The following is a 69,491-nucleotide window of genomic DNA, read 5'->3' as shown; positions in this document are numbered from 1 at the left end:
TGAGCTGTGCACTTAAACCATGACTCATCATGGCTTGCAGTCACACCCAAGCGCACGATGAGCTGACTGGCCAGTCGCTTGAGAACAGGAGGAAATCCAGATAGACACAGCAGATGGGTGAAGATTGGCTCCCTCCTCTTACTGGATCACCGCAGTGACAAACAAGCTAGTAATAACTCCGCTTTCTCAGTTGAGACTCCAACTCGGTAATGAGTCCCAGAAACTGAACAGCTTCTGTTGTGGGGCATTTAATGTGCAGCTCTAAACACAAGCAGGCACTGAATCAATTTTTCCTCTGTTGTGACAACTGGGACAATGTACAACCTCAGAAAAATAAATTCCCTATTCAGAAAGCTGTAACAGTAGAGTTAATATGTCAAAGAGTCAAACTGCCTTCCTGGCAAATCATTGAGTGATCAATACAGAAGTAGTGGGTTATAATAGGAACCTTATGCTGTGAAATTAAAACCCAGCCAAGTATTTGAGTGTATGGTATTCTTTCCTAATTTTGGTAAGCTTTCCAGTCTTAACCAGGTCTTCAAATACATATTCACTTCTGCAATCATCCTGTGTAGCAAAATAAAGCTGGGTGATCATAAAGAACTTATTTAAGCGAAAGAGTAGTTTAATTACGTACTTTTAAAAAATTATGTCATACCATGCTGCAAAAAAGTCATATGTTGTCTCTTCTTTATGCCACTGTCAGACGTCTCCAAAAGCCAATGCAATGTCATTGTTCACTGCTCTGGTCCTGGTATATTCACAACAGCTTTCAGACAGCCTGAGTGTAAAAGTCCTTCAGAAGCTTTCAGCCAAAACATTTTAAAATTAATCCTTCTTCAGGCATTAGATTTAAATGGCAAATATGCTTAGATATACTGGAATGACAATTCATTTCCATATTTTCTTTCAGAGTGCTTGAAATGTTTCTGTCCAATGCCAGAAAACCTAGCCTTTTGAATCATTTGACCAGTGTTTTTGTTGTTCATCTGTCTGCCCTGGTTGCGTCTGACCTCTGTGATGATTGTAATAGAAAAAACATTCAGCTTTTCTTTCCTTTCTTCACTGTGACTCAACATCCTTCTCCTCTCAGGGGTATGACTACAGCTCTTAGGGAATCAGTCCAAAGTTACAGCGTTTCAAGTATTGCAGAGATTTATGGATCTGCATGAGGGTGAGAGAGAAGCCACTTCTTTCCTACTTTCAAGGGTCTTACCCACAAATACCATTAAGAAAACTCAGGGTACCTCCTTCCACGGATATAATGAATGTTCCCTGGGTTTCCATCTGGGACTGGATGGGGAGGGTTTGCATTTTACTAGAGGAACAACAAATGAGTACTCTAGATAGCCCTGACTGTGTAGCACTAACGAGCAGACTCCTCAGAGCAGTTTAGAGTGAAAGCAACAGAAGAGCCCTGAACTAGACACACACGGGAGTAACACATTACCAGCTGTTAGTCCTCCTAAGCTAAGGGTGTGCAGAGGGGCCATCCCAAGCTGCTAATTCAGGAGACTGTCAATAGCCTATAGTATAAATTAAAGAAACAGATGGACTCTTCTTCCCCAAGTACCGCAAGGGTTATTTTCTGAAGAGATGGCTTTCTTTCCCAGCATGACCCTTTCACAGGGGAAAAACACATGGAAATGGTGGGTGCTGCTATGCATTTAGTTTGTGGTCCTGTGGACGCACATCCTCAGCCCCACCAAGCATGAGGTGTTTCACCAGGTCTCCCTCCGTCTTCCCAAAACCTCAGTGCTTCCACAAATCTGCTTGCAGATCTGCATCTGGCTGAAAGCTAAGCTCCTGCTGGTTTCAGGCTTAGTGGTTTTCTGCTGCAGGGAGCTAATTCATCTGAAGCCCACACAGCAGCGATCCCACAGCATTGCTTGAGACTGCAAACACTCATTGAGCCCCAGATGACATATGCTGGCTTTCCCACGTTCACTGAGGTTTCCTCACAGGCTTCAAAAGAGCCACTGTGTGATAATGCCTGGTCTGGACAGTCTGGCTGCAGTAATTTCACCTCACCTCCTGAACATTTCTCGTCTTCTACCAGATCCCTCATTGCTGTCTGACAAAATTACAGCCATTACCAGTTTTATTCCAGGTTTCCAGGAAAGCAAATCCATTTTTCCTGAATAAAACGTTTTCCTTTTGCAAGCTAAGTACCCGGATGGGCCTTTTTAGCTGTCCTGCTGCAATTCTCATTCTTAGGTCTTTTTGCACACCTCCCTCAGCCTGTCTAAGTAGACCTCTTGTTTTCCACAGCTAGCCACATTTAAATCTGTTTTCCACCTTTTTGCCATTGTTTACACATGGTTTATAACATTCTTACTGAATCAAAAAGATTTCCATTCTTTTAAAGAAAAAAAATCCCTTTTCTTTCCCCCCTTGAAATATTACTGTTTAATTTACAGTTGCTGTTTTTAAAATAATCTAAAAAAATTGGTTTTAACTGAGAGGCCAGTTTTCATTTTAAGAAGCTTTGATGAGAATTTGGACCAAATTATCTTTAGATTTAACATAACCACTTTTATAATTGCATTTTAAAAGACGGTTTACTAGAATAGGATTTACTTCTCTTTTTTTAGAACGAGAATTTAAAAATATTTTCCTGTGATTAACAGTATGCTTTCCCAGAATGAGCAAAAGACTTTTGTAAGCAAGAAACTATGATAAATAAGCGTCTGTGTTCCTAAGAATTAGAACAGTACCACACACATACAGCAAAAGACAATATGGAAATAAAGAACATAAAGACTTCAGAACCATTTCAAAATAAGACTCAGATTTTCAGCTTCTACATATTGACCTAGCCCTGAGGTTTCAGTCACTTAGATACACCGCATAACATAGTAGCTCCTCGATAGCTTGATTTACAGTTAGAAAATGTTATCTAAGTGTAGATTAAAAAATAGCTTTTGTGTTTGCAAGTTCACAGGAGGGAGTGGTTGGGTTTTCATTTACTGGAGTGTAAATGGTCTAGTCTTCTATATGATGCCTACAGAAGTCATATTTGACATGGATGTGTGTACAACGGGGTCTTCAGCCTCTGCCCCGGGAAGCCAGGGTGGCAGCTTCCGCCAGGTGACTCCCGACACAGCTCGTGGTGTCAACGAGCACAGGAGTACACCAGAAGCAGGCCACAAGCTCAATTAGTTGTTCCAGAGAGACCAGACCAGTTCCAGTTGGGATCTTTTCCATCTGCCATCACCACATGCATGTCTTGCAGATGTGCAACACAGCTGCTGTACATATGCACGGAAAATCTGTGGCTCCGGGGAAATCCTGGAATTGCTGCACATGCATGAATGTAATTTACTGCTTACGATGCTATGGCCAGTGCTTCCAGGAAAGCATTGGACACACTCCATATATGCAGCGCATTCAACCTGTGTGTGTAAACCTGGTCCGTTTACAATAACAGCATGTCTGTTACACCTGATTGACTGCGGTGATCTGTACGCTCATTTGGCTTACGACTGGAAATGCTGGATTAGTTATGTATGTCTAATCAACCTGGTACAGTGCAGGTGAGGGGCCAAAGAGAGAAACCCTCTTCTGACACTGATGTAAGCGTCCTTAAATAAATATTGGACATTTCAACAGGAAAGAAAGATGTGCCTTTAGCACCTCTTTTTCTCAATGATTCCACAAGACACTTCAACTAGGGGCTTCTGGTCCTAGCATCCTGCAGAAGTATGGGGGCACAGGTTCAATCAATGCACAGTCCTCTGAGAGTTATGCCTCTGGCCTAACCCAGTTATCATCATTCCTGTCACAGACAAAGGCGTGAGACAGGCATCTCCAAAAGGAGTTTCATCACACCTGTCTCAGACACCTGCCATACGAAGGGAAGAATTACCCTGTGGAGATGCTTATCTAGTTCCATTGCCTGCACGGGAGCCTAGATAACCAGCTTAGACTAGACAGCTAAATTTTAGATGGGTAAAGATAGGAGAGGTGAATCTCACCTTCAGTGTTGGGATATGTTGCAATTTACCTCTGGAGAATTTATTCGCCGAGTTTCTATGGTATGAAACCAGCTTCAGCATAGGAAGAGGAGGCAAGGGCAGAAAAGATCACACACAGCATTAAAGATGGCCTAAATATTCCTTATTTTAGGCTGTGGCCTGAAGTCAACGCAACTAACCTCCAGAGATTAGACCACTTTCATCTCTCTGGGCCATTACCCATTCATAGACGAGCAGGAGCTCAGGGAAATCAAGCCACACATTAGTGCTAGCTGAGGCTGGCGCATCTCGTGTGCCAGAAGCAGTACACAACACTAGCAAAGAGACAGCTATAGCTAGGCTTCTTAGGGAAACAGCAGCATTTGATATGGCAGGACTTAAAACCCCATTAAAGTTGTCAATGTATCAGAAAAAAAATTACTGAAAAGGAATTCTTTGTTGTTTTCTTCTATTATTTGTTACCATGCTCACTAATTCTATAAGCATTTATCATCTCAGTTTTTATATTGTTTTATCTTTAAAACATTCATTATTCATCTGCAGGAAGACATACTTCCTTGTTTTTCAGCTTAGCTCCCAGATCTCCTTTTTGCTGGTTTTACTTCTCCTTTTTAGGAAAAAAAATGGACTAACTTTTTCATTTTTCCTCTCTCCAGTTGTATCTAATTTCAGTGAAGAAAGTACTTATTTGGTTCTTCAGTCTGACTATGAGTGAGAAGCAAACTATTACACCATAATTTCATTCCCTATTGTGTGGGAAGTCAGCATTGCGTCATCCCTAGGATCGAGAACAAGAGATGAAGATGACTTCTTGGTGGGTGTGGTCCAAGATTTGGTAGCCAGCCTTCAAGCCAAAATAAGAGCTCCTTTTGTTTTGATTTATTTCTTTTTGTTTTGATTTATTTCTTCTCTTTTCTGTTCCTCTCTCTCCCCCACAAAAATTTTAAGTCTAAGACTGGGGGAAAAAAAACCTCTTTATTTACTGGTAGGTATTTTACATTTTCTCCTTATATTTAAATATTAAGAACATCCTGTATTTCTGCAACTCAATTTTTACCATCTAAAAATTGTCTTAAAGCTGCTTTCTTCACATCTGAGTACTAGCAGATTGGGAATTACCAGTATGTGTAAGACCATGAGAACAAGTCACACAAAACATAAAGAGCAACTGTAGAAACTTAGATTCAGAATACATTAAGAACTGGTAGTACCCAAATCTAACGCAAAAAGGTACTATTTGGATATCATTATTAAATCGCTGTCCTTAAATTTATTTGCTAACAAATTTCTTATTTTGTAACGAAACTCTGGTTCTGCTGGGGAATACATTGACCCACTAATAGCCAAAAATAATTAAATGCTGCCTTATTAAGAAGGTGAAAGGCTGTTATCGAACAGTTGTTGAAGGAAAATCTGTATTCACCTGTGTTAAAACTGAAAGCCTCAGAATTCTGTTCAATACACTCTTATGAACGGCAGAGAACCACACCCTCCCTCCACGATGTGCGATTTTGCTGAATCCTGTCTGAAATTAAAAATACCTCAGATGCTCATTTTGTAGTATAGCTGCATTTAGCAAATTGGGACCAACAATAATTTCTTGCTTTATCAAAATACAAGAGTTCATACAAGAGTCTAAACACAAGAATAACAGCTGTGTTACATACAAAGAGAACTGTCAGAAGGGTTATTTTGATTTATGAAGTACCAGATAGAACTTCTTCCTTCAGCAGAAATACATGTGAACAGATACGTCAGAGAACTCCCAAGGAAAAGGGGGTATTGGAGAGGCAATCCTTCCTCCTAGTGGGGGATTCTTCTCACCTCAAAGGCATCATGCCTCCTCCAGAGAATGTTCACAAGGTCGGAGTGTAAAATGAACAAGCAAAGACCTCAAGTGCACGCATTTTTAAATTAGTAACTGAATATCCAGATTTGCTCTTCATTCAGCAGTTATTTTTGAGTCCTCCATTCCTTGCCTGGTGCTATCCTTTACACCGTTGTTGCTCTTCATACTCTTTTAGCACCTCTTTTGATCCGATACCCTCTTTGCTTCATTAGCTTCCATGTGGCAAGGGTGCAACACCTGTGTCCCGGCTGTTAGCGTGGATGCTCCTGTGGATATATAACCCTGTTTGCTGCAGGCCTTTCACAGAAAGCATTGCTTGAGTAATCTCACATACACCCAACACAGTAGATTGTGTACTTTATTGATGTTGCTTTTACTTATTTTTGTATGATTGTCAGTTACAAAAGATAACTGTTACTCAGCTGTATTAGCCCACAAGAAAGACTCTAAGAATCCAGGCACATGTAAAAGTAACATGAAAGGTGCATCGCTTTGGAAGATGTTACAGTTTATGTGCCAGGCCTACAGCAGGTGTAACAAAAAGACAGACTTTCTATACAAGGTGTAAACATCTATCTTGAATGTTGTCGATGGAGGAAAAGCCAGCTTTGATTTCTCAGACTTTTCCACCTGCACGCACAATTTTTGGAGTAAGTACTATGCATTCTCAGAGGCTGGAGCAACTGGGAGCCCTTGAGTCAGTAATCTGGAACCACTACTTAGGGTATGGTTGCACATCTGCTTTTACAGTGCTTTGGGTTGTCATTTTTATTCTGGGTGCTAATGAAGATGTCTGATGAAAGAAATGGAGACAAAGAAATACTAACAAAATGCATCTTACAAAACTGAGGCTAAAGGACTTCAAAATGATCCAAGGAAAAGTTAAGCCTGCCTGTGAAATGCAGCCATTCCCCATTTAAAACAAAAACAAAACCAAAAACAAATCCCATTCAGAACCCTTTTTTCAGCTAGCAAACAAATAAATAAAGCAGCAGGGATTTCCTGTCTGTTATCAGTTTTAACCTGGTATAATGACTTTTCAAGAACGCTATTGAAAAGTTCCTTTCTAATTTGTTGTGAAAATGAAACTGCTTGGTTCACTGGGCGGGGGTGGCATCAGTTCTAGATCCTTCAGACTTCCCACCTGTGTCATTTCTAACTGGCTTGCCACTGAAAGTAAATAAAAAAATAATTTCATTAGCGTTACCACTGCAATGGTAGTAACTCTGTAGACAAGAGTAGGAACACAGGCAGGAGTTAGGTAATACATAAAAGTATGTTTCTAAGAATGACGCTCCATGCTTTTCAAACATAAGCATTTATACCCATGGTTTCATCTGTTTCTGAATGATGCAAGGTCAGTCATTATACCCAGACATGAGGGGAACTCCCTCCCCTTTTATACACACCTATCATTACTAAATATTACCAGAAATATCTTTGCTCATATCTTCCCCAGAAATTCTCAGGAAGGCTAAAATTAAGTTTAGAATGTTTACTCTAAAACAGCTCGAGAAAGTTACGTGACACTTAAATACAGTGCTTTAATTTGTTTTCTGAGGCATAATGCAATCTTATAATTCAAATGTTAACAAAATGGATAAACTTTGTTAAAATTTCATGACAATGTAATTCCCACTGGTATTCTCGGCAGTGCCTCTTTTGCCATCATGAATGTTTTATTCAGGATACGCAGCTTCTGGAAGGAGGTTGCCTTCAGTGGTGCCCTTGAATAAACAGGTAAATGGAGCTTACCCCCCTCTGATCTGGCCAACAGAGAATTTTTTTCCCTTCTAATATATAAAATGGGAATTTTTTTCCATCTTTCAGTTTCTCTTTGCATTGCCTTCAAGATGATACTGGGGATAACAAGCTGCCCTCTGGCTATTTTTAGCAGAAGGAAAGACCTTACTGCTACTCTAAGTTGCTTTGGAGGAGATGAATATCAACCAGAGCCTAGAAGTACAGAAAATTCTCTGGTCCAGGACAGGGTAACACACAGCAGCAGTTTCTAAGACATCCTCTTAGCTATCTGAATTTGTACATGTAGATAGCATCACACAAAAAAACTTGTCGGGAGCTGAAAACGGTACACATAGTGCTGGACATCCTAGTTTGCCTTTCAATAGGGACACTATCTCATCAGTAACACCACACCATTTTCAGTCCTAGCACTGCTGTGCCTGTTGCTAGCTGAAGGCTATCTCTTCACCACAGCTTGCTCTGCAGTTTTTTGCCTTACTTGACATCTTATCTCCTCTCCCATAGCACAGCGCAGAGCTCGATAGCTGGTTGACAAATCGGTCCCAGACAAGGTCTGTCAGCAAGAGACTTCCAGCAAATCACCCTCACGTCAACACGGCTTGAGCTTCCATAAAGCATTTTAGCCCACACGACATCAGCTTAACAAGTCAGTGAGTTATACCTGCAAAAACTCCCTCAGGGTGGTGCCTTTACAAAACGTTAGTTTTAACGTTTCCTGACACAAAAGCGTCACAAAGCACGTTACTGGTCAAGCCTGTTAACCGGATGGCTCTTCCCAGCACAGGCCTCGCACCGCGTTTCTAAAAGTGTACGAGTTTTATGCTAGTAAAACACAAGAAGCCCGTCCCGTCCCGTCAGGTCTCCCCTCAGAAGACAGAGGAGGCGATGACAGCCGGGCTGCGGAGCATCTACGGCTTCCCGCCCGCGAAGCCCGCTCCCCTCAGAGCGGCGGCGAAGGGCCCGCCCAGCGCCCGAGTCAGCCCCTGCGCCCACCACGCCTTCGCGAGCCCCCCCTGCGGGCGGGGCAGGCTGCCGGCGGTGCCGGAGGCGGGCGGTGGGGCCCGGCGCTGCCCCGCGGAGCTCCTGCCGGCGGGGGGGGGTGGCGACGGGGGCAGGTGGCAGCGCGCATGCGCGCTGAGCAGTCGGTGTGGGCGGCTGCGCGTCGGCGGGGTGCGCCGCGTCCAATCGGCGGGCGGGGTGTGTGCGCGCGGGGAGGGGGGGGGGGGGGTTGGCGGGGGGGTGTAATGTTGTTGGGAGTCACCTGACCGCTCGCGCCGCAGTCGGGCCGCAGCCTGTGCCGGGAGCAGCCGAACCCGGGGAAGCGGGAGGAGGAAGGGGGCGAGGCGGCGGCGCTGCCTTCCCCCCCGGCCGACCGGCCCGCCCGCCTGTGGAGGAGCGGCGGCAGGCACTGAGGTGAGGTGAGCCGAGCCGAACCGGGCGCCGTCGGGAGCGGGCGCGTGGTTCGTCGGTTGCCCGTTGAGTTGCTGTGGGGCGAGGGCAGCGCTATTCGGGCGGTGGGGGGGGGTTGGGGGGAGAGGCCGAGGTGCGTTCCCGGGGCGGTGTTAGTCAGCCTCCCCCCCCACCCCCGCGTTTCCCTGCGCGGTGGACCGTCCCGCTGCGGCGGGGGCGGGCGCTGCCGGACCCCCGGGGAGGGCTGTGAGGGCGGCGGGGTCCGGCGCGGGGGGGCCCCGTCAGCGCCCGGAGGCACGGTACAGTTCCCCCTCCCCCGGTGCTGTGCCTCAGGTATTCCCCCGGCCGCCTCCCCCGAGGCCTGGGCCCAGCGCCGCCGCGGGGCCGGGCAGTCGGTCCTTAGCGTGTCGTTCCCTATTTCCGCGGGCGCCCGTGAGCGAGCCCCGGTGGCACAGGCGTGACTCTCCCACGCCGCGATCCCTGGCCCTGCGTGAAAGGGACAGCTCAGCCGCGCTGGAAATGCGGCGGTAGCCCTGCTTCGCCCGGGTGGAACGTGCGACTGGTGCGTTTGGTGCTTGTCACCCTCTGTGGGAGCTGGGGAAGAGTTATTTTAGACCGTAAACAACGAGATCCGAATCCTGGCAGTCTTGTTATGTACAGTGAGATACTTGGCATGCTTTGGGGCGTGCTGAAAGTGTAGTAATTGTGAAAGAACTGTCACCTGCTTTTCTGTCAAATTATATTTACGTTCTCCATTTTAGTACGGCAATATAACAGTAATCCCAAATTCATGTATAACTGGGTCCTCTAAATGTTTATTGAAATAAAAAAGGAAAAAGCCAACGTTCTGGCAGCAAAGGTAAAGTGAAGATAACACGTCTGTCAAAAGTTACTGCACAATGAAACTGTGTATGCAGTTAATTTGAGGTGCTTCAGGAAGGTGCTTTCACTGTGTGAAAACCGTATTTGACTGCAGTAATGCAATAATTACAATCCAGAAAGAATGTAAATTAAGGTTACACGGTGCTCTGAATACTCTAGTAGTAGAGTTAGTTCTTTAATCTCAAATGTTATGCCACACTGAAGAGAAAAAGAAAGAGTATATTCCTGTCAAACATGGTAAGTCCAAATTAATGCAACTAAGAGATTCCAAATTTTATTTTGTGGTTTAGGAGCTTAACTTTAAAGGTGATTTAAGTGACATAATTACTCTTGGATGCCCTAACATGTGTGAGTAAATCTGTGTGTATGTTAGCAAGTAGTGAGGCCCAGAAGTGGCAGATTTGTAGAGAAACAGTTGTTGTTGAAAATGGAATACCCACGCTGTATGCTTTTCAGAAGGCATTCCTTTGAGCTAACTACTGAATCCCTTAGGATTTTGACTTGAGATGCCCTTTCAGAGTACACTTTCCAGTTTAATTTAGTCTAAAAAAACCCCTACTCTTATTGTCCACGTCCATCTTGTGAAGTGAATGAGAGGACAGTAAGTGGGATATTTGGGAAGTTTGGTTGACTAGCATACTCCTGATTCTAACCAAAATGCTAAAGTGGAAGTTTAACTTCCACGTACTGTATTTTTGAGTGCAGTCAAAAATGTGGAAGATCTTGGTGTGCTAAGTATGTTTGCTTTTTTATAGGTTCTAAAATCCTTATGCTAGGTATATTTTGAGCAGTAATATTTTAATGTCAATAAAAGAATTGTCTCGTATTGAAAAAGCATACTCTTTACCTTATCATTTGAATCAGGTGGCACTCTTACTGGGCATAGAATAGAGATGGCTCTCTACATGACTTCTCTAAGTCCCAGATAACTTTGTCGTATTTAGGGAAACAGCTCAAAAAGTGTCCTTGTCATGTCGTTCCAACAACAGCCCCCTCCTGGCCCCCTTACCACTTCTATAAGATGAGGTGTTCATGTAGATTCTTCATAGGTTTCCTTTTTATCATAGAGATGTGTTTCTCCTTGCACTGGGCATGCTGGTGTGAGTGGGGAGGAGCGGTAGGTCCATCAAAGGATTCATGTTTGTGTCTGAGTGCTGGCATTTTAGGTGTCCCTTAGAATTCAAACATGGGAGGTTTTAGGGGTAGAAAAAAACCTTTGTGGTATTTATAGCCTAAGCCCTGTTTGTATGCAATCCTTAGTTAAACCATAGGTAACATGTTAGTTGATGCAAATGTGGCTAGGAACAAAACCTTAAGCGAGCAAAAAATAACTGCTGAAACAACCATTAAGTTGTATGAATTCAGCCTAGTATGACCACAGTGGGGATAATGTATGAGGACCCACCTGCAGCTTTCCCTGCCCCCCACCTCCACTTGAGAGGTTAGCGGTGTGCAGAGGAAAAAACAAAATAGAAAGGCTCACTTTGCTGTGACAAATCATAGGCTGTATTGCAAAAGTAGTTCCATCTCCAACAGCATGCTGTATTTTTCAGTTAAGGCCTTTTTGAGGCTGGAGGGAAGTTTTGTTCTTGTTAAGTCATACAAAGGGAAGCCTTAGTATTTTGTAAAAATGTGAGTTAGCAGGTCAGAGTAAGGCTCAACGGACTGGTCATTTACTGAAAAAATTGGCAAAATTGACTGCAGGATCATTGGTGAAATACAAATAAATTGAGTTTAATCATCAGGTGTACATTGGAGAGTAGAAGGCTATCTAGGGTATCAGTTAGTCAAAATGCCTTTAAATGAGTGCCTACATCCTAAAGAATATTCAGTTAGGCTTTAGAATCATGTTGTGATAATTTGTTTGTGAATTACTCTAATTTAAACTGTCAAGATAATGTATGTAGGTGGTTGGTTGGATTCAGTTCTTGGCCCATTGACTAATACTTTGATAATAGAGAGCTTTTGCTATCCCTGTTTTTACTTCTTTTAACATCAGTATTTTCAATGGTACCATCTCAAAAATACTTACGGCCTTACTAGCTGAGATGTAAATACCTTTTAACATCCTATGTCAGATAGGAAATGGTCTACAGTTTCCTGATAGGATAACTGAAACACAGCTTTGTGTGATTTGATGGAGGTCTTGGTAGAATTATAATTTGAAGTCTGGTCTTCTGCATCTTTTTTTTTTTTCCCTTATTATAGAAATATTGCCAATTCTGATGAACCTATGCTTTTATGTTTTCGTAGAAATGTTTCTGAAGTTCTTTCTGGTTTATGTCTAAAATATTTGTAGAATTTTCTGTTTCACATGCTGTGAAGAGCAGTTGTGGAAACAAATCAGAGTTAAAAAGCTAATACCAGAAACAAGATTATGAAGATAACTTCTAAAATGTGTTTTCTTGGACTTGCCGTATGGTTGCTTCTCAGCTCTTTCAGGTTCTTGCGTCCTTCTAACTTAGGAGTAAGATGCTTTAGAACCACAGATGGTTAATTTAGTATTCATTATAAATATTTTGACATACATACTTGTGAATGGATTCTGACAGTCATTAAAACAAAATAATTTACGTGGTTTGTTTAACTGCGGCAAGGAGTAGAATGTGTAGCTATAAATGCAAAGATATTTGTCCTTTACTTAAAGGCAAGAGTTGACAGTAGATGGTAGTTCTGCATGCTTTATGCTATACCGGTTTACCCCTATCCTAAGTGAATATTTTATTATCAAAACTAGTTCTTATTCAAAAAAATTCCACAATTTCAACTAATACTTTTTGGGATGTCATGTTCCTGGAGATTTCTGTTGTTGGGTGTTGTGGGTTTTTTCTTTTCTTCAGATCTGGGCATTGTTGTTATCTTCCCAGAGTTAACTCTGAATACCAGCAGAATTGAAGGATTACAAGTGGTGAGATTTTGCTGCAAAGGAGCCTCTGAAATCCCTTCAGTCCTATGTCTTTTTTTAGCACTGAAACAAACCAAATCCCATTATATGATTTTTATCCCTGATCCAAAAAATACAAACAATTAGTCTTGTGTAAAATAATGTTAAACTGCAAAGTAGTAGATTTTTTTCAGGCTATGGGCTGCTTTATTTTATGTTCTGAGGGAAACTATTCAAACCTCTGCTCTGTGGAAAATTTCTATGATTACACAGTATCAATCCTCCCCTAGCCCCCTGAGTTCTCATATAGCTTGCAAATATTGAAAAAGTTGATATCCAAGCTTAAAATCTGGAAAACAAATTAAGACTCTGAGCGCAGACTTAAAACTTGCCAGACTTCCCGTGATTCTTTTTAATTCTCGCTTGTGACTTGACAAGAGTCCAAATGCTGTGGTAAGAATTATGTTGCAGAAATACAACCTAATAATTTTTTTAAAGTTCATTTATGTAATTAAGCTGTGAACAATATCATCCAGGTGTTCAGACTAATAAATAATACAATTTAGAGTTTTAATTATGAATGTGCTAATCATCTGAAGATGAGACCTACTTTTTTAGAGAAGGCATTGTTCTTATGAAGCAAAGCCTTTTTGCCTTTTTTAAACCAATTTTGTCTTTGAAAGTCTTTTTGAACTAAAGACGGAGAAGCAATAAACACGAACACTAAAATGCTTGTTCATTCCTTGTCAGCATAACGTGAATCAGCACTAGTAACCGCTGTAGGCATTCATCTGTAACATAACTTTATTTCCTTAAAAGGAGAGGTAGCTGGGGGCAAGGACACAGATATAAAACTTCAGAAAAAAGCCTTTGCAGTGTGTTTTGAATAAATTGTCTCTTATCCAAACTGTCTGGCTCTAGCAGTAGTAATTGATAGTTGTCCCCTTGTACTTAACCTGTCTTCCACAGATGTATTTTTTTAATAGGATAAAGTAAATATAAATGTCCACTCTAAGGGAACTGAGGGAGATAAGTGACCTGCTGGAAGTTACTCAGCAGATCAGCATAGGAGTTAGGAATAGCACCCAGAGTTTGTTTTTTGTTTTTTTTTTTTCCAAGCTATTTATTTGGGTCTACAATGCTTATTTTCCAGCTGTTCAGGAGTTGAAAGTGCTCTAGGAGTACAGATATGTTACAGGCATGGTTGTAGCTGAGCAGACCTTTGTCTGCTGGGTGATAAATTAATCTTGCTAGTTTTATCGTGATGGTGATCACAACTGAAATTGCATCTGGATGTCCAGGTTCAACGAGCTCAGAGGGCAGTGACAGCAAAGGTTCTGCAGCTGCTGAAGGGAGGCTTCACTCTGTGCTTTCTCTGATTTCAAGAACTTTACCTGTGTACAAGTGAGAGTTACTGTGATTACTATAGAGTATTGATATGTGGTCTTAGCAGATGGTTGTTCACTAAGAAAGTAAAGACTAAGGGCATTGTTTACTTTTTTACTAAATTAGGTAAATTTCGCACTGGATCATTTACAGAAAACTTATAGTAGGTGAAGGTTAGAACATCCCACTTCCCCCCAATGTGTACACTGAGCTGATTGAGATGGTAGAGCCACTTAATTGATATGAGTCTAGGAATAAAACTTTAGCTGCTCTTCTTAGGAATATCTGAAATGGATGTATTGACTGATGGAAAATAAGTAAGAGGCTGTTGCTCTTCAAAAGAAAGCACTGACTTGATAACTCCCATGGCTCAGGTATTTTTGCTTGGCTCCTGCTGATACCATTGTGATTGTAGAGCTTAAGGGAGAAGAACCACAGATCAATTTGTGCTGGTTTATTGCCCCACTTGCTAGTAAGTGTATTAGAGTTAATGGTAATAAAGTACATGTGTTCTATTTGACAGTGAATGTTTAGCATCCAAATTTAGTGATTGCCTGTGAGACTCGATTGAATCCAAATGCCAGTGGGTACCTGTTGTATCTTGGTGACCATTAGATATTGGATTTTCCTTTCCATGTCCTTAGGTTTACTGCCAAGAGTTTATACTCTAAGTTTGGCAAATCAGCTATATCTTTCCTGAAAGTGCAAGCTGCCTAAGTAGTAAAGGCATGACCGTTATTGATCTACACAGATTCCTGTGCTCTGATTTAGCGTTTTTAGGACACCTGAAACATTAAAACTCAATGTTCAAAAAGTATTTTGGTGAACACAGGTGTATCATAATATAAGTAGAAGCAGAAATGACAGTGTTTTGCACTCTCAAACCTGTATCTCAGTTTTAAGGGCCATTTTAGTATTCTTTGGCTGTCTGCCTTAGAGTCTCAGAGCCTGTGGAGCTCATTTCTGTGACTCATTCATTCTTTCTAGTTGTGAATTTTCTTCTAATGCCACTGGCGGATCTTTCCAGCATCAGCTGGTCTGATGTTCAAAACACTCTATTTAGCTGCAAAGCATACCCCTTTGTGTGTTGAAGTATCACCCTTTTCGGTTTTCGTGGTGTTTGAGTATATAAACTAAAGGACACTGAATTTATCTCTGTGTTAGCTGTCTTATTGTTGTTCTAAGTTGTTCTGTTGTAAGGTTCCTGGCAGCTGTCATAGGCAGGCAGAGACACTTCCAGCTGTTATTTTTGTTGTCTTTGTTCAGAAAGAATGATGCAAGTATACAATAAACCAGCTATAAGCATATAGAAGTGGTGTTACCTGCTGATTTTTCTAAGTTACTGAAAGGCTTAGTTGTACACAAGATAGCATTTTGGTTTTTTTCTAATTTTGATGCAAAATACTCTGTTTAAATCTTCATTTAAAGTCTAAAGAAGTTCTTACTATTTAATTCACTGCAATTAGTAATAGTGTGGTTTGTTTATTTAGTCAGTTTGGTTGATTTTTATGATCCTGTATGTCTGGCATTCATTATTAATAAAATATTTTGGACAGAGCATTTGTGTTAGAAATTCTCTACAGAAAAGCTGCAGTTCTTTGGTAGTTGTCCAGTGGGCATCTGGATAAGTGGCGATGATTTGGGATAATTGCTGCTGATGTTAATATTTACGGTGAGCTGATGGGTGGTACTGTTGCTTTATTGTTCTAAGGTTTTGAATGTTGTCTTCTACCTCTTATTGCTATTGCTTCTGATTAGCCTTATAACTTCCCCTTTATGGGATTTCTGTTTATCGGCTTTTTGCAACCACAAAGGACTTAATCATTATGGCAAATTGTGAAGTTTGGGCTCACGAACAGGAAAAAAGGCAAATGCTCATGTTGAGTGTTCTGTGTCAGTGTACATACACTGTGTTTTGCTGTCCTTTGCATAATGGGGAAAATTACTCCTCAGCATTAGATACTTGAGAAAGTGGTACTGTGTCAAATCCTGACTTCTAGGAGTGGTTTGCTAGGAAGACCTATTGTAAGAGGCATTTACTGGTTTTATTATTAATAATATATGCATATATATTATATGAAATTTACATATTATTTATATGATAGAGTCATTCTATATTTACATATATTATTCATAAGTGTACATCTTTTTTTTTTGAAATGCAATACAAAACTTTCCAGGGCTGTGTAGTTGTCTGAATTTTCAGAGACATACTTAAACATCAAGCAGTTATTTTGCCCTGTCATAAAAGTATGGAGGTAAGCTGGTTTCTCTGCCTGCTTTTGTCAGCTTCAGTGACAACTTGATGCTTCAAAGCTTCCTTCACCTCTTGCATAAAGCTTTTCTTGTTGACAACAGGATATTCACTGCAGACTTGTGTTGTTGAGGTGGTGGTGCTAAGTGTAAAAGTTAATGCTACCTTGTGCAAAACTTACATGCATGTGGATGAGATACATCACACTGTTATGAGTTTTATCCTGGTAATAGGTACTGACTCTTATGCTATCTATTCTAAGGTAATACTATCTATTATTATTTTCCTTCTGTAACTAAACAACAATATTTCCTTGTAGCTTTACCTGATCTCAGCCATAATGACTATCATCTTTGGAATATATACTTTAAGTATCAAATGAGGAGACTTTATGGTTTACCTAAAGACCTGCACTGAGAGACTCTTTAAAGCAGAGATTGTGGGGAAGGAAGTAGAGGATCATTTAACTAACTTATTTTATTCTGTAGTCAGCTAGGAGTTAAAGTGCAGTAATTGCTACCGATTGAAAGCAATCATATGAGCAAACCTGCAGTCTAATTTTAAGTGTCTTACACTTACTATACTTTGCAATTACCTCCATGATGTTAATATAAGCTAATGAATAACTTCAAATGCACGAGAAAAATGAGTCTTGGATGAGATCTGTATTTGCCAATGAGTCTTGATAGGCATCTTGCTGTGATCTCTACACTGTGTACTTAAACAAATGCATATTCCTTTTTTAAATATTGTTGCAGTGCTAGTTTTCGTTAGAATAATAAGTATTTTATGTCTATGAAAATAAATATATATCTCTCTAGTCAATTTAAAGTAGAGATGTCTAAATTTACTGATGATATGGTAATTTTACAGGTACCGGTTAGGCATAGTTTTCCTATTGAATCGTATGCTAGTTAGGAGAAAAAAAAAAATTGGAGTTACTTCACTTTGATAAAGCAGAATAAAGTTTTATAGCCAGTATTTAAGAGAAAATATTTTTGCCTTTAGGCAAAACATTTTTTTATCTCAAAATCACTGGCCAATAAAGAACGGAAACTGCATAGTAGTGTGCTTTGTTGTGTTTAAAGCAGAACTTGACTCATTCAGCTGCAAGTGTTCCTTTATGTAGTTTTTACACCAGCGTGTGTGTTTATATACCTTTCCTCCTCCCTGCCCCCCGCCCCAAGACTATGAGGTTATTAGGTGTGCAGAATTTCAGGTGAGAAGTATTTGAGGAATGCTGTTGTACTGACAATGCTAGTTTTCTTCTGCTGAGGATTTGTAGTTAGTGAGTTTTCATGTTGTTGTTTCTTTAGTCCTTTCAACCTGCATTATAAGGACTGTTTTAAGGAGAGTCCAAAAAGGTCTTCCAAAACTTACTTTTGCTGGTAACTGCTGTACCAAATATCTTAAAAGAATTTCTTGCATGTTTTCGTTTCTTAGTGACTTTTGCAGTCACATGGTTGTTCCTTGACACTGACTTCATGAATGCTTATTTAAATATACAGTCATCTGCTGTCTTTTGGAATTCTAAGTTACCTGTGACTGCTTTTAGTTTTCCTTACTTAAGTGTTAATTTCAAAATAAGAACAGGAGTTTTAGTCTGGTTTCCGAGGACATAACTTGTGTTATCATTGTTTGTAGTATGTATTTTCCTTCTTTTTAGTAACTTGTTGCTGCTTTTATTTGAATTGTCTGAGAGGGGAAAAAAATCTGATAGCTAATATTTGTGGAAAATTAAATTATGTAGAATGGACACCTGCACTGGGCGAGGAAAGCTTAGAAAGCTCTGTGTTTGTTGGACAGTTACAATATGAGTTTGTAAGTTTTAGAGCTTTTTTAAAAAAGGCACCATTGAATTGTTTTCTCCACATATTTTCCCCTCTTTATCCATCCCTTAAAAAAATGAATTTTAAGAATTTCTGAGCGCTCCAGGAGAATAGTTAAAGTAGAGGAAAAAATAAGCGATTTACAGAAAGGATGTTTGTTTTTCTCATTGGTACAACAGTAAGTCTTGTTGCTGTGGATATGTATATAACAAATCTACTTATCGACAAGTGTGGGTTTTTTTGTACTCACATGCTGCTGTGGAAAATCTAGTTGGCTGTCATGACAAATACTATCATAAATGTGCTGCTTTGCCTTTGTTACACAACTGGAAAACAGAATTAAGACATTCACAAGTTTGACCTCTGTTAGTACTTCTCTAAAGTGTAATATCTTTTTACAGGGGTTACATTTTCCCTTTCCTGTCTGATGCTTTTTGCTTTCACCAGCATTTTCAGTCTTCTGTTTCTTTTCCTTTTGATTTCTCTCTTTATCATGTGAGGTAGCAGTTAGATTTTACAAAGACTGAGAGAAATTTAGTCTTTGAGTGTGTTGTGTGTGGTGGTTTGTTGTTTGTTCGTATTTTTGTAAAGGTTCTTTTAAACTTTGAAATGTGTAATGAAATGCTGCATTTTATATTTTGGATACCTCAAAAAAACTTGCATCATGTTTAAAAATAGTGGGGACATAACTTGGCTGATGAAATGGTCATGTTAGGAAGTACAACATTCTGTTGGAGTAAAGTGTTAAATTGAGTTATGCTTAAATTGAATATTTATTTTCACTTCCCAGGAAACAGAAGGTAGGTTTCAACACTGGCGCACTAATTTGTTTTGGGTTTTTTTGGTAGCAACAACATTGGAAGCTCACTATGAGTGCTTCAGGTGGGCTGCATGCTGTTTTGAAAGCATGTTGTGTGCCTTGGGGAGTTTGAGTGAAAAGGAGGGTGACTGTCCTCTGCGCACATGGGCGCAGACACTCACACACTACTGTTCCTTTTATCCTCCCATGCTGTGAAAGTCTGATGAGCTGAATTGGATATTGACATTGATTATTTTATGAGGGGAGACCCAAGAGCAGCATATATGGTACGTGGGTTGCCTGAGGGTTGGGAGAACTTGGGACTTCAAAAGAAGAAAGAAGAAAGAACCTTTAAAGGCCTGTCTGTAACTATAGTTTCCCTCATGAGTTCTGACTAGGTGTTCACCCCAAAGTATGTCCTTATGTTTAATACTTCCCTGTGCTCCCCACCACCCTGGATTTAGTCTTCCATTTTGTCCTCTGTTCCTTTTTGATGACTTCTTTTTTTTTTAGAGCTTCTGGTAACAAATACGGAGTCATACTTTGTTAAACTGTGTAATATTTGAGGAATATAGTAAGTTAAAGATATAGAGTAAACAAATTAGGAAAACATTATTTATATTGCACTGCTTCTCATAAGCTATTATAGGAATAGAATTTAATGAATAACTTTCACAGGGAATTATTTCATAGTACTTAATTTCCAATCAGTTTAAATGGGTATTTCCAATAATCTACAAAAACAAACCTCTGTAGTCTTGTCATTAGGTATATGAAAACCTGTTTTTTCGCTTTCAAAGATAAGGCCTTCAGGGTTAACAGCACATGGTATAGCTATTGCTTAGTGGAAGAACTCTGATTTGTGTTACTTTTTTTTTTCCCCTCAGAACTGTTATTTTCACAAAACAAAATCTTGGATATTTAAGCAAATGCCCCAAAACAGACTTACTTTGTCTCTGCCAAGTTATGATCGGTACGTTTTGTTGGTAAAGTTGACTGTGAGCCTACTGTCTTCCATGAGGGAGCGGGAAGAGCAGATAATGCTGATGCTTTGCACTTTAGTGGAGTCCAGGCTGGTACTGTGCTCCTACTGCCACTGGAGATGTGGATCTTTTTCTTCTCTCTTTCTGTTCAAAAGATCACTAAGAATGCCTGTATGCCATGAAAACAACTTGTGTAGTGAGTAACCACTCGTATAGCTCGCAGGGTGGCTGGTTTTTTCCACACTGGATTTAAAAATGGCCATGTCCTCCTCCCTCCCCGTGTTGTGAAAGTTTCCCATATTTGAAAACTGAAGATTTGCATTGGCTACAGTTTTATTGTTGTTGGGAGCTGGCATATCATAACAACCTCTGTTGAGCAATGTAATGATTGGGTAGTCCTGTGTCAGCTGAAGTGATTCTCAGCAGCTGTGTTCAGTTACAGTAACTCTTGGGTAGAATAGGCCAGTGTAATCTAAATGCTCAGTTTGTTAAGGTAACACTTTTCCTAGTAATATTGTATTTTGCTTGCAGGACAGTTCCAAATCTGGTTAGGTGGTTTATTCATCAAGCTTTAGGTGCAAGGATGCTTCTTACTGGGGGTGTGTGGGGGATTTTAACTGGAAGAAAGGCTCAATTCAAGGAAGATAGGAATTTAGAAATACGTTGTAAAGATCAGACTTGAGAATTGCATTCTGTAGGAGGGCTGACTTCTTCCTAGCCCTTTTTTTTTTTTTTTTTTGAACACTAGGAGTTGAGGAATAGCTTCAGGTCAGTTATTTAAAACCCTGAAATAAACTTATATATACCATATAAATTTTACTGGTGTTTATTGTACAATATATACGGTTATTTCAGAGCTTTCATGCTCTGTCACAAAAGGAATTCCATTGCCAGGTGATCTGAATCATAGTGATTGATTAAGACAGCAAACTTAACAAGCATGACAATTCAAATAATGATGGGCAGGAGAGGGGGAAAAAAAGGGCTGTATTAGAGATTTAGGGCAGGTGGAAAATAGGAGAACTAATCTGCTTTAAAAACAAAACACCAACCTACTAGACAGAAAATGAGTGTTTTACCAATGCCTGATTGGTTTAGCAGGCAAACTACTTTTGAAGGAAGACAGAACACAAATCTTTTAGTCTGTACTGGGTGAGTCAGTAAACAGAAGTAGCTTACATAGTATTCTGGTGAGTTTTGGCTTAATGTATCTGTTTCTCATGTTTTTTTACATTTTTGTACTGTTGGAGTCTGAATATACTGATAACTAAAAATGAAAGCTTAAATAATTGTTTGTTATGGTAAAGTTATGACTCTTAATTGCTTGCTGAGGAAAAATCTGTTATTTGTCACTGAAGTCACATGAGAAATTGTTCCCTTTTTTGGTTTATGAAACTACTAAAACAGTATTTTAAAATGTACTTATTAAGGTTTGGGTACTTCAGATGCTCATAAGTATCTATGTATTAACATGTATGAAAATATTGAGTATTAATCTTAGTCTTAAAAAGAATTAGAGCAGGCAACACATGTTTAACAGTTTATTATGTTTTGGTATCAGTAGGATACCAGCAGGATGTTGGATATGACTTTCACGTGTACAACTTTTTTCTTCCTTCAGATCTGAAGAATAGAAGCATGCTTTCCACTGAGACTTACACTACCATTTGTGATACAGAATGTCTCTAAGTGAGAAGAATAGTGTGGTTTTTGCATATGAATCTTCAGTACACAGTACCAATGTACTTCTCAGTCTTGATGATCAGAGAAAGCAAGATATTCTTTGTGATGTTACTATTTTAGTGGAAGATCAGCGATTTCGGGCTCACAAAGCTGTGCTTGCAGCTTGCAGCAGTTATTTCCTTTCAAGAATTGTGGGCCAGGTGGATGCTGATCTTATCATCACTTTACCGGAAGAGGTGAGTGTCACTCCCTTCTGTATTTTACCTGCCAGTGCTTCTAATCTGTTTTGTGCAATTCTGTTTTACAGTAGGCTGATGTTTAACTGAGAAGTTAAAGTTAGAGAGTTAAGACCTGAAGGGAAGAAATTTCTGAGTTGTTGTAAAGCTGCCATTGGTTGGGCTAAAGGCTAGACAGATGAGCGTGTATCACAGACTGAAGATAAGTGAATGCGGTCTTGGGAAATGTATAGAGGAGATCTTTTCAGTTAAGGATTTATTGCTTTTACAGTTGTGCACCTGATTCAAAGCATGTAATGGGCTTTAAATGGTAAAAAAGTATTGCAGAACTTGTTCTCCTATATGAAAAGAGAATACTTTTGGAGTAATAAATAAATTAAAGCTTAAAATGGTATTACCATTAAATCAATGTCATTAAGATTTGGTTTTGTATGTTTGAGTAATACAACTGTGCTTATTCCTTGCTTGCTGCTTACTGTTACTAACAATTCTCTTCTACTCAGTTCCCCATCCTTCTTACAAACTGATCATTAGCAGCTTGCTTTTTTTTTACTGTGTTTTATTACTTTTAAGACTAAGAACATATTGCAATTGCTTGCTTGCTTTTTTTACCCCTAATATACATATTCTTAAATTGGATTGAATTTTGAGGCTTTTGGCGGGAGTGAGCCAGAACTTGACATCTGCAGGAACAAAAAATTTATTATTACATATCTTGAGCATCCAAGACATGTAAAGATTCCAGTTGGTAGTTAAGAGGCATAAAGCAAGCAAGTGACTGGATTTTTACATGAAATGCTGTGCTTGTAGATGAAAAGTGCTCTGATTACTGCTACCACTGGGCACATTCTGAAGAGTTGGTTGTTAAATGATCAATGGCTTCCTGGAAGTTAGTTCTTGGTAATCAGCTTTGGGGGTGGGATAATAACATGCAAATTGTTGGCAACTCAACTGAAATCATTGAAGTTGGAGGAAAGTTGCATATCAATGAATATTTGTAATAACATTGGAGATTACATTAGAAACTTGTTCATGGTCAAGACTGAGTTGAGTGTTAATGCAGAGATGATGTATTCAGAAATTCTGTGCTTCAGTAAAGTAGCTACCTTGCTGGCTTTGTAACATACTGAGATAGGCAGAAGGATTCTCTCCTACCACAATCTTTCACATTTTATAGAAAACAGAAAACTAAAAAGGATCAAGTGGTCTCTTTAAAGAGCTTCAGTGATCTTTGCTGTTATCTGTTGATCAATGAATTTGTTACAAAATTATGTTACCGCATAATACTATATTTCACTTTTACTTAACCTACTTGCTGTGTGTCTCTGTTCATTTCTTCTTATACTTTTTTTCCTAGTGGCTTAATATGTTGAAAGCCTGAATGTCTCTCAGATTAAAAGTAATGATGGGAAGGGAAGTAGGATGCTGGAAGGCACAAAGCCATGATTTGGAGTAAAAGAGGGAAATTAGTGGCATGTGAAACTTCTGATGTTGAAGAGAATTTTACTTTGGGATAATGGAAAAAAATAGCATCTGGAAGAATAAGACATGTATATCAAAATTGGAGAGGGGAAAAATAGTCTCTGGTGCTAAGCAGTAGTGCTCCAGTGAACCCATGAAATAAACCTGAGTTAGAAGGGACCAGAGTTTATAAAGAAAATGGAGGAACATGATAATCCTGGTATTTACTACAGTGTAGGCTTAAGAGGGCTCTTAATGTAATTTGGTATTACTGATGTAAGAACTGAATCAGGTGAAGCAACAAACAAAAATACAAACAGTGAATCTCATCTTTTAATCATTTGATCTGATCACTGATAAAAGCATTTTAAGACTCAGCAACTTGAGCTTCTCTTCTGGAAACTGCTAAATATTTTGAAGTAAATCAGTTTATGAAGCTGCATATTTAAGAGAAAGGCAAACACTGATCACATGGTTTGACATGCTTTTTTAAATTTTTTTAACCTTTTTAACTGTCCAAAGTATTTGAAGTTTAAAATGAAAGATAGCAGTCCACAATAATGTACCAAAATATTATTGGAATTAAAGTACTTTATATATATAAATATTGTAAACAATAATTACTGTAGTCTTGGTGTCCATTCTGTGTTGTTTTTCTACCGATGTTTTTACTCTCAGAGTTAGACTTTCAGCCCAAATAGAAATTAAATAAAAGGCTACTGCAGCAGATGCTTTTCTAGGTCAGTCAGACCAAGAGTCTTTACTCAAACAAGACAGAACACTAGATAACCAGCTAGAAATGTGTAAAGGAAAGTGAAAGGAGTGCAGGGTGGTTTTTTACCCCCCTCGATCCTTCCAGTTTTTAACAAATAAGTGTCTCTACCTTAGAGGGAAAGAATGTACAGTTTGAAATACCATTATATTTGGTTTGTTCAATTTCATGTATGAATGTCACTTGTTTGTAAACCTACTTTAATGATTGATTGACTGTACTAAGATTGAAGATGTGCCAGCTTATGGATAAGCTGTCTTTTTATGTCCCCCTTCCCCACGTTATTAAGGATGAATTAATGTGATGGTGTGATCAGTAGTTTTCTCTCCAGAGCATATTTTAAATGCTATTTTAAGAATACTTCAGATAGGTCATAAGAGTTTACAGGCAGTTTTGCTGAACTGTCTCTGCACAGATGTCTTCCTTTCATGTGTTGTTTACGTGTTCTTTAAAAAAGTACCAAGCAACCACTAAAAAACAAACCCTCAACTGATGCCTTAATTAAATTACATGTATAATTATCCTGCTGACAGAAGAATTCAGTGTAGTTAATGCATAAATATAGCACTTTATTCTGCATAAAGTCCTGTTCATTTCAATAAAGGAGGGGAGCAGAATGTGGGCCTGAGATTGAGTAGTAATAGTGGATGTATTGCTTTATCCTTCGCTTGCGTGGAAGGGCTAAAGGGAGTGTCCTGTAATTTGTAATGTGGTGATCTGTTTACAGCTTTCTGCCTGATTTCTTAGTAATTTTTTTCATGCGTATGTGATCTTGTTCAATTTGTAACGATACAGTTTTTATCTCTTGATTCCCTGTTAGGCGACTGTTTTGCAGTAAAAACTGAGATGATAACGCTAGAAATGTTCAGTTAAAATTCCGTATTCCAAAGAAGCTTTAAAATGAGAATAATTGGTCTTGGTGTACAGTTTTTGGGTACAATTCTTTTCATCTGTGGGAGGACGAAAGGAGTTAGGTGGCTATAGTAATAGGTAATCACATGTGGACAAATTCCATTTTTTCAAACCTTTTTTATATTGATGGTGCATAAGACTGAGCAAATAACAGTAACTGCTCTTTAAAGGTACAATTAAATACCAGCAGCATTTTGATCTTATTCCAGAATAATTCACGTACTACTGGGGTTTGAAAGGTATTTTTGTGAAGCTAGAATCCAGTTTCTGGTTTTCAGTGTACAGCAGTATTTTTTCACTTTAGTACAGTATTGTCAGAACATTTTATTAAGAGGTTGATCAGAGTGAAGAAGCTAATTGCCACGAAATGTACAGGATAAAATTGTGTCAGATTATTTGTTTCAGAATGAGTGTGGCCAGGTTTTCTCTGCAGAACAAATCCATGCTTTTGTCTTGTTCTTGTCCTACTGGTGTGGGTTGCTCACAGGTAAATTTGGGTTCTGTGTGTTTCTCTCTTTAAGCCCATATTGGCCATACTAATATTTTTTCTTCCTTTTTTATTTTTTAAATAGGTAACACTTAAAGGATTTAGTCCCTTGCTACAGTTCGCATACACAGCTAAACTTATTTTAAATAAAGACAATGTGTCTGAAGTTTGCAAATGTGCTGAATTTTTGGGTGTACGCAACATTGAAGAGTCTTGCTTTCAGTTTCTCAAGTTCAAATTTTTGGACTTTAAATCAGATCAACAAGAATGTCCCAGGAAGAAGTGTTGTACACAGCGTTGTCGGAAAACAAACCCTAAAATTGGCAATGTGGATGATGGAGACCTAGAAATAGATGAGGAAGCAGAAGAACTTCTAGAAAAGGAATATAGTCAAACTCCTGACACAAAGCTCTATAAAGATGAAGAAAATGCTAAATCATCGCCTGCTTTCCAAGATAATGCCAATCAAACATGTGATCCTGTACATTCAGAAAGGGGTAGTATTTCCAGCTTATCTTCCCAATGTCCAAAGTATAGGAAATTCCAGAAAGCTTTTGGAAATGACAAAGTTCATGTTTCAGAGTCCGGTTCCAGTATTAAAGACATTCAGGTGCCACCAATTGCAACTTTCCTTGAGAAGGAAATATCTGATAATGATAGCATGCAAAAAGCTCAGGAGTGTGTACCTATGCAGCTGGTCTCAAAATGTGAAGAGACTCAGGTAAAAATGGAAGAAGGGGAGGGAGGCACTGAGAAAAAGGAAGAGTCAAAGAGAGATTCTGTGACTCAGAATGTGCCGTGTCCTGTGGAGAAAATGGATCTTACTGTTTTCCCCCAAAACTCTGCTGCACCTCATGGACTCAATTCTGTGTCTTTTTTACATACTTGTGAGCAATATGGTAACTTGAATTTCAGTAGTATGCAGAACAACACAGTCTTAACTGAAAAAACTGTATCAGGTCCTGGAGTTGGGAATGACAAAATCCAAAGTCCGGATGACACACCTTCAAAAGTTGATTTGTGCACTAGGGAAGCCACTAACATTACATCAGCTGGTGATCGAAGCAGTGTGGAGAGAGAGGTAGCAGAACATCTAGCAAAAGGGTTCTGGAGTGATATTTACAGTACAGAAGCCTGTCAAATACATTTACCACCTGCAGTTCCGAAAGAGTGCTTGGAGCCGGTATATTCAGGGAAGAAATCAGAGTGTCCGTGGTTGGGCATCAGGATTAGTGAAAGCCCTGAACCTTGCTCTCAACGAACTTTTACAACGTTGAATTCTGTCAACTGCCCCTTTATAAGCAACCTTAGTACTGAAGGATGCTCCAACAGCTCTGAAATAAGCAGTGGAGATTATGTTCAGGGACAGCAACAAGAACAGTGTCCCTATAATTATGTGATAAGTTTGGGAGAGGATTCAGAAACTGACACCGAGGGAGACAGTGAATCCTGTTCAGCAAGAGAACAAGAATGCGAGGTAAGAGCATCCTGGTGTATCCTTTGCTTCCCTGTCGCTTAAGGCCCTATTCAAAAACCTAACTCTGAGTCTCTTGGTGGTGTCGTGGTGGCAGGGAGGGCAGTTGTGGTTGCTTGCTTTAAAAATCTGAGACATGGAAGTTTAAATAACCATTCAGAGGTTTATATGGAAGATCACTGTTAATTCAGGGAGACTTAGGCGGTATTTTGGTAGGATATTGGAAATGGTAGGTGCTTAGGTATTGGATATCTTCAGATATTTTTCTGGAACAACTTTATCAGAAAAGCTTGTGAGTCTTAAACCAAGGCATGGGGGTTCTTTTCTAGAATTTCTTTTTGTCTAGTTCAGTTAAATTTAAGAAAACTCTAAACTTCTTGGAACCTTTGTTTTTTAGAAACTTAGCAGTTTTCTTGGTTTTATTCTGAGTTATGGGGTAAGATGGGAGAAAAAGGATATTTCTGATTTAGTGTGAAATGAAAATTAAGTTTTCAAGCTGGCTTCAGTAGCTGTATATGTAAGACTGCTTTAATAGTATTGCCTTTTCTAAAATTGTTATATTTGCTCATCCAACTGCAGAACTTACTTAGCACTTCTTTCCTTTACGTCATTGTGGTAGCGTTTTAGGTAGATGCCATACATAAGTAGTCTAATCCCAAATGATTTTGCTATACACCTGGAATGATTTCTGTCACAGTTCATGAAACTGTAGAAGTGCAGTGTGACTGTGTATGTTGGATCATTGAATATCATAAAAATGCAGTTGTTTTTAAAGCACTAGGTTTTTTTCTTTCAAGATGCAGGGCCTTAGTGAGACCTAAAATAAGTGGAAGCGGCTGTCAACGTAGGAAGTTGGCAGGACAAACAAGGCAAAAATTGGCTAAATACATGCCTCATCTTTATGTTACAAAGACGTAGGTGGGTTCATTGCTGAGGGCAATACTCTGTCCTCTCTTTTTTTTTTTTTTTTTTTTTTGCCTGTTTGTCACCAGTGGTAGACAAACACAGAAAGAGTTTCTGTGTTTGCTTTTTAAACTAAATTCAGATCTTTGACCACAGCAAAGTAACTCATTTTGCTACTTATACGCAAATGTGAGGATTAAAATAAAGTGTCTTTAGTTGGATACTTCATAAAATGTCACAATTATTTTCTACAGGTAAAGGGTTTTTTTAGTATTAATCAGGACTTTGTGATCTATGTACATTTTGGAAGCTCCTGCTTCTGGAGCTGCGGTGTACAGACAGTAGCAGGAGCCTGGTTCACTCCCTTCTCCATCATTAAGGACTACAAGACAAATATTTTAACTTCTATATTTTAAGTAAATCCCTTTTTCAGATGAGCTTTTCCTGTGGAAAACGCTAGGTATAAAAATGTATGCAGGATACAGTCTTAATAGCAGCTTAGGGGAAGCTTTAGACTATATTAGTGATACTTGACACCTGTTTTGTGTACCACCTAACCCAAAAACTTATTTTCCTAGAGTGTGTCACCTTATTATTTGCCGCACGCATGGATAGATTTCATCCTACGCTGAGTATGCTTTTGAGGATCTAGTGTGCAAAGTGCTCAGTTATTTTGCCTGTGCTTGAACCCATGTAGTTGAAACCCCTGGGTTTTATCCACCTCACCTGAGGGCTACATTAGCTTGCTCTTGTCTCTGAGATTTAGGAAGAATGATGGGCTATTTGGTAAAGACTGCTTAAAATAAAAACTTGAATTGGCCTGTTGGTGTTTGCGTATATCAGTTTCACCTTTGATTTACAACTGTATCTTACATTCTAGGTAAAACTGCCATTTAATGCACAAAGGATTATCTCACTTTCCAGAAATGACTTCCAGTCATTTCTGAAGATGCATAAATTAACTCCTGAACAATTGGACTGTATTCACGATATCCGGAGACGAAGTAAAAACAGGATCGCAGCACAGCGATGTCGTAAGAGAAAACTTGACTGCATACAAAATCTTGAATCTGAAATTGAAAAACTGGTATGTATAAATATTTCTTACTCTTGACTTGAGTCTTTGCCTAAACGTCTTGACTGGACATCTGGCAGTAGTTCGAGAGTGAGGTGGCTTACTACTTTTTCTACTCAAGCTTAGAAAATTGTATCAGTCTTTGACTTTGTGACAGTAGTTCCAGTTTTTCTATGCTTTACTCCAAAGTGCGCACACTTTTCCTTCTGAGGACTTGTTTCCATTCAAGTAAAAGTGCATCACTACAATTTTTGGTGAATGGTGTTTCTGAAGCCCATCAGCATTGAACTTAATTGTACAGAATAATTCACAAACCGTCATCCCCTTCTTTCTTTTTTTTTGTCTACCTCTTTCCCCTTTCTTGCTCTGTGTTTTTGTTCTTCAGCTCATGATCAAGTTTAATTATACAATCTAGTTGTGTAAGTATTGTTCTTGTAAGATACCAACATGGGCTGGTGAACTGTTTCCTGAGTCTTGAATCTTAAATGAGACCCTTGCAGAAAGGCGGAAGATACAGCAGAACTCAGGAAACTGCTTGCCTTTTTAGCAGCTGTATCAAGATTGTAGCTGAGGAATTAATGCATCCAGATTTCTCTGCAACCCTCTTAATATAATTTCTCCTTCTTAAAAGTCAATAAAAAGATAATTACGTAACTTAAGAGAAATGTGGATAATCTGAAGTCCTCCTGGCAGGAAAATAATTGAGAGACTTTTTTCTGGTCTTTGTTTCTGACCCTCTAATCTCAGTTTCATTGTTGATGTACCACATGCACTAAATAGTTCAGTTGTTTAGAGTTATTGTACTCTTAATTCTTGTTTATGGACCATTTTAGACTTATGTACATGAATTTGGTATCTGCATTAGCTGGGAACATATCAGTCATGTTGCAGCTTTCTCCTTATGACTTCAGAGTGAAAAGGAAAATCAAATTAGAGCAAAGTGCCATGGGCTAGAAACTTATTTTCCATAAGCGGTCCTTCATCTGCCACTACATGTGCTTCTACTTCTGCAACAAAGGAAATGGACTTTGAAAGAAGGCCTGCAGTGCCATACAGCCCTGAAGAGTTGACAGAGCAAGTCATTCAGTGTGCTGAATGGATAGTCTAGGAGGGAGGGAAATCAGGCAGTGGTGCTAATAACAGTTATATTATTCTGACTAAAGAGAGAAGTTGCATTTCTTATAGTTCAGAACTTTCTGCCTGGTTTTGTTGTCATACTGTCATTTCTGTTTGCTACCTAACTTTGTTAATATTGTGCAGCGTTTGGGGAAAAAAGTTAGATTCATCTGCAAGATTAGACCTGTAGTTGACAAAGTGACTGATAAGCATAGCATAATATCCTTTCTTCTGTAGACTAGAAAACAGACAATGTCTGCTGTTTGACATATGCCACTGTGCAAGGTCTAGACAACGAGTGTTGAGAATTGTAAGGTGAGGTCTGAGTTATGAATCACGCTCTAGGCACAAACACATTCCAGCTGCTCATTTTTTCCAACTGTGCAGGTAAGCTTCTTCAGAACTTCCTGAAAAGACCTTGTTTGGAGCTGTTGGGTGTGTCTGACAGCCACTGATGTTATGCACCATCAAGCTTGTATAAGTTGTGCACAAATACAGAAACTTTAAGACCTGTCTAGGTATAATTCCCAGGTGGGTGGAAGAAAAGACACGTGTGCGATCCATCCAGGTTGCTTCATGCATGATGACTCCTGCCCTGTTCTGCTTCTCTGGGTCGGTTGTGTCTCAGACCTGTTGGTCTTTGATCTTCTCATGGTATCCTTTGTAATGTGGCTTTGAGTGAGGATAATATGGTGTTGCTATAGTTTGAAAACTCTTGACAAATAGACAATACTCTACTATAGCCTGTTAGGAAATATTATTTGATTAAATTCCTCATCCTTCCTGTATGTGCAGCATTTTGTATTAATTTCTACCCATTGTTGCTTATCAGGTTTTTGTTCTCTCAGATTAAAAGGTGTGGTGTGTTTCTTGGGAAAGTGCTATATCTGGAACAAATGAACCCCCTGCATGAGTAGAGAGGCTGGAGGCTGGCTGGCTGGGAGTAGCTTTGCTGAAAAGGACCTTGGGTGTCTGGGGAGACGGCAAGCTGAGCATGGGTCAGCAGCGTGTCCAGGCTGAAAAAAAGGCCATCAGTGTCCTGGGCTGTATTAACAGGAGCACAGCCAGGGGTTCAAGGGCAGTGATTGTACTCCTGTACTTAGCATATATAAGACTGAATCTTTTGCCCAGTTTTCACCCCTCCCAGCGCCAGCAATATAGTGACAAACTTGAGCAAGGTTAGAAGGCCACTGGGATGGTCAGGCTTGGAGTACCTCTACTATGGTGAGAGGCAGAGGAAACAGGACTTCTGCTTGGAGATGAGATGGCTCTGGAGAGATCTAATACCCACCTGCCTATATCTGTGGGGAAGTCCTCAAGATCATGTAGCCATTGGGAGTTGAAGGTCTTTGGCTTCTTAGGGAGTAGTGCTTCACAGCAGGAGAACAAGAAATGCCATAAATGAAAATGGGATGTTTTAACTGGATATGAGGAAATGCTTTTTTCCAGTGGGGACAGGCAGGCAATGCAGCAGGTTACCCAGAGAGGTTGTGCATGCTCTGTCCTTGGCAGGTTTTGTGGCATGACTGAGCAAAGCCCTGAGCAGCCTGATCTTTCCCAGAACTGACTTTGTTTTGAGCAGGAGGTCAGATTACAGACCTGAGGTACCTCCCCACCCAAGTGGTTCTGTAAAATTGAAAGTCTTATGTTAAGCTCTACTTATATAAAATTAAAAATGCTGTTGGGTACTGAATCTGTTATCTGGGAGAATTAAGTTTGGTCATTTCTCATGATCTTCTGAGGTCATTTTTGACTCCCATATAGTCTTCAGTTAATGATCTCTCAGGTGAACCTGTGTGTTCTTGTTGTTCACTAATGTTCCATATTTGAGATTACACTCACTCAAGGAGATGTAGGCTTGTTAAAGACAGCTCTTCCAGAGCACCTGTGTGTATTCACATTTCTTGTACTTTCTCACTTCAAAGCTTTAAAATGAGGGTACTTGTGAGGGGGAGCAGAGTAAAGAACAACTGGTCTCAAGAAGCACTACTTCCCTGAGGATTCTGTAGCTCAGGAGGAGGATGTGTCAGTGAGTGAGATACTGTAAGCTGTATTCCAGCAAATGTCAATGAGATCTTGTTATATGTACACTATAGCAGGATGTATGCAAACTAAATAGATTCTTCACAAGAAGAACTAGAAGAGCTCTCAGTTTGATTATTATGACCTCAAAACTAGCTGGCATTACTTTGTAGTATTAGTATAATGCTGCTAAAACAAATCAACAATATTTAAATGTATTAATCTGTCAACAATTCCAGATGAGGTTGGGGATTTTACACTGGAATAACTATTTCTGAATGTTGAAGTTTGTGTTAAACAGCAGTACAGATAATTTCATCAGTCCATAATACACAGCTGAGTGCCTCTACATACCCAAAATGTACATAAAGTGATTTCAGATTAGGAGATCTGGCCACGGCTGCTCCCAGTATGCTGACAAGTCGAAGTTCATTAGCAAAGCACTCTTTCTAATAATTTTGCACAAAAAGGACTGGCAACAATGGCTCCTTTTGCAAAATGCCACTTAGAGTTAGTCAGTTCTTTCAAAAAGAAGTTGTAGCAGTTGCAGTATGAGTTTCTCCTGCAGAAAGGGATGTGAGGACTGAAAATAAACTGTCGAAGGGTGAGTTGACAAAGCAATAGTGATAACACATAGTCCCTATAATTACAATTTATTTCTTAAACTATTTAAAGCTTTGTATGTCTTCAAAACTCTGCCTCTTTTATTAATTATAGAACTCAAAATACGTGGCATGTTTGGTGTTTTGTCCTTTTCTTTCAACTGCTTCATTATGGTCTTCAGTGTTTCCTGTCCTTCTTTGTCATTTCCTCATTTTCCTTTATTCCATATGTTGCTTGTTTCCATCATTAGACCTCTCAGTTACCAATGTCCTTTCATCTTCAGCCAGTTGTATCAGAAGTCTGAGAAAAATTCGTGACATTGAAGTAAAAGCAAAAATATCTCCTAAATTTAATGAATGGTACTTTTTTCTACTTGATATTAATTAGTGAATTGCTATTCCTTTTGCTGCCCTGTGTTTGGAAAATCCTTTTACATTATGTAGCTAGATCGTAAGCTCTTCAGAGCAAGGACAGTCTTATTTCATGTCCAAGAGGTGTCGGCCACTCTTAAGCAAGTTAGCTGTGTAAATAAAACTCAAGCATTCAGCCGGTGTTCTCCTGTTCCAATACTAGGTTACCTACCTAGTGGCACCTCTGTTCTTGGCTCTTCAGTTCACTAATCTGTCACTCCTCTGTCACTCTACTTCAAATTTTTTAACTTCCAGTGTTCTAGGTAGTGCCTTGAAACAAACCAGATTGCTGCATTTCCAGATAAAATATTTTGCTTAACACTTTTAGCATGTTTTATTTCTAACTTCCCTGTATTTTCTATTTACTTTAGAAATGTTTCCTAACTCCATTGTTTCTTCTGCAGTCAGCTTGGCACTTCTTGAGCATTAAGTTTATTTTAATCTAATAGAGTAGTATCAATAGTGAAAATGTGATGTCGGGTTTTCAACATTTAACTTTGAAAACATAAATCTCTATGAAGGCTACTCTGCTTAATGTGCTGTTACCGTTACCCGTGGTAATGGTTTAAATGTGTTACCCTGTAGAATCAGTGTTCCAGGAATACTTACAGTAAGTGAAGCTAGGGTTTATTTATTGAATAACTCCAAATCACTCTTTTGGCTGCCAGCATGAGTTTCGAAAAAGTTGTATGTCTTAAAAATCACTTCGAATAGCTGAGTTAATGACACTTCAGGAGAGGTTAGGATTGTCCTTTTGATAGGCATTTGATTGTGTCAGTATTTGCCTTCGTATTGCCAAAGTACTTCTGTTTCAGCAGACCAGGTCACTTACGGTCTTCTTTTAGCTTTGTTAGGAACATAACAAACTACAGCTTTGTGTTAAAATGCAGACTAAAAGGCTATTTTTCTTCTTGCAGCAAAATGAGAAGGAGAACTTGCTGAAGGAAAGAAACCACATTTTGTCAACTCTGGGTGAGACAAAGCAGAATCTGACTGGACTTTGCCAGCAGGTGTGTAAGGAAGCAGCCTTGAGTCATGAGCAAATACAAATACTTGCAAAATATTCTTCCTCAGATTGTCCGCTTTCGTTTTTGTTCCCGGAGAGAGAACGAACAGCTCCGTCTGATAGTGAGCTTGTGATACCAGCATGTTTAGAATTAGCAGATGGTCTTTCAGGTGTTACATCTACAAATGAGCAGAGTTCTTGTTATCAGTGTGTGAAAAGTGTGTGTGATGCAACATACGATCAAGTACAAGAACTGCATCCAGTTTCTGTACGAACGTTGGAGAAAACTTCGCTTGTGGAACCGTGTGGGCAGAGCAGTGGTATCACAGACTTCTGTCAGCAAATGACTGACAAATGCACTACAGATGAGTGAATCTTCCGGTTGCTAGCCTCTCAAAATTGCAACTAAAAGTGAGATTGAGCATTATTGTAACTTACTAAGTGAAAGAAAAGATGAGACACTGTCTCTTGAAACTACATTGACAATTACATGATCATTATATTACTTGGCAAGCTTTGGGTTTGCTCTGTGTAGTTCTAGAGTGTAATTTGTATGTGTCAGCATTGGAGCTTTTTCTGTGTGGTGATGCCAAGGAGAGTTCTGGAAAGTTGTTGGAAAGTATAAACTCTGTGCACAGATGTTTCTTTGTGAGGAAGCTTTCATTCAGGTATAGAGCAGCCTTTACTGATTCATGCCACAGTACATAATGCTACTCTGCATCTCAAGAAAAGCTTCCCAAGAGGTGTTTATGCACAAAGACTTCTACACCTGGAATTCTTATCTCTAAGATTTTTTTTCCTGGTAGACAGACAAACCTTAAGAAGCGTATATAGCTTCGTAAATGTTTATTTTGTAGATTGGTTAGGATAACATGACAGTGTGACGAGATTCTGGCAAGTGCACTCTGGAACAGCTCATTGCTTCCTGCTGTTCCCATCCCTGTACCAGAGCCAGCTTTTATTGAATATATGCCTTTGTCTTAGCTCTCCAGTACATAATTGATACAACTGGAACAGCAGAGGTGCTGCAGTATACAGCTTTTGTCTCTAAAATTTGTAGGAGGAATACCAACATACTGGGAAAGACAGAAGTTTGAAACTGATGCAATTCTTGGATTAGTGTGCGTTGGATTCTCTGGCATCTGAATCCCATATGCCTGTTAAAACTCATTGCTGTATTGTCACTTACTATCTTAGCACCTTCAAGCTTGCTGCTGTTTGGGATAAGTTGGAATCAAAGTATTATGGAAGTTTAAGGGCAGATTTTTTTTTTTCAGGTATTCAGGCACCAAATTCTTTGACTTCAGTGCCTAATTGCCTAAAGTAATCTACAAATGTAGTTGTTCTCTGATCACTGGGACCAGTAAAGACCTGTTTCAGAATTTTGGTCTTCAGGATACTTTTATGGCTAAACCTGTAGTACATTTTCAATGGCTTGTGCTATGAGTATAAACACATAGAAAGTATAATAAAGAAGTGAGCTGGAGGGATTTCCTTTATTTACTTTGTGAAGGAGAAATTCAGCTACTAAAAGTAATCCCTGTTTTTTTTAGATTTTTACATAGCAGTAGATGCATATTGTATACCAATGACGCTTTGTTAGATGTTATTCTCATACCAGAACTAAGTATTGAACCTCACCACAGAAAACTTTGGTTTTGCTGGTTTACAAAACATGAAGAATCTTGTACAAGCCAGTGGAATTCTTCATTTCCTACCTCAGAATGTATATTAGCCTTTTGTGTCTTTGTGTGCATGTACAGTAGGCAGCAACTAGGCAAAGGACTATTGTAAATACTGCTTTGCAGTTTTATCTTAAGTGAGACAAAACTTGTTCTTTGGCAAGGATCTTTTTTTTTTTCCTCCTTCCCCCCCATAGGTAACATAGCATTAATAAATATATTAAGACTATTAAGCCACTTATTTAAAACAAAACTTTAAAATTTGACAGATTTCAATAGTAATTCTCATAACCAGCACGTAATACAAGTGACTACACTACCTCACCTATGGGACTGAAAGCTGATTCAAATCTCTAGTGATATCCTTGAATTTTCATCATCTATCATTACTTTTTTAAGAGGAAAATTTATGTTAATGGAGCATAGCTTCTATAAATCACAGTGCTTGCAGTAATTGAAATTCAGAAATAAATAGTGTATGGCAAACATCATGAGAGTTCTACTGCTTTGGATATATTTTCAGATAATTGAATTGAGATTCTTTTAAATGGCTATCACTTATATGTTGATCCTGTATATGTATTACTTGTGAAACTCTCTGGGTTTTTTGTCCAGCATCTGTGCCTGGTTAATTTAATCCTGCCTCCCTCCTGTGCTGCCACCCTGGGCAGTGTTTTGCTCCTAACCTCCATTTTATTTAAAAAGCAAACCAACAAGAAACAGTAAAAAACAAAACAGAAAGCCCCAAACCTCTCTGCTGGCCATACATAATATCACTTTCAAAGCTGGTGATAGTCTGAAATGACGTGGATAATGACATTAAAGCATTGTCCTAATTGTATGCATACTCTGAAATGGAATTCCTTGTGTTAAATGTTTGTTATAAAGGGGTGGAGCATATATGTAGAGAACGACTGGCTGGGAACTTAAACATATCCAGTGGCCCAAACCCCTGACACACTTGGCTGTGGATGTTGGAAAACAAGGTCAGTGATTACCAAGTTCAGAGGCCGGAATATCCACCAAAGAGTTGTGCTCCACTGCTGCAGTCTGGTGATCAGCCAGGGTCTGAATTCCGCCCAGCAAACAGTGCAGGGCTTCCAGTGCAGAAATCGTGGCTGTCAACTGGCATATGATAAAATTCATGTCATGTTTTTAAACCTATGATGACCTTGATGAAGTTTGAGGAGAGGTTTTTGACTAACCAGCTGCGTCTAATTTTTAAACTATTTATTTAATACAGTAGACCTACAAGTTGCATGTTGACTTCTATAGCCTATATCATCAACTTGCAAAAGTTAAGAATGAATGACAATTTTATGATACAGAATTCTCAGGTAAATGTTCTGGAGTTTGGCTGTTTTTTTTCAGTAAAGAAATACTTGCTTTTGAAATGTAAAAACTTTGTTAAAGCATGTTTTAAAGTACTTTGGGCAGACTATAAAGCCATAAGAGTATGATGGCATACAGATTGTAAAATAAACAGATAATTACAACAGTTGATTTTGTATCTTTCGTAATTCAATATTTTCTAAGACTACAATAAAAACCACTATCCTTTCTACAAAGGCTTTTCTTTTTTTTTTGTACAAATCTTTTTTGCAGTGAAAGTCTTTACTGGTGCATTATTCACTTATGTAGTACTACTAAAACATTGCTGACAACAGTAGCCAAGTAGTCTATATAGTTTATAAGTTCCTGAATAATACACACAGTAGCAAATATTACTGAGTTGGAATAAATTTCCTCTAAGTTTATTTGACTTTTTTGTGTCCTGTTCTGTTTGAGTTGGTTCTCCCCTCTGCGGAATTTTGATATTTGTTTACTTTTTTTTAATTTTTATTTTAACGGAGAGAAGTCGTAAGGCTGATTAATAGAATGTTGTAGGCTTGCTGAGTCTAGAAAAAGCTAGGAGGTGATGATGATGTATGTAGTATAGATGAGCTCACGAGGCTGAGGCTTATCGCGGGGGAAGTCGTAACGATACATATGTTTATTAAGCTTCTCAAGAAATATCTTTGTAATTGTAGATCTGTTAGGTCCTGGGAAATAATCAGTAGGGTTGCAGAAAAATTATCCTTTGAGAAACTGTTTATCCTAATCTCCCTCTGTACCTCCTAAACAGTAAACTCTAATACTGAATCTAGCCTTTCAGTATTGCATTTTAGCTTGTTCAGAAAGCTTTTCGTTAGAAGTCTTTCTTCATTTAAGGTTTTTGTAATCTGTGCATTTGATACCTTCAAGCCTGGAATTAGTTGATCCCACCAGCAGACCCTTCACTGAAAGTTAAAACAGCCTTTTTGGGAGAAAACACTGGAAAGCAAGGTGACTGATCATAAGGTTCAACTTGCTACTTAAGATTGCTAAGGCAGTAAAAGCCATGTCTCTTTCTCCAGGACTGTTTTGCCCTTGGAATTTGTAGTCGCTTGGCTGTAGTTAGTGTGCTGTGCATTTCTAGGCTTTAAGAACCAAGACGTTGGCTTGCACAAGGATGTTAGTGCGGTTCCCCTTGAGGAAACTTAAAAATCTTGATGCCGGAGTCTGTGATGCGTTTAAAACTGTTAATATTCAGCAAGAAACAATGACAGTGAAAGCTAAGAGGTGCAAATGCCCAAGATCAGTACTGCATAATTAGTTCTGCCTCTGGGTCTTTTTTAGGAAGTAAGAAATGAGGAACTGCTGATAATTGGCACCCTTTATGTGAGCTCTGGGTTTTCATCCAAGCATGACAGAGCTGAGTGAAATTTGCTTAAAGTGAAATGGCAAAATTTCTCCAAAAGCTGAAAAGAAGGGAAAAGCACCTACTTTAACTGAAGCAGTTTGTTCAAAAACTTCTGACACAGGTGTGAGTGTAAACAAAACACTTGACCTTTACAGAGCAAAGTGAGTGTTGTCCCTTTTTGGCACTGAAGCTAGACAAGTTGGACCCTTGTGCCTGTTTGATAATCTGTTGTTTGCTATTGATTTCTTCTTTTTTGTTTTTGTTCTTCAAAAGAATGAGCCTCAAAAGCACACAGCTGCAGTTCACTAGTGTGTATAAAGGAGAATTTTCATATTGGTACATTAAGACTTAGAATTTTTGTGGACAGAACTAAAGGAGAAAAAGAAGGGAAAATGAGCTGGGTTAGCAGAGGTTTGAGTAAGAGAGACTTCATGAATACGAATAATGTAAAAGCCTATTTAAGCATGAGTTATGCTCTCCAGGCCTCTTAAATTTCTATACATGGCACTTAAGCTTTTTTATTATTTTTAATCTTTTTGAATTGCAAATATTAGTCTGACAGATTGTAGACACTAGCAGTCCTTCCCTTCCCCCCGCCGCGTTTAGATAACTGGGGTGGGGCAGGGAAAGCAGTGTTCACCTCTGAGACTGGAGATTTAGAAACGAACAGGATGTTTAAACAAATGTTTCTGTTGAGAACGAGATGGTGTATGAAGGTGCAGGTAACAGCACTTGTTCTGGGAAATGTTTTGCCATGTTGTAGGTTCAAAAATAAGGAATGACAAGTGCTTGTTTTCCTGTGAGCCAGGAAGGATTCAGGGCAGAACTTCAGGAGCACATGCTAGAACCCAATTTTTTTCTAGTTTCGAGGAGGATTTTTTCTCCACTGTTTTGAAGCTATGTGGAAGAAATAATTGTTATAATAATGCTCATTCAGAATACAGTGCAGCTTTCTAAGGATATTATTTAAAAAAAAAGCTTTCGTATATGCTAGGTATTGTAAGCACACATACAAGTAGTCCCTATTCCAAAGAGGTTTTACTTAAGGGATGTGAGATCTCAATAGCAGGATTTGCAAAGTACAAGATAAACTATAATCTCCTTTTAGTTTAAGGACAGTGTTTTGACTTGCTACCTACAAAACACTTCATTAGATAAGAATTCTGGGCTATGAGCAGGGATGGCATGGCTGTGGGAGGGTGAAAACAGCTTCAGACTATGAACATAAATTTGTTGCATTATGGATTATATTTCCTAAATACAAAGTTTACTTATTCTATAATATATTGTCAGTATAGCCTCACTTAGATGTTGTTACCAGCTAGTGTACTGAGCAGTAATGCGTATATATACACAGAAAGAAAAATATTTCCCTGAACTCATTAGAAATGCTAGTATCTGCTAGTCAGCTGGATTGGCACACATCACAGAGCACCTGGAGTGTTCTTTAAGCCACAACATCCATATAGGAGTTGATGGATGTGTCGTCATTTCCCTGACTGCATTTGGATCAGCCTTTGAGAGTAAACGGAGCAGCAGGGCAGCTCATACAGTACTTCATTCCGGCAACAGCAAGCAGAGGAAACCACATTGCATGGTCAATATTCTCTAGGAAGTCTTGATGTTATGTTTATAAAGTTCACTGGAAGCTGGATATTTGCTTGTAGATAGTGTTCAGCTGCAGTTATCAGATAAAAGTATTGTGTGCATGTTGTGGTTTCTTTCCCCTATCATCAGCTGGTGAGATTTTTCTGAGTGCTGCAGCCAGTGAGGGGCTTCCAGCTTTCTGTGTATATATGTAGATGTATTTAAAAAAAAATTGAGGATACAGATGAAAACTATCAAGTTTCTTAGGTTCTAGGAGTAATTTGTGACTTGTAACTTGCACATTTTTTTGCTAATGAAAAACAGTTATCAGTGATTTCATAATGTTCCAAAAGTCGAAGGTCAAAATGAACGTATTTGTAATGCCTGTAGAGGACATCTGAAAAGTGTGAGCTGCTTTTGGAATTTCAGTCAGAACCAAGTTAAACAAGGAACTTCTTTTTTGTTCTCTCAGTGTTTTAATTTAAAAAAAAAAAAAAAACCAAAACAAAAAACCACCAACGGAAATAAAACCAGGAAGTGTCAGATTCTGGAAGACAGAAGTCAGTAATTTACAGGATTTCCACATCAAAAAAAAAAAAAACTTTTACATTATACTTTTAAGAGGAAAACATGTTTCTAGTTTTGTTTTCACGGAAATTTGTCACAGCTCTCACTTTCTTAAAACTCAGCTTTCTGCAAAACTACACAATTTTTTGAAGAGCCACTTTGAGAACAGAACAGCCTCACTGCCTGAATAATTTGGGATGTGATTTTATTTCTATAACTTTTTTTTCTTCTAGGCTGCTAATACCTGCCATGAAAATAAGGGCTAGTTGAGGGTCTTACCTGTATAATTTGGATTCCCAAATCTCTATTTCATACAGTTAAATAAAACCTGATTTTTGAGTGCTGATGTATGGTTGCTTTTTCTTTTATTTGCACCTATGATGTGAACAGATACTTTTTTTTCATCAGAAAAAAATGGGGATGGGGGTGGTGGGGAGAGGGCAGCCACCTAGGACTAAGTCCAGCCTCGGACTCCTTACGGAGGTCTTGCTCACTGCCCTACAATGCGAGCACACAAACGTGTCTGTGCATCTCTTCATCACTCATCCTTTGAGAAGCCAGATAATTTTCATTCTATGAATACTAAGTATCCAGTGGCTTCTGTATAATTCGCATTGTGCAGTCTGTTTTCTTCTTCAAACTATAGATGGCAGCATGATGCTGCGTCCTGTCTGCGTTATTGCTTCTCAAAGTGAGAACAACTAAATCGACCTGTTGGTGTAAAAGCCCCAGAAAACTATTGCACAAGTGAATTTTAGTTATGCTTTTAAAAATAGTTTAGAAGATAAATTTCAATATCTAGCTTTTCAACTGCGAATTATGTTTAATACTCACCTTATCAATTTCAACAGATTAGCGATGCCAATGCAGCATACTGATGACTGACATCGCTGTATTGAAATCAGGTCTGAATTCCAAAAGCATGTGTTCTGCCCGTAACTTTCCATTCTCAAAGTGTATTGTACTTTATGGACTTGAATTCAGGACAGAAATGAGAACAACAGTAAAAATAATTCAAGTATTTCTGGGGCTTTCTGCATTGTGGATATACATTGTACATTGAAGTTTGCCTTGGGGCCTGGCCTAACAGTGGTTTAGCACCTTTTTAATATTGAATGTGCTATTAGCTCAAGGTGCTTACGTTACTTATTTTCTAAAAGAGAACAGGTTTTTAAATTCTGTTACATCACTGGGCCTTTTAAGTATAAATAGGTACAGAAAGAGAGTATGGCTTAAAAATCAAGCTACTATTTTCTAAATCGTACAACTTTGCTTTAAAAGACTCTATCTAATAGCATCCCTAGTTTATGGTCAAGAAATTACGATCTTGCCGGTTTGCACGGAGAGCGCAGCAAGGTACCGGGAGATAATTTCCACAAAGTTGAGGATGATTCTGTTCCCTCTTTTCCCCCCTCCTTCATGGACTCTCTTCTTCCTGGGTGCTGCTCTGAAGAAGGAAAATGCTGTTTTCAAACAAGGCAAATGGTCCCAGATGATAACAAGTGTTTGGAATAAACAAACAGAACCATCTAAACTATGGAAGAAAAGATTTGCTTTTACGCGTTTTACACAGCATCAGCTGCAGCTCTCAGTTGATGCTGTGCAACGCTGCCCACACAGAAAGGGGAAAGAGGAATGAATTAGCTGAGATAAAACAGATGCCTATATTTAATTATTTTACTGAGAAACTATGGTAGTATCTGTCACATTGGTGTCAGTATGCTAGATTAAACCTAAAAGTGTATATTAAAGAAGAACGAAGAAGTTACAAGCTACTATTTCAGTTGTAGGTTGAAGCTTTGTGTAGCTCTTAATTGCTTATGTAGATAAAATACCTGAAAACCAAGTAACACAGAAATGCTAACAGTAACTTCTCCCACATTCTTTTTTCCCTCATCAGCTTAAAAAACACAGACTTGTTAGTTCATGTGCATATGGAAAAATTTTTATGTAACTCTTCCTATAGACATACTAATAAGTGTTTTTAGGGATATTAATTTGCTTGAAAAATGACAAGCTAAACTGGAAAACGGCTTTTTCTTTGAACAGGATGTAGAAAAGTCTTTGTTCCTGATGTATTAAAATGCAAATGTTAAAAGCAAGAAGGTACAGTTGTCATAAAAAGAAAATTCTATTTCAAAGCTCGTATATTCACCTATTACTTCACAGTTACAAGAAATTTCCAAGTATTTAAAACACTTTTCTTAGTAATGGAAAATGGCCTGTGTGTAATTCCCTCCTCAAAAATAGCTTAAAAAATTCCTTTATTTGAGCTATCAAAAATTATTCCTGCCCCATCTCAAAATCAAATGGTTGTCCTTCAGCCCAGAGAGTGTATTTAACACTGGAGTATAAAATGCTGAAAATACAGCCTGAAACACTGATGAAACCAAACAATAAAAATGGCGCATTAATCCTTCTTTACTCTTTTCCTGTTATGTTGATCTGAAGATCTGGTGTCTGATCCCAGAAATATTCTTTGTTGACTGGATTACTCTGTGGAGCCCTTAACAAGGGAAGAATAAACCAGGGGGAGGGAAGGCTCAATGCTGCAACCGAGGCGCTTGCCATGCAGTCATTCCAATATTTTCTGAGATATTCTTATGGCTGAGATTTTGCTTGCAGGCTCACAAATTTAGGAAATCTATCAATCATGAAAAATGTTATGCCGAGAACCCAGCTGCTGCGCATTGTTGGGAGTTTGGGTTTGTTTCCCAAAGGAGCTGTGATTTGAGGCTGAGGCTTAGAGATCCAACAGCTGCTGTTTGCGGTTGGTGTTTTAGCGTTACAACTTTTTGATGTGCAAATTCTTCCACGGAAAATACCTCAGGGAGACACATGATCTCACATACCGTTGCAGGAGGCATCGCATTGTTGAAATTTTTCATTCACAGCCATCTTCTACAGGTGGCCTATTGCCTGAAAATAGCCATGTTAGTGCTGAACGCATTGTAGCTAGCTATGCTTAGTTCATGTCTTAAAAAAACAATTACTGGAGTTTGTTCTCCCATTAGAAAACAAGTTGCAGCAGCTGGAGGCATAGTCACTCCAGCTGATGCATTTATGAATGCTTGCAAAAATACCTTAAAAGTCAAATTATTCATAAGCAATGGCGGGTTTAATTTTCCCTTTAAATTTCAAGTCAGACCGAGCAATGCTGATGAATAAGTTTGATGTCTCTCGGCACCGCGACATCCTTTATGTTCAAAGTCACTGATGGGATACTGACAGAAGTCAGCTAGATCACGGCCCTGGCTTCAATGTCGTAGCTAGCTAATGGAGGAAAAACAAAAATCCCTTTCCACCATCTTCCTGGTTTTGTAATGTCTTTTTTGCCTTCCTCTTCCTCCCAATGTGCAACTAGTCGTACAAAAGAAGACCCCTAATCCTGTGTGTGCTGCTGGACCATCTTCCTGCAGCATCACCAGTGAAGTCTATGAATTAGTAGGATCCAGGATTATACTCTCCTCCCGGTTCACTAGAATGTGATTTATGATTTTTTTTTTCTTACAGATCAGAAAACTATTGTGCAAGTCTTAAGAGAAGGCTTGTGCTTTTGCTGATTTTCTTCTGCTATTTTGCCCGCTTTAAAACCTATTTTTTGCTTTTCAGATGGGAAGTAAAACACATGTGATGTAGTATTAGTCACGACTCCTCCCATACAGCTTTTAAAATGATGGCTTAATCATGTCAGGTTTTTACAACTGTAACCCTAAGTTGTAAATTAGACTAGGTATGGTACATCCTTATTTTTTGCTAAATGGTGGTCATCAAAATAAGTGCTTTTGTGTTATGTTCCATTATTCCCACTGTCTTCAACGTTAGCACTGAGCGTTCAGGGATCTAAATGGTTAAACTACTGTGGCAGGGCAAATTGCATGTGTAGCACAAGAGCTATAGCTTCAGCATCCCCAGCCTTTACCTCCTTCACAGATAATCTGAAGCAGGGAAGCCAGCAGTCATCGCTGTGGCCAAAATTCACGGACTACTTTTAAATCCCTCTGCTTGTCGAGGCCATTTCTGCTCTGTAATGGCATGGAGGTGTTGTCCCCTCTCATCTGGTCCCTGGTGCATGTGATGTGTGGGTTTCAGCTCTCTTCTGTAGAAGGTTGCTAGCATGGAAATCATAAAGTCAGGTAGTTTCTTCGGCTCTTCTCTGAGGCTTGAACTGTCTCATGGCTGCACAGTGTAACATGGCTGCAGCGTTAATGGCTCTGGCAGGAGGGCACAAAAATGTAGTTTATGACAAGGCTTTGTAACAAAATTGCAAAATGAGTGTTAAGGAAAATTGAGGCATCTTGCTAACTGGCAAGGATTCCTGTTGTTGAGATATACTGAATGAACTAAGGCTAGCTTGAAAAGCTGAGTGGATAAGCTTCCAAATTCTATGTTCTTTCAGGGGTGAAGGAACTCAGAGGAATGGGGCTCACTGTGGGAACAGTAATTGCAATAAGTATTTTGACTGCTGCACAGAAATATCCCTGTCTGACTAAATGCCTAGTAAACTCCAAGGAAAGGTACCTGTGGTTGTGATTAATTTCGCTACTGCCATCAGTGACGCTGGCAGAGGGATTTGGTTGCCTGAAGACAGGTATTCAGTACCATTTCAGGTATGTGGATCTCCATATGTCCTATCTGTTAGGCTCATGTGATGTCTTACATACCTGATGGCCCTTACTATTAGACTTGAAGTGGAGGCATGATTAAAAGAAGGGTTGTTATAGCACTGGACATCGAAGCACCCTTGAGGCATTGCAATGGAAAGCCACTAGTCAACCTAGCAAAATTGGGAAAGCTAACTTTAAATGACGGTACTGAAAGCTTTGGCAGCTCTCCAGCTTCACTCAAGGAAGGCTGGGAGTGTATGTAGGTATTATAGTTTAAGGGCCTGGTGGATTAACTTGGGCAATGGGAGCTTCAGGTTAAAAGAAGGTATTTTAAAGCACTGGACAACGAAGCACCCTTTATTAAAAGGAAGCCAATAGCAAAACTGCGAATTACCATACTGGTGAAACAAATAGGCAGGAAACCATATCATAGTCAGTAAATATAACCAGAAGAATCAAAACAGGTTTGTGAGGGGAAAGAAAAATTCTTAATTAAGGAAAAATGAATCAGGAAGTAAGGCTGAAATTAGGGGAACCTAAAAGGAAGTAGTTCTTGTGCCATGTAATTTGACATGGATGATTGTGGTGTTGCATTTTAAAGGCTACTGTAAGGCCAGCTTTGAAACCAGACTTCATGCCTATCTAGATGGTGAGCTTGGAGGCCGGCCTCAGCAGCTACTGGATGGTGCCTTCTGCAGTGCTTTCGTCCAAGTGGATGTCCACAGGTCTGATAAGTTAGTACACCCACAGTTCAGCATCAGCCCAAGTGGAATTCATTGGCATATCCAGACAGCCCATAGACACCTGTGTTAGTTGGATGAGGTAAGTGGATCAGAAGTCTGCTGAGCTTCTAGTCACCCTCCAACTGTACAAGAGCCTTCCTGGCATAGTTAGAAAGACCAAAAGAAAGTCTGAAAAATCCTAGGGAGATATTTTGCTGAGTTAAAGTTTTATTCATTATAGAAACTGTGGGCATCAAATATTCTGAGGGTGTTAGACAATTGGATAAAACCTAACGTGAAGAGCAGATTAAGTCTCCTGGTTTTATATTTGCTAGGTATTCTTCAAATAAATCTACACTGAATTGAACACTTAAGAAGTAGAGCTTTCCTCTAAGAGTCTAATCCCCAAAGTTCCTGTTGGGGATTTTGGGTAGCAAGTTAATGTTACTAGATGTATTTGTTTCAAATGTTCGCAGATGGATTTTAACAACAGAGTTGCAGAACCAGTAAATGTTAGCCCCATTGTATGTATTAGTAAACTAAGCCTATGAACGGGCTGATTCAGTACTTGAGGCTACCCTAGTGTCCAGACAGTGCTCGTATATCTAATATACCTTAAAGATTGTCAGCTGGGCCTAGAAGCTGTGCTGAAGCACTAAGTTTGACCCTCACCATCCCTATCTACAAGGTACTTGGCTGGATTTGAGCATAGCAAGACCGTGGAGAGCAATCCATAGTTCAGTTCTTGACTTCCTCCTACTGTCTGGTGGCTGCACGCAGCATGATGTGTAGAAGAAGAAACAAAAATACAAAAAAAGATCGTTATAATTTCATCTATTTTAAGGTAGGCTTTCAGATAAGAAATGGGTAGAGAGAAGACAAGTTCATGCAGTCATTTGAAGTGGGTGAGTCCAATCCTTTAGTCTGACTGTAGATATCACTGAAAGCCTAATTCAAAGAGTTGTTGGTTTGAAGTTAAAAGGGAATGGAACAAAGATACGTTTTCTCACTCTTTCCTCCCTCCTTTTTGCAAAGAAACCTACTTAGTAAAATAAGAAAGAGAGCCAGTGGTAATATGGAAGAGAGATGACAGCCACAGCCAGGAAGAATCACCCAGTATTGAATATGTTTGTAATAGCAGAACTTGAATTCAAGAAAATGTCTTGCTTCAGAAGCTGAAGGTGAAAGACCCCTGCCATTTCTGCCTGAGGAGGGAAGAAGGGGGTGACTGATGGTGGGCTGGTTTCTTGGTGGATTGGCGCCTTTTTTTTTCTCCATCAAGTTGCAGATGACCAGTCTGTTTTGCTCAAGCACACTGCAGAAATGTTATGTGTTTGCATCAATTTGTCTGTGTGCAGTCACTGATTTTTTTGAAGTCATTTGTGTGAGGATAATGATACTGCAGCAAGTTACTAAAATTTGGCATGACAAGCTATACTTTTCATCTGAATTAAGAAAAAAAGCAGTAGAACAATAACAGTGTCCAAACAGCTAAAAAATAGCAAACTTTTAACACCAGCTGTTGTTTGGTCCTATTTGGGACTGCCTGATCATATGATGATTTACTGACTTCACTGATAATGCTTCCAGAAATCATAAAAAGGATGTGGGAACACTTCTGAATGTTTACGGGACACTTCAACTTCTTCATTTCTTACATAGTCAAACAGCAATTTTAACTTCCAAAAAGCTGAATGACCAACTCCTGTTTTGCTGAATTCTTTTTCTATTCCAATATTAAACTTGAGGAATAAAGATCTTCCTGTTACTCACACTAGTTTTTCTTGTTCCTTTCAAAGACCAAGAATTGTGACAGGAGCCACTGCACAAAAAAAAATCTTACAATTCTGATGACAGTAATAGACCTCTTGCTAAATAAGGAGATTAAGTGGAGCTGTATAAGCTTTCATTAGGGAAGGTGGTGAAGAAAGATCTTGCCTGTGTTGGTCAGGGTTTTTTCTAAGAAGTTTCTTTTTCCAGAGCTCTCTTCCTCAAGGGAGGGAGAAAGACCTCTCCTTGTCTTATGTGAACAACATTTATGCTTACAAATGCACTGCATAAAAATCATTATGTCAGATGCCATACTGGAAACGTTCTTTTTATTTACTAAGGAATTTTTTCCTGTGTTTATTTGCTGGTCTGTATTGAAAATGTCTTTTTGCCTCTGACCTTTCCCCTCTCCTCTAAATAAAATCCTGGATAATTTTTGCTATTCTATCCAGCTCTATGTGCTCTTTAAGGAAACAATCCAGATTAAGGAAAATTTAATTCTCTCTGGCATCAAACTAAGTTGAAAATGGTTCACAACTCTTATTGAACTCCAGGAAATGACTTTTCCATAGACCTTTCCTCTCTTTAAGTAACTTGAATAATTGAGGAACAGATAAACCAGAATAAACATCACTAACACTGATGTAAAGTAAAGTGTTTCCAGGACTATAATAAAAAGTGCAAAGAATTTAAAATGAATTGTGAAATCAAGATTGTTCTTCTCCTAATGCAACTGATTAAGATTTTCATGACATTAAATTACTTCAGCTCAGCTACGTGCAGTGAAAATCAACAACTGTTTTGTCAGGCAACTCAGATGCCTGGAGGTTTCTATATAAGACAGGAAACTCGATATAGGGGGAATAAATGAAGTTCACAGAAGAAGAGAGGTGACTTTCCCTTTTATCCCAGATCTCTCTTGCAATTAGCAATGCCTAGTATGCGCTTGCTTTTGGACTAATTAAATCACCCATACCATAATGGTCCTTCTCCTCATGCCAAGTCTGAGACAAACCCTAGAGTGGGGCCATCTTGCTGTGGCAAAGTGAGATGAATTACTAGACTGGTCACAGGGAAGAGCAGCCTGGTGACCAAGGAAACCTTTAGACCAGGGCCTCAAGGACCTGGGTCCAGGCTCTTTACTCTCACTCTTCAAATGCTCTGACACTGGAGGTTGCATGGGTGGTCCAGATGGCTAGAAACACCTGGGAAGAGGAAAGCAGATGTTACCACACCTTGTGATGCCTTGTATGTCTCCTGAAGTGCTGGTTTGAAGTCCTCTGGCAGTTCCCATAGGTCTCCACCATCAGATCCCGGCAGCTGGGGCCATCTAAGTTGCCCTGACTTAATGCCACCATGATCTTCTTCAAATACTAAATAGGTTTAAAGAGGATTCTTGATATATAAGAGCACCTAACCATCTTAAAGGAGTTGCTGTATGCATTTCTCATTTAAAAAAACCTGTCCTTATCACAAAGAATTTACAATAAAATCAGACATGTTTTGTAGAGGTATCCTCACAGATTTAATTTTATCAGGAAAGACAGTTCCTAGCTTTGTACAAAGCATTTTGTTGACTCGTGCTTCTCTGGCATATTGTGTGTTATTAAACCTGATTAGGCACTGAAGCCTGTAGATGTCTCAGGTGTTCTAGGGGAGAAGGAAATCTGAATATAGCTCTCCCTCTTCAAGGAGGAATCTGGCCAAAACAGAATGGTTTTCCCATCACATTAATAATGATTTAAAAGGCAGACATGCGGAGGCTCTGCTGGATTTTATTCTTCCCTGAAGAGACAGAAGGGTTCTGATTCTTCTCTGTCAGAAAATATTTACGTACTTTCCCTTTTCTCCTAAAACCTTCCTACAGGTATGAAATTTCTCTCACTTGCTATTACTGTGAGAAGGAGAAGGAAAAGGGGAAGCAAACAGCTGTCTACCAGAGGAAGGTCAGGGTCCTCTAATCTTCCATTTTATACATACAAGATTAAAGATCTGCTTTGAGTTTTGATTAAGAATGCAAAGTTAAAAGATTAAATACCAGCAAGCCAAATTAAAGAGGTTGAAGTCAATCTCAGAACTCATCAAAGTACCAAATTTTTAAGCTGTCATTACAACACAGGATTAGTGCAAAGCTTCCCTGAACTCTGATTTGATGTCCTTCAGTCAACAATATTATTCTCCCTGCAGTTCTGTCCTCTCAGCATAAAACCAGCTATTGTCTTGTATTTAGAGCTCATCTCATCTAGATCCTTCTTTGACTTTTTCTTTTTTTTATACCCATGTCCCAGTTAATCTAGGAATCCTACATTTTTTTGTGACCTGCCATTCATACTCCACCAGCAATGTACTGATCTGTATATGCACTGTCACGAAATGCATTAAAGCTTAGTAAAGGTGGCTGGTTTAGAAAAAGGTCTTAGTCACTCAGATAATTATAGACTATTCCTATGAGTCCCAAGAAATAAACACGTCCCACTTCCTTTGTGTGTTTCAGCTGATTGATTCCAAAGATCCAGGAAGAAGGAAAATGTAATGAGTAACTAGAATGAGATAAGTCTAATATGGATGTCACCACTGGGTATCTGAAAATGAGCCTTAAAAGTCCATAAGTGATGTTCACATCTTTTTGGAAACACAAATCATTTCAGCTGAAATTAGTGAAAACCTGGGGCAGGGAGGACAGAAGTCTGGAGAGTGATTATATCCAGGAATCTGTTAATGCAAATAACTAGTTTGGTAATAAGTTTTACAAGCTGTCATAAATATTACTTAAAGCGCATGCTGTAATGCATTAAAGTAAACGTTCCCCTGGATTTCAGTATAATAAATTGGGTCCTTTGCATTTTCTATTGATAGAATTTGGGATGTCTCAGCTACATTAAGATTATGCTTTCCAGGATTGTAACCACAAAAGATAACTTAATAATGTTACTAAATGCTGTACTAATTAAAGCTTTAATTTGAAGTTATTCTCCCTTGTAAGATAGTATGCCAGGTGGTTTATTCTGAAGTTTCTGTCTTAAGACTTAAATTTTTTTGTAAGAGTTAAGAACAATGCAGATTTGAATCCACATTTTAAGTTCCTATATAACCGTGCAGAATGTCTTATCCAAACATCACAGAATCACAGAATCCCAGGTTGGAAGGGACCTCAAGGATCATCTAGTCCAACCTTTCTAGGAAGAGCACAGTCTAGACAAGATGGCCCGGCACCCTGTCCAGACAACTCTTGAAGGTGTCCAACGTGGCCGAGTCAACCACTTCCCTGGGGAGATCATTCCAATGGTGACTGTCCTCACTGTGAAAAATTTTCCTCTCGTGTCCAATCAGAATCTCCCCAAGAGCAACTTGTGTCCATTCCCCCTTGTCCTCTCCATGTGACTCCTTGTAAAAAGGGAACCTCCGTCTTCTTTGTAGCTACCCCTTAAGTACTGGTACATGGTGATGGGATCCCCTCCGAGCCTCCTTTTCTCAAGGCTGAACAAACCCAGTTCTCCCAGCCTATCCTCGTATGGCAGCTTCCCAGTCCTCTGATCATCTTGGTGGCCCTTCCCTGGACCCCTTCCAGCCTGTCCACATCGTTTTTGTATAGCAGGGACCAGAACTGCACACAGTACTCCAGGTGTGGCCTGACAAGCGCTGAGTAGAGTGGGATGATGACTTCTTTATCTCTGCTGGCGGTGCCCTTTTTGATGCAACCCAGCATCCTGTTGGCCTTCTTGGCCGCAGCAGCACACTGTTCGCTCATGTTGAGCTTTCTGTCCACCAGGACCCCCAGGTCCCTTTCCACAGAGCTGCTCTCCAGCCAGGTGGATCCCAGTCTGTGCTGCGCTCCCAGATTATGTTTTCCCAGGTGCATGACCTTACACTTGTCCTTGTTGAACTTCATCAGGTTCTTGCTGGCCCACTCTTCCAGCCTATCCAGGTCTCCCTGCAGAGCAGCTCTCCCTTCTGGAGTGTCTACTTCCCCACTCAACTTGGTGTCATCAGCAAACTTCATCAGGTGACACTTGATCCCATTATCCAGATCACTTATGAAGATGCTGAATTACATTGGGCCCAATATAGATCCCTGGGGGACTCCCCTAGTGACAGGTTGCCACTTTGAAAAAGAGCTATTTACCACCACCCTTTGGGTGTGGCCTGTCAGCCAGTTCCCCACCCACTGCACAGACCACTTGTCTAGGCCATAACGCATTAATTTCTCCAGGAGGAGGCCGTGGAGAACCATATCAAAGGCCTTGGAGAAGTCCGGGTAGACAGTGTCCACCACCTGCCTCCTGTCAACCAGGCAAGTCACTTTGTCATAGAAGTCCACCAAGTTTGTCAAGCACGATCTGCCCTTAGTGAAGCCATGTTGGCTCTTCCCAACCACGTGCTTCATTTGACTTGTGATGGCCCCCAGGAGGATTCGTTCCATAACTTTCCCAGGGATTGAAGTATGGCTGATGGGCCTGTAGTTACCCAGATCCTGCCTCGAGCCTTTCTTGTAGATAGGGGTAACATTTGCCTTCCTCCAGTCCTCTGGGACATCCCCCGTTCTCCACGACTTCTCTGAGATTATGGAGAGTGGCCTCGCAATGACGTCAGCCAGCTCGCTCATCAAACTTATGTGCCAAATACCTTCTCTTTTTGAAAAAGGGGAATGAATATTTGTCTTATTTATTGAAATATAGTAACTTCATTTGTGTGTTAATAGGGACTCTTCCCTGTCTGCTCTGTATCTTGTGATCATTTCTGAGTTTTTTGCCTTTATTAAGGGACACTGAAAAATACTGCTAAACAAGTTATGTGAACATATATGCTGTTGTCAGTATCTAGTATCTTTCAGAAATATTCTTCAGGTTGGTGGAAGACAAGGGATAAATCCCTGGCCTTTGAAAGAAGTTACTTTTTTTTTCTTGTAATAGTTTTCCACCACCTTTTTAGAAACTGCCTACTGATCTCATTTGTTTTGGACATACTGCATAAAACCTGAAAATGCTTTAATTCAGCAAATAAAATTCAAATTACCTAGGTTTTCTGAAAGAACTTAATATGTGCCTTTTGAGTAAAGAGGGGGAAAAATGAATGCAGAACAAGGAGAATCATGAAGGAGGGAAAACAGTTATTGCTTGCGAATTTCTTGGCATCCTGCTCCTGGCAGACTTGCAGTTACTTTATATCTTAATTTCCCTTGTTCATGGTTTCACTTACTGGTATTCAAGTTGCAGACAGAAATGGAAATGGGAGAATGTGATTTCCAACCCACAACAATAATGGCAGGTAAGGTATTCGCAACAAACTCCATCTCCTGAAAACAATATTGGCAAATTCATCTGAGGGGTAAGAAGACAAAGACTGGGCAGAGTTTGAGTAAATTTATTCGTGCGCTGGTGAAGCTGGGATGCAGCTGACTCCTACCATTTTTGGTGGACTTCCCTTTTCAAAAAGTAGCATGCTGGAGCAGTGATACTGACTGTACATGGGCCCATCTGACTGTGCACGCACTTTCTGACAGCGGCTAAATCACTTTGGACAAATACAGTGTCATTTGTTATTTCCTCCCCATGATCTGCAGGCTATGGGCTTCCTGAGCCCAAGATTGCATTTGAATTTTTCTCTTTAATGGTTTAGTGTTCCTTTTGTTTTTTAGACAAATTGTACACGTGACATGCTAGTGAATGTCACTGTTTAAGTACCACCCCCAATTGTTCCTCTTTTTTTGCTTTTACATGTCCTGCCTGACCAATTCTTCTGATACCCTTAAGTGTTCATATTACGAAAAAGGAAGAATAATATGTTTCTTATTCACATTTTCTGTTTTGTTTCTCTTCACTTTACCTCCTAAGTTCTGCACCACTTTCAGATATGGTGATGAAGAACTGCATGCCTTCTTTAAGACATGTATTTATAAATCAGTAAAGAATGCTTTCTGGTTTATTCTCTATTCCTAATCTTTTTAACCTTCTTTTCGTTGTTTTGACCACCACTGAGCACAGAGTTGTTTCCCAGAATCTACTCGCTATGGGTCTGGGTATTTTTTCCTTAGTGATACACAGTTAGTTTAGAGCTCATTAGTGTGTACGGTTAATTAAGGTTGTTTTTCCCTATATGCATCACTGTGCCTTAACAACATTGAATTTAATCTGCCTGTTTTACTATCCAGCTGCTCAGTCTCCTTCTGCAACACTTCACAGTCCATTTTACCTTTTTACTGTGCTGAATTATTATCATCAGCAATCTTTATTCTATAGTTCACTTTATTTTCCAGATAATTTATGAGCATTTTGAACACAGAGGTGTCTCCTTTCTCATCTCTAAAGGGATCCATTTGGCAACTTCCCTTAAGGTGAAGGCTAATAATTTATTCCTGCCTTTTACTTACCATCTTTTAACCTGATATTGATCTGTTAGAAGACTTATTTTTTACCAAAAGCTTTGTTCAGGTAGAGTTACACAAACCCATTTTGGAAACCCAAATATGGTTCACTCATAGCCACATGCTTGGCAACCCCTTTGAGGATCTCTAACAAGTTTGTAACTTCCCTCCTCTGGTCATACTGCCCCTTCTCATCAAACCACTTAAGTTTCTTTTAATTCCTCCCCTCTTATAATCTCAACCAATCTGATCTTTACATGCAGCAAAATTACTAAACTGCAGCTCCCTACGTTTTCTGATAGTTCTTTTCAGAGGTTTGTCATCACTTTCCTTTTCACTGATGCTCATGCAGTAGGAGACATGCCACGCTTAACTACTTCAGGTATTAATATTTGAGATCCTTAAGACCTGAACAAAACCTGTTACTTTTCGTACATTTTTGACATATTGCAACAAAATTGTTACTATTTACTTTATCTATTTATTCTGCAATTCTTCTACTGATGCTTCTTTTTAGGAACTTCTCAAGCTGACTGTGTGGCTGGAAGCCAAAGCAAGCAACTTCACTCTTCCCCCTGGTGAAAATAGATGTAGAGAATTGATCTAGCATCTCTGCTCTGGCTTTAACTTCCCTGTGTATTTTTCTTACGTCTATTTCATTTCCAGGTTCTACAGGCTGGTTGATTTTCCACATACAAGAAGTGTGAAAAAATTTCAAAAAATTTGTCTGCCATGCTTTTCTTATTATGGCTTTATATTTAACTAGCTAAAGTTAAAGGTCCTCTCTATTCTTCTTGTTTGGACACGACTTCCGCTTCTGGAAGGATGCCTTTATACTATTAATAGTGTCCTTTACTCTGCCGCTTGACTACACCAGCATTTTCAGCAACCACTTCATAGTCATTTTTGATACATGGTATGTTTATGTTCGAAGTCTCTGATATACTGTCTTCATATACTCTCAAATCACCTGCAAACATTTGGGCCCTCTAAGTGCTGCTTTTAGTTTTATATCTGTTTGACATGTCATTTCAAATGCATTCTTCTCTTTAACAGGCCGGTATAGTGGCAGCATGAACAGACAGAAATTTTACATACCAATTGAAACAAGGAGATGAGCAAATGCCAGAAAAATCAGTGTGGGTGAGGTTAAACTCTGAACTTGTGGCAATATCTGGATCACATTGTTGTTCAGATTAGGTCCCGCTTGCCACCAACAACACGCGTTAAATACACTCCAATACGCCTGTCATGGTGAGTGCTGAAGAAACACCTGTATGACTCACAGAGGGACAGCTGGACTCCTGGTGCACTGGCCTGCTGGAGGGAAAGTTGCCTTCTAAAAGGGGTGTTCACAGGTTAGGGTGAGGGTTTTTTTGCCCCCATTTTCTGTTTATGCTTCAGGTGGATGTTGGAAGCCACTGGGGAGGGTGCAGGATTTATATTGTGGCATCTGTTGGCTTCCCTGGGTGTAGCTGGCACGGAGTGACATGGCGGTGCAGAGGGGGTTGGGATGCTCTGCTGCCAGCCCACCACACAGAGGGGAGGAGAGCAAGGGGGAGGCACTGGCAGACACTGGGGAGCCTGACAGTGCCCTGCGGTTTTCTGTCCTGAAACCAGGCAGGGAACTGCTGGGTACCCATGGGGGATGTTTGTACAGAGGAGCTCGTCTGTCTGCATTCAGGGCAAAGAAATAGTGTTGCTGAGAGCAGGCGGTGGAAAAAGCCAGTCTGTCCTACCTGAGAGTGGGGTATCAGACAGCAGTGTGTCAACAATAGCTGATGGCTATGGGTCCGATGTACATTTTGCACAGGAATATATTGCATGCAAACTGATGCCAGGGAAGAGATGAGGTGTCACAGGAAAGGGGACACAAGCTAAAAGGTCAAGATTGTGTAGCTTAAGTGTGGAAAGAAGACATTGGTCAAGACTTTGCACATAATTCTGTCTTCTGGCTGTCTGAATTTTGAATAGACACTCGGGTCCCCCAGGCAAAAGGTGGCTCCTCTCTCATCTGTAAAGGGAGGCAACATTTGCACAGGATGCCCCTTAGGCCGCCTGCAGCTGACAGGTTTCAGTGGAGATGCAGCTGGGGTGAAACCCTGGCTACAGTGAAACCAGCGTTACCACAGTCTTACTGAGAGGCTGTAGTAATGTCAGAATTTTCTAAGGTTTCTAAAAAAGGTGCAGGACACTGTCTGTTTCTTTACACCTTTTCTTTTTTGTATGCATGGAAAATTCGGTGATTAGTAATGAAAAGAGGAAGTGGAATAATCCGTGGAAAGTGATCTGACAGTACCTTGCTACCCATTCTTACTCAGCTGAGGAATCACAATTCAGATCAAGCAAGATCTTCTGAGAAGATGTCTGAATTTCTGATATAAAATCTCTACTATATCAATGACTAGGTAGGGACTGAGGAATCCTGCAGTTTCTTTGGAAAGCAGAGTCACTGGATGTCTCAGATTAACTGTATTGGTTGTCCTTGAACAGTTAATGTCAGCACTGTGACTTGGGCTGCCGAGTCTCAGCCCCACTCCATCCATGCCTCTAGGATCTCTTTGGCTCAGCCCTAACCCTAACCCTAATTCTAACCCTAACCTTAACTCCAACCCTAGCCCTACTTTCTGGCTCAGGCTAGGACTAAGACCCCACCTCTGGCCCACACCACAAATGTCCTTTCGTGCCACTGTGACAAGGACATTCAGTTTATCATCTGGCAATTAAGTTAAAACATTGAGGGGCACCAGAGAAAACAAGCTACAATTAAAAGCTAACTGAGAAAGAATAGCACAAATTGACTGGTAGTCCTTGAGCCTTGCATGTGAGGATCAAAAGTGGAAATGGCTCCTGCATGAGTAGTGGGCAAGGAGGCCCCGTGATGATGTTACAGAGGTCCTACAGGATCGTGACTAGCATGGGGAGGTCAGAGACCATTCAACGTCTTTTCTATGGGCCATTAACTGAAGCTAGCAGGGACCAAGTTCAAAACAAACAAGAGGTGGGTCTTCACTTAATGGATTGCTTCGTCTTCTTGCTGAAATGGTATGTATAGGTGCTAAAATATATACACAGGCTGAAAGAAAGCATGAACAAGTGCTTTGAGAAGTAACAGTCTATGGAAGCCTAATGTACAACCACATCTAGATTAGGAAGTTTCTCAGCTTCAAGTAATGGGAGGGAGTTTATTGAGAGAGTATTAGGAAAAGTACCATGTACGGTTGTGCACTCTTCTCCCTTGGCATCAGCTGATGGTTGCTGTTGGAGACAGTGCGTTATATGGGCTCTTGGTCTGACGCTGTGTAGCTGCTTTTGTGTTCTTACTGTTTCTGGTGTAGACATGCCACGTTGTGTGGAGGAATTTCATCATGGCATTATCTTCTCACAATTAACAATGCTGCTTTCTCTGATTATTTCAAAAGAGAGGAGGTGTTGCTAAGGCTAAGGCTAAGGCTAAGGCATAACCATGAGTGGTGCCATAAGGCTGTGCCAGTAGATGCTCAAAGCTCAGGGGTAGCTGGAGGCTCAGTTTCATCCTGAGTATTCCTAAGGCAGAAAGAATGCTGCAGGGGTCCATGGACTCCTGTGTGTTTGAACTTAAGAATAAAGTAAATTAATTCACTAGAAGTAAAAAAGAAGTAGGATCATAGTTATCATCTCTATTCAGAAATTACTGCAATTTATATAGCTCTCTTCATTCATACATCTTGATGCTCCTGATAGTAATTGGCATGTTGTTTTGAAATCTGTATGTGTGAGCATTATGTGCTACCTTGGGTTGTCACAAAGCTTCGTCTGCAACATGGACTATGAAGACACAAAAATTACAGCTTACATTTCACACAGCATGCAGAATAAACTCAGCCAGTGGATGTCAGAGTCAGATTCTCTCTGCCCAGATTCTTTTAGGTATTTCACATGAAGAGAGTTTTACATCAAATCTACTTATTATCAAATTTCATTTATTATCAAATTAATTAATGCCAAATTACTTATTTGGTTTATTTGGTGTTATATGGGATTTCAATTTAGCAGCGTGATACAGCAATGTCCTGAAATCACAACACAGACAATCACAATACAGCAATACAGCAATTGCAATATACAATTGAATCACAATACAAATGTGATTCCCATTACCAGTCGCTATATGCTCATTGTCACCACGCTGGCCATCCCCAGACACCAGGAAGGAATACATGGGTTGAAGGCAGCTCAAATCATTGTTCTCTTCAAAAATTTCTTTATTAGCTGTTGGTTTTTATACTTTCTGTTGGGCTGAGCCATGTACGCAGTCCCTGACCCACACTGGACCGGCTGGCTGAGGAAGCCGTTGCTCAGGGAACCTCATGACTCACCGGTGCAGTTGTCTTATCTAAAACTGAGGTTGCCCTCCAGTCTCCCTGGTGTTGAGATAAGGTTAGCCTTCTTTATGATACATTATTGCCTGAGCTCATTGTTGGGTTTTGGGGGAGGGGTTGTTTGTTTTGTTTTTTTTTCCCCTTCTCCTCTGAGCTCTCCTCCATTGTGGTGTCGGTAACAGTGGGCCAGCAGAGTGACAACAGAAAAGACCTTGAGTTCCTTTTTCAAAAAGCAGTTTACAGATGTAGGCCTTATTAGTATATTTTTAATGTTAGAAAAACATTAGCATTAAGCTTTTTGTTATATTGAACTATTTTAATAATTGCACAATACGTACATTCAGCTGTTGCATTGTGCTGGTTCTTTCAAGTGCACTAGAGCCCTCAATCTTACTGGGCACCAGAGGTCTCTTATTTACCCTTTTTCAAAAGACTACCAGTTCATTTGTATTCTGAATACAGCACCCACCACATTGCACTTGCTTGCTACTTTATTATTAGAGGTACATCATGTACCATAGATCAAAAAAATACTAGCACGAATTAAAGTCCTAGTTATTGAATATTGCTCTTTCCTGTACAAGCAGTGGCACAGCTTCACTAGCAGCAACAAAGCATAAAAATGTTTTATTTTTCTTAAGAGAAAATGATGTAGGACAAAGCAGCTTTCTGTTATTTATTATGCCTTTGGGAAGAGGAGTCTAAAGTTCTCATCCTTTACTGGCAGCACAGTGCTGAGCATTTGAGCCTGGATAGACCCTTTTAGTAATTGAGTATGTAATTACTCTTTCTGGTACATTGATAGCAAAAGAATAATTGAAGAAGTTACACATAAAAGCATATATTTTGTCTAACACATATGACTCCATTTAATTTTTGTTTATGAAAGATCTAGGGAGTCCAAAATATGGCAATACAAAGGAGAAATATACACTTGCAATAAATCCTGGAGCATTTTGAGGTGTATGTTTGCTATGAGTTTTGTGATCCGCTTGACACTTCTGCCCAGCAACGGTTTGTTACAGCCTTTACCACAAGAAAGACTGTCAGTGGGAGGTTATCAGATGCTAGAAGTGCTACTGCTGGAAGATGTCATCTGCAAATATTGCTTACATTTCTTCCCTTTATCTATGCTTTCCTTCTCTGTTCACCCTGGGGGAAGATAGAAAATGGATTAAAATTGATTGAGCTAATGAGTTTTGGAAAAAGTGCTGAAATATACATTTTCCATAAAACTACAAATGAAATGCATGCTGGCTACAGTTTAACTGGGTACTCTAAAGATAGAAAAGCTCAGATGCAATATTTTTCCTTGATTATCACAGGAGAAAAATCTTGCATCTCATTTGTGGCACTTTTCTTTGTTAAATCTAAGAACTTGTTACAGATATTAATCTCTGAAGCAGTGAAGTTTAAATGGTCACTTCAGAGTGACTATTCATCTTTTCTAGAGGGAGCATCTGGGGTACCCAAAACCTGTAACTCTCGCTCTCATGCGGGGAGCTTTTGGCTAGCATAGGGTTACAATCTAGGCCCCTTGTCACCCAGAGCTACCATCCCTGGTTCCCATTTGACATTTTTCATCTTTAAAGCTTGGCCTGATTCACTGGGCATCTGTGCTGAAAACCTCTTTAAGTCCAGTGCCCAGCAGCACCCCAGCCCAACTCAAGAGTGCAACCTTCCTCCTTGGAGGGTGTTCCAACACCCAGTCGAGCAAAGCCCTGAGCAGCCTGGTGATATCCCAGAGGTGGCCTTGCTTTGGGTGGGAAGTAGGACCAGAGTTCTCCCAGGTTTCCATGCCACCCAAATTATTCACGATGCTCTGAGAGTTTTGCTGAGCTCCAGAGATGGCAGTGGAGGCCATTCCTCTGCCTGCCAGCGGTGGGTGCAGAGCTGGCCAGGCGCCATGGGCACAAGGTGTCAGTCTCTGCCTTCCCGTCTGCAATGCTGCTCTTCTCCCTGGCTTCCTGATTTCGAGGCAAGGTCAAAAAAAGGGATGAGGTGACTGCTAAGGCATCTTGTCTCAGGTACAATTGTCCTACAATGGATAAACATAGTTCAGGTCAGGGCAACCTGGGCTGACTTTTCAGTAGTGGTCTACATTCACCTTTTGTCCCTATTTATTAGTCTATAAAAGGCTGATAAATTATACTTGATTAATTTAGGAATGAAGAGTTGTTATTCAATCGCTATATAATGTATCTTTAATGTGTTATTTAAAAAGAAGGGCAGAGATGAGCTCAGAAGAAATGCAAGGTAGGAGTGGTTTTTTCCATCCCACAAATATTTGTGTTTCTGACTGCTTTCACCCTTCCACATCATACCCATCCAAAGCTGAAAGAGAGCTATGAGCCTCAGTGCTCCTTTACCCTGGGGCTTGCCAAGCAGTCTGGTGGTGCCACCTCAAATCCCGCTGGGAAGGGGGCCCTGCAGGAAGCCCAGTGACAAAGGCATCTGGCCAATTGCACGCGGACCACAGGTTTATGCCACCCCTGTACCCCATCAGTGCAGGGGCTCCAGACCACAGCCCATCCACGAATGGGTGCTGAGCCCCCTCAGAAATGAGACCTTGCTGACTGCGTGGCAGGAGAGCTGAAAGTTGAGCAGGAGTCCTGGGCAGCGGCCGTCTCCATATCGGGGAATGAGTTTGAATGTGAACTTAAATCACACATCCCTGGATGATGCTGAGCACTCCCCTCCCTGCCTACTGGCAACTCTGTTGTAGGGCTGCATCTCCCTCTTTGGGCAGAAAAGAGATGATGGACAAGGAAGCCCACCCTGCAGCATTCGGAAGAAAAAGAAATGTAAGAGCTTCAGTGGACAGACCAATATTGGTTAGATATATTAATTTTATCTTCTCTTAAAATTACAGACGCTATAAATGTCTGTCTGATACTACTAATGAAAGATGACTGATCAATTAGCTGAGGCTGTGCCCTGGGTTGCTGACGTTGTTTGCTATTTGTAGTACTTAGAGCACTAACTTTAGAGGCTTGTATTTTTGTCTCCCTGAATTTGTAGCTGCATTAGAAGTCTCTTCACATTTTTCCAGTTAAACTAAATGACTATTATTTCCTCCTCCCACCCCCACCCGACTGTTGTTGTTTAATTAACCATAACGTGCTGCTCTTCAGTGGGTGTTTGTTTATAGCTAGATAAATGTCAGTAATATGCTGTAGTGTAAAGTCCTTTAACTGGGAATATTCAGGTTCTTTTAACTACTACTACTACATTTTGAATAAGAAAAACTGTCTTAAAATCTATTTTTCTGATTACTTCTCTTAATATTTTAATTATTATATTGAAAGAAATATGTGGTTCACATTGAAAGTGAAACATTAATCCCAAACTGAAACCATATGTGATGGGAAAAGAAGCTTATGTGAATTTCTTATAATATTTTATCCAGAGATTTAGTTCCCTAGAAATTCAGATCGCATCTGCATTTCTCAGCTTTTTATTTTCGGTTTTTTCCTTTATTCTTAAGCTTCTGAAAAACATAAGCAAAATAAGTTCATGACCAGCAAAATACAAGGAACACAGATGCAGAGTGATCACTTTGATTTCTGATGCCTCTCTTCAGTTCCTCCAAGGTATATGCAATAACAAAGAATTTAATTTCCCAAAAGTGCCATTGGAGCATTTTTAAAGCTGGACCTTAAATGTTTTGTAATAATTTCTTCAAAGTCATCTTGATTTAATTTCATGTAAGAAATGCCTGGTTTCACTTTGCATGTGTGGAATGAAGTGGGTAGTTAATAGATATTTGGGGTACAAGATATCCTAATATCTGCCTTTTCTTGGTCAGGAGGAGTAGAATGGACTAGGTTTACCATTTCCTCCCCTCCCTAAATTGTGGAGTCCTGGGACACAAATCCTGGGGGTACAGCTGAGTCCAGTGCCTAGAATAAAGCTATTAATGCTTAAAGGGAAGAAAAAAAAGTGAGAGACAGAGGGAAAAGTTGAAAACCTCAGCAAAGACAGAATGGGATTAATAATGGTCTAGGACACTGCACTACGTTTTCCCCTACAGTAAATGAATTGACTTTCCTTTTCAGGCTGACCCAAGTGCTGCTGGCAATCTTGTCCGATCACATGTGCTAATCCTGCCTCCTTTGGGCCCCAAAGACAGCTGACAGTGAGGCTGAAAGTACAGTCCTTGCCAGAAAAGCACCTCCAGACACAGTGCATTTTGTCAGTGTAAATCCAAAACTACATCAGGTTACACACAATAACAGCAGTGCATTTCTGCCCCACCGGGCAGTTAGGGTCAGCCCTGGCGTGAGCACCCGTGGAGAGGAGCCAGCTCCAACGGGGATGTGGCACTGCAGAGGCGCTGGGCTGGGGAGGTCTCTGCCTGAGCCTGGCAGCAGGTTGCCCTCCACATCAGGTGTGCACCCAAAAGCAGTGCAGGGCCAGGGCTGGAGCTGGAAACATATCAGACCCTGCACTGTATTGGCGGGGTTGGTAGTTAGGACAAGTCATGGATGAAGCGTCTTTCAGTACAGGGCTTTGCAATGCTCTTTTTTTGCTAACTTCTTAAGAAACTGAATTTTCAAGGGAGGGTTTCTTCCTCTTTAGGAATGAAGGCAATGGCTATAGCTGTTTATAAGCTTGCAATCTGTTTCACTGTTGGTTTTTTTTCTATCATCTCACTTGACTTGGCAGGACTGAAGAGCTGAGGAATACATGCACCAAAATCAATTTGTCTGAACAAGACATCTCTAATTGTGCTGTAATGCTTATCCAGACTCATTCTCTGTCTCAAAAAATTGCTGAGGGCATTTCTACCTTGCTGAATGGCCACAATGCAGCAACCCGTAGCTGTCACAGTGGTGTGTGGTGCTATGGGGCCAGGCTGCCTGGGAGGTGGCTCAGGGACCTCCCTGTGCTATACTGAATTACAGTCTAGAACAGCTTCTATATTCCTAAATGACCGCTATATTTTGTGGATATTTTGTATTTTAGTTAAACATATCACTGTTTGCCTAGCTGTGGGCTAAAATCTGGAAGATTATTGCCTGCACTGTCTTACTTGGACCCTATGCTGAGATTGGATAATTATGTCCTTTTTTTGGGGTAGAAGGCTTCCAGTCCCCATTTTATCACCAGAAGCCATAGACAATCACCATGGGGGAGAAATTCCTTTTCTTAAAAACATAAAATTTAAATGGAGGAAAGCACGGAGCTTACCAAAATCAGATCATTGCTGTCAGATGTCACAGGAAGAAGTAATTTGCCCATTGTCACTGGGAAAGCATGTGGTAGAGCCTGCTGTTGAAAACAAACCTATCATGTGCTTTATACAATATCCTTTTTCTTTGCTGCTTTTTTGTTTGTTTGGTTGGTTGGTTTGGTCTGTTTACATAGTGGCAATTGCATGTTTTGAACCTGGAGAGGAAAAGTATATTTGTGACTTATCTTGTAACAGTATATTGTGTATATATAACAGTATATATGCAACGGTGTACGAGCTATTACCTGTACACACATTTATTTTTATTGTTTATGGAAAGTTTAGCATGTCTCACATTACACTTCTAATAGCTGCTGAGAAATATCATGAACCTAAAACTGTGTGAAAGGTAGAAGGGCAAGGCATACACGTACACTGGCATACAATACACAAGGGTTCCCCATTGGGAGATACACTATGTTTTCCACTGCTTATTTCTGTTGAAGCAAACTACCTCAGGCCCGGAAGAATTGTTTTTCCTGCACCACCATTTTTGTTATTGCATGGAAAAGCTCAGTTCAGAGAAACGAAGTATCAGCTTTAGTCATTAAGATTTTTGAACCATGAGCATGCATAGGCATAGGCATGCTCATGGCCAGCGTACGTGTGTGCATGATGTGTCTTCATTCAAGAACTCCCTCTCCAGTGTCAGGCTGTGTTTTTCTATCAGTGTGTGTGCAAACCCCACCAACCAACATGGGGCACAATCCAGCTCTGTGGCAGCGTGGCAATACCGGCCTCTCCTGGGCGCGCTGGTTTGGCGATGTGCCCATCGCCCTGGATGTCCACATGCGTTTCAGGAGTGGGAAATCCTGATGTGCCCCTCCGGGGGTGTCCTGGGGGTATCCCTGTTCTCATCCTGGAGTGAGGGTGACAGGTGGGAGGTGTGTAAGCTGCTGGCTGGTTCTGGCACCAGCAGAGCCCTCCTTCTGCCACTGCTGCCCCCGGGGCTCGGGAGCAGCAGGTGCTGCTGGAAGCTTTGTCGTCAGTATCACCTCTGGGTGCTTTTCTTAACACCAGAATAGTAGGGCAATGTGTAGTAATTTCCCCAAGTAACATATATTGGTATGACATTTAATTTGGCAGCTCTGTATGTGACTTTCAGAAGCTGTCCTGCTCTCTCATTTCCACTGTGGTTTTTGATGCATTTTTCTCCCTCTAAGACACAGCTTCTTAAGATACCAAATCTTAACAAGCATGTTAAAACTCATTTTTCCCCATGATTTTAGAATGGCTTCTCCCAAGGCCAGATCCGGAGCTCCCTACCAGTTCTGATACTTTTACTAAGATTTTTCTTTTGTTAGCTACCAGCAGAGCAGGAGCTGATGAATCTTTAGACTGGTCATATACCATATGTGCAATTTTCTCACAAAAAGAACTCTCTGCCTTTTATAAGATGAAGTGCTACTCCTATCCATGCTATTTTTCACAGACATAAAACCACAAGGAAGATGGGGAAGAGGAGGGATGCTGAAAACATGGAGGAAAAACAGTTTAAGGGAAGTAATTGACTTTCTGTAGTCCCGAGATCTCCACAAAAATGTCACATCAAATGTTAAGATTGTCAGCTGGCATCTTCCTGTTTCTAAAAATATGGTTGATTAGAGCTTGCCCAGGCATGGATCCAGGTAGTGTGAACCTGGGCTCTGCCACCCACAGGGAGCAGCACAAAAGCCACTGCTTTGCATGTCAGAGTTGAGGGACAAGCAGCAGTGAAAGGGAGTTTTTCTGGGAAAAAGTACAGTTTGCAAAGTAAGCTTAAGCAGCAGGCGGCACCCTCTCTCCAGGACTTCTGGGCTGTTCTGTAACCTTTGGTAGGCAGAGTCTGTGCTCAAGCCAGAGCCAGGAACACTGAATTTTTCCACTGGCAAAATGTTGTCCTCTTCGCTGGACGGCAAAATCAATTTTTCTGCACGGGGCTTTGAGGCTGGGCAAAGGCATTTTACATCACCTTTGCCATGTAAAATTTTACATTGCCTCTGCCTTTCCGTATGTATGAGGCAAAATATTTTGTGCCCCTTTACAAAAGTCAATGCAGCCGCCTTTCTTAAATCACCTTAAAAACAAAGCAAAAAATAATTTGGAAGGTGTCTAAATGTCTTTACTTTTTGAAATTCCTTTCCTTACCTTTACCAAAGTTAGAGAAAAAAATTATTTGAACCCAGAGTGCATTTTTGATGATGAGGCTTTACACAGGAAAGCAGGGAGAGAGCCACTACAGGGATTCACATGATAGGGTGAGGAGTGTCATATGAATAATGTTGAAGGATGGGTCTTAAAGAGAGACACTACCTTCTAATATTTGAAGCAGAGCTTTAGCCGTTGAGTAACATGATCAAATCTGTCTTTTCCCAGCATCTTTGTACCCATGGACAGGAGACATCCCCTAAACGGTGAATCAATTTTAACATAAAGGACTCCCTGTTAGTATTTTGGGAGGAAGGGAGGAGAGTTAGTGTTGTTCTGGCTATCACGAGCTAAGAACTTTAGACAGGTGGGGCTTGGGAACAGAGATAATGTATTTTATTAAACAAACAGTTACAGCTGGGAAAAGTAAAAATGTTTTCTGACACACACACTGTCCTTTGCTGAAATTAAAACAGCCAGTTTCAAAGTGAAATACAAACTGGGAACAATTGCTCTGAGTTTAACTCCCCCTGTTGATGGTTAGGCTGTTTGAGAGTGGAGGTACAAAACTAAGGAGTCAGGGAGGATTTTAGTACCAGGAAAGGCAGCTAAGGAAAGAGAAGGACGAGGAGGAGGAAGGAGTTATCACTTGTAGAGCACAGAGGGGCTAAGGATTGACTGCGCTTAGCTGTCATATTTTCTGAGATCACAGGGGTAGAGCTGCCTCTAAAGGAACCAGATTCTTTTGTCTTACAGGAAACGACTGAGTTTCATAGTTATTTAGTTTATTTTTTAAAAACATGCTTGGATTTCTTTTTCTTCTATTTTCTGCCTACCCTTGTCTTTCCCTTCACCTCTGTCATACCTTTCAGCTACAGCAAGAGGAACGTCGGCTACACATTTTCTGCAGTTTTTAGAAAGGTTCTCTTCCCTGCCTACCTCTTTCATACCTGCATCTCTTAAAAAATTCTCTGTCCTCAGAAAAGGTGTTGGCACATGGGAGAAGCCTGGAAGAAAGAAAGAACATTTTAAAATGAAATTTCTTTGAAAAAAATTTTTTAACAGCTGGAAAAATGTTTAATCAAGAAAGTTGCTTTTAAGAGCTAAGCTAATGTTGCTACAACAGTAGGAGTAGGGGGTGAAAGAGAAGCACACGTGTGTTGAGAGCCGTGTATGTACATACTGACCATGTATCTCACAGTTGACTCATTGTCATGTTCCAGCATAGATCATGCACTTTTGATCATAACTCACTTTTCTTCTGGGGGCTGTTCTTTTATTAGTAGGTGAAATAACAATTATATTACATAAAGCACACATGAAATTTCTCCCTCAAACTAGCTACTCTGTTCAAGTGTCAGTAGCCTCCCCTAGTCACTCTCTGTGGCAGAGCTGACCCTGACAGGCAGGAGCCTCAGGCTGCCCCTGCCGCAGAGGAAAGCCCTGCGCTGTTGTGACTGCAGCACCTGGCTGGGGGGGGACAACACACGTCTTCATACTGTGTGCACGCATGCATGCATGCATGCTGCCATTGATCACCTTCCTTCTTGGCAGGGGAAGTGGATTCACGTATCAGGCACATCACTCTGCGAGCACCCTCGCTCAGGTTTTGTATATATAGTCTGTCTTGCAGAACAGGTACTTTATAATTATAAGTATGGAGGTTTGCTAACCAGTATGATGCTCTTCAGGAGAGATTCATGTACTCCATCACTCTGAAGAAGAGAGTACTGCTTAGTGTCAGTAAGAGTGACAATACACTTTTTTCAGACGTGTGCTACTCATCTAATTATTTAAAAAAGCATCAATCTAAAGTAGAAGACTTCATTGATGGATGCAGCAGAAGCATGCCTGCCTGTATGATATAAAGCCTATGCAATACAGACCTTAGCGAGTATCTGTTATCTTTGAGCATGTTAGTTATGCTTTTGTCCTTCAAGGATTTAAATGAGAAGACAAATGATTTGGAAATTCCTATGAGACGTTCCTATTCTTAACTTTGTTTCTTGGCTCTGCCACAGATGTCTTATGTGACCTTGGTCAAATTGCTTAACACCTCTGAAATGGGTTACTCTGTGTAAATTAGTGGTAATAGATTTCTCTCTGCTTTAACTTGCAGTTTCTATTTTAAGTGGATGGGAAGTGTCATCTGCTTACTTTGGTTCTATATTTTACTCATGAGCAGTGCTTAGCATAATGTGACCTGACTTCAGCTGAAGCCTTTGTCTTATACTACTATTAAGACTGGGCAGTTCAGTTTAAATGATGTGGCTGGAGAGCTGCCTGGTGGAGAAGGACCTGGGGGTGCTGGCTGACAGCCGTCTGAACATGAGCCAGCAGTGTGCCCAGGTGGCCAAGAAGGCCAACAGCACCCTGGCTTGTATCAGGAATAGTGTGGCCAGCAGGAGCAGGGCAGTGATGGTGCGCCTGTACTCGGCACTGGTGAGGCCGCACCTCAAATACCATGTTCAGTTTTGGGCCCCTCATTACAAGGAGGACATCGAGGTGCTGGAGCGTGTCCAGAGAAGGGCAACAAAGTTGGTGAAGGCTCTAGAGCACAAGTCTTATGAGGAGTGGCTGAGGGAGCTGGGTTTGTTTAGCCTGGAGAAGAGGAGGCTGAGGGGAGACCTTATCGCTCTCTACAACTACCTGAAAGGAGGTTGTAGCGAGGTGGATGTTGGTCTCTTCTCCCAAATTACTAGCAATAGAACGAGAGGAAATGGCCTCAAGCTGCATCAGGGGAGATTTAGATTGGATATTACAAAAAATTTCTTCACTGAAAGAGTGGTCAGGCATTGGCACAGGATGCCCAGAGAGGTGGTGGAGTCACCATCCCTGGAGGTGTTCAAAAGACATATAGACGTGACACTTAGGGACATGGCTTAGGAGCCATGGGGGTGTTGGGCTGACAGTTGGACTTGATGGTTCTAGATGTCTTTTCCAGCCATAATGATTCTATGTAGTAAATTATAAGTGCTTGAAAACCTGATATGAGTGACAACCGCCTTTTAATTCTCTTTGAGAAAGTGGTTTTTTTTATGACATTCCTATCTTAATAAAAAGTTGTCAATTCATACTTCTACCTAAGCTGGAGCAGTCTACAAGTTCAAAGTGTGACAGTTCTAAGAGGCTGTTATCAGTCACGGTCTTTCTTATCTAGCCAAAGTATGACAGAACATCTCAGGAGGAATCCCTCTTCCATGAAATTTGTACACCAGTTTTTCAGCCTCTGAGAGTCTATGGGAAATTGCATGCTTATCAATAATTATTACCTCTGAGAATTTTATGTAACTGTAGAAATCCACAGTGCCCCATTGGTTATTTTAGGTTCCTTTGTGGGTCATTTGTTGAGCTGTGAAATCAAACTTTGTCTCACCTGTTTATATTAGTGGAAGAAACTTCTTTGAAACCTCCACTTTCGTTTCTGCATGATAGCATTTCAGACTTGTTTGATTTCCTCAGTTGCTCTATAGCGAAGATCTGAAAGATCAGTTTGGAACATGGAGTTAGCGATGGGGTGGGCAGCATTTGAGTAAAGGTGAGGAATTCTTGGCTTGTAACAGTTCAAAAAC

At 40.1% G+C, this 69,491-nt stretch overlaps 1 protein-coding gene and 1 long non-coding RNA gene across 4 annotated transcripts; one reads left to right on the top strand and one right to left on the bottom strand.

Annotated features, from left to right (window-relative positions):
- Positions 1 to 8,816: 8,816 nt before the first annotated feature.
- Positions 8,817 to 37,621, top strand: BACH1 (BTB domain and CNC homolog 1). 2 transcript variants are annotated; one of them, XM_075101208.1, is made up of 5 exons: positions 8,817 to 9,003; positions 21,639 to 21,936; positions 25,654 to 27,045; positions 28,826 to 29,032; positions 34,089 to 37,621. In XM_075101208.1, the coding sequence occupies exons 2-5, from the start codon at positions 21,697 to 21,699 to the stop codon at positions 34,548 to 34,550; spliced, it is 2,301 nt and encodes a 766-aa protein (XP_074957309.1). In that variant the 5' UTR covers positions 8,817 to 9,003; positions 21,639 to 21,696; the 3' UTR covers positions 34,551 to 37,621. The 2 variants fall into 2 exon arrangements, with proteins under 2 accessions (XP_074957309.1, XP_074957320.1); XM_075101219.1 differs by having other exon boundaries at positions 8,869 to 9,008.
- Positions 37,622 to 59,218: 21,597 nt separating this feature from the next.
- On the bottom strand, positions 59,219 to 63,828 carry LOC142060855 (uncharacterized). Of its 2 annotated transcripts, XR_012661950.1 has the most exons (3): positions 63,750 to 63,792; positions 61,125 to 61,334; positions 59,219 to 60,594 (listed from the first exon to the last, which is right to left on the bottom strand). It is a non-coding gene; the product is annotated as an uncharacterized LOC142060855 (long non-coding RNA). The 2 variants fall into 2 exon arrangements; XR_012661951.1 differs by lacking the exon at positions 61,125 to 61,334 and having other exon boundaries at positions 63,750 to 63,828.
- Between the last annotated feature and the right edge of the window lie 5,663 nt (positions 63,829 to 69,491).

The sequence above is a fragment of the Phalacrocorax aristotelis genome, chromosome 1, assembly GCF_949628215.1.
Source record: "Phalacrocorax aristotelis chromosome 1, bGulAri2.1, whole genome shotgun sequence".
Taxonomy (NCBI): Eukaryota; Metazoa; Chordata; class Aves; order Suliformes; family Phalacrocoracidae; genus Phalacrocorax; species Phalacrocorax aristotelis.
Note: the sequence above shows the minus strand (reverse complement) of the source record. Positions and strands in the feature narration are given on the sequence as shown.

Excerpts from the sequence above, each read along its gene's own strand:
- BACH1 (XM_075101208.1), top strand. The coding sequence starts at position 21,697 with ATGTCTCTAAGTGAGAAGAATAGTGTGGTTTTTGCATATGAATCTTCA. Across the intron at positions 27,046-28,825 it reads CAAGAGAACAAGAATGCGAG|GTAAAACTGCCATTTAATGC; the intron begins GTAAGAGCATCC and ends CTTACATTCTAG. Across the intron at positions 29,033-34,088 it reads AATCTGAAATTGAAAAACTG|CAAAATGAGAAGGAGAACTT; the intron begins GTATGTATAAAT and ends TTCTTCTTGCAG.